Source organism: Myotis daubentonii, chromosome 11 (genome assembly GCF_963259705.1).
Source record: "Myotis daubentonii chromosome 11, mMyoDau2.1, whole genome shotgun sequence".
NCBI classification, from domain to species: Eukaryota; Metazoa; Chordata; class Mammalia; order Chiroptera; family Vespertilionidae; genus Myotis; species Myotis daubentonii.
In genome coordinates this window covers 80,206,147-80,272,229 of record NC_081850.1, presented here as the reverse complement: position 1 = coordinate 80,272,229, position 66,083 = coordinate 80,206,147, and the positions used below count along the sequence as shown (strand labels likewise).

At 64.8% G+C, this 66,083-nt stretch overlaps 2 protein-coding genes and 1 non-coding gene across 3 annotated transcripts; 1 reads left to right on the top strand and 2 right to left on the bottom strand.

The window, feature by feature from the left end:
* Positions 1-6,964: 6,964 nt before the first annotated feature.
* Positions 6,965-27,405, top strand: FAM163B (family with sequence similarity 163 member B). Its single transcript, XM_059658470.1, has 3 exons — positions 6,965-7,285; positions 25,230-25,345; positions 25,943-27,405. Exons 2-3 carry the CDS (start codon positions 25,253-25,255, stop codon positions 26,336-26,338), a joined length of 489 nt encoding a protein of 162 aa, XP_059514453.1. The 5' UTR covers positions 6,965-7,285; positions 25,230-25,252; the 3' UTR covers positions 26,339-27,405.
* Positions 23,526-23,655, bottom strand: LOC132212895 (small Cajal body-specific RNA 8). Its single transcript, XR_009447834.1, has one exon. It is a non-coding gene; the product is annotated as a small Cajal body-specific RNA 8 (non-coding RNA).
* A 2,200-nt stretch (positions 27,406-29,605) lies between the features above and the next one.
* On the bottom strand, positions 29,606-57,845 carry ADAMTSL2 (ADAMTS like 2). The gene is made up of 18 exons (XM_059658434.1): positions 57,715-57,845; positions 57,090-57,232; positions 56,241-56,316; positions 55,169-55,271; positions 54,546-54,691; positions 54,289-54,412; positions 52,638-52,718; positions 49,344-49,519; positions 47,185-47,518; positions 44,784-45,144; positions 39,803-39,900; positions 35,853-35,979; positions 34,668-34,881; positions 34,125-34,280; positions 33,454-33,624; positions 32,651-32,827; positions 30,949-31,093; positions 29,606-30,259 (listed from the first exon to the last, which is right to left on the bottom strand). Exons 1-18 carry the CDS (start codon positions 57,802-57,804, stop codon positions 30,141-30,143), a joined length of 2,841 nt encoding a protein of 946 aa, XP_059514417.1. The 5' UTR covers positions 57,805-57,845; the 3' UTR covers positions 29,606-30,140.
* Positions 57,846-66,083: the final 8,238 nt, after the last annotated feature.

Sequence of the window (66,083 nt, the reverse complement as noted above, 5' to 3'; positions counted from 1 at the left end):
CACAGGTGGTGGCTGCACCGGGCCGCTGGTGCTCTGTGTGCGGCCCTGGGGAGGGGCCCGCTGGGCATCCAGGGCCCACAGGTGCTCCGAGGTGCTTTCAACAATGTTCCCAGGTTTCGGCCTAACGGGCAGGGAAGCGCACTTTCCCCCCAAATCCTAACCCGCGTCCCACGCAAAAATTCTTTAAGAAAAAGATTCACAGCAGCATTGGTTAAAAAAATGAACCAGAGCCTTTTCAGGGGGTCAGAATTCTGTAGGAGTCACAAAAAGATGCAAAGAAACGAAGTGAGAAGGTACCGCATTCTAGAAGGTTCTTAGGGAAGACGGGGCAGAAGCAGCTCGAGGGCCCCACGTCCAGAGCCACGGAGATCAGGCAGGTGGGTGGCGAGGGGTGGGGTGGGGCTTTGTGCTGCTGTATCGGAATCAGCAACTTGACAATTTCTCCCGCCCCCCCTCACCCCTACCCCTACCCCCACCCCCACTTCTACCCCCACCCGCACCCCCACCCCACGCTGGGAGCAGAGAGCCCCTGAGCCCCCGGAATAAAGCAGAGACTGGCAACCACCCAGCACCCTGACCCGGGAACGGCCGACCTGGAGGGCAGGGGGGAACCCACGCCATGGGAGCCATCCGCCCACCTCGCCGGGGCGCTCGGACTGCCGGCCCCCGCAGGGGCTCAGAACCAGGGCGGCCGGGCCAGCGGGACTGTCTCGCAGGCCCCGTGACGCTGGGAGGGGAGCAGCTGGAGCAGAGCCTTCTCCGAGGCAGGAACTCTGACACCGGCCTGAGTCAGCGGGAGGCTCCAAAATAACTGTAATCACTATCTTTAGAGAAACCAGAGGCTATCGCGGCGTCGTGAGGCAAGAGGGGCGTTTATGTAAAAGAGCTAATTAGAGAGCGTGGAATCCAAAAGAGACATCTGAGCGGGAGAGCAGCCGGCGCCCCTCACGGATCCGCCTGCCGGGGAGGCCGGGGGCTGGCGCCGCACAGCCACTGATGGACGTTCCCGTGTGAGGAGCCGGCAGGAGGGGAGGACGTGGCCAAGGGTCCCGCGCCACCCATCTTCAGACTCAAAAGCACTCACTTGCGCCCTGGTCGGCGTGCTCGGTGGTTAGAGCGCGGCCTGCAGGGAAGGGTCCCGGGTTTGATTCCTGGCCCCGGTCAGGGCGTGTGCAGGAGGCAACCAATCGATGTGTCTCTCTCACTGCTCCCTGGGCACCGCTCCTGAAACAAGCCAGTTTGCATCAGATATCGACTTGGGTTGTGGTAACAGGTATGAAAATGCTGATTTTTTTTTTTAAAAAAAGTTCATTTGGTAGCCGGCCAACTTGTTAACATTGCAGTTGTCCTAACACATCTTCCCTGGGTTCGCTTAGCATTACCGAGTGGAATTTTCTGTGTCAGCGAGCCATCGTAGCTCGGCCCTTTCCACCTGGGGAGCCCGTTGCAGGGGCGGGGGGGGGGGCGGGTAGGGGAGTGTGCTCTGGGCCAGGAGTTACCCTGAGAGCCATTAACACAGCATCTGAGGCAGCCTCATGCTCTCCCTGCCTCAGTTTCCTCGTCAGTCCGACAGGAAGCGGCGTGGTGGCCAGTGGTCTCCGAGTGGGGCAGAGGGAGCTTTCTGAGAACCCAGGCCCGGCACCGGGCCTCAGGCCAGCACTGTCCTGTGCAAAGGTCTTTAGTTCACTCAACAAACAGCGGCTGTGGTGGGCAGAGAACAAGGGAGACCAGCTCTGACCAGTGGGCGGTCCATTCCAGGACAGACAGGCAGGGCTGAGGGAGCCGGCGGACAAGACAGCGCCCCAGGATCAGGGCCGGGAAGAAAAGGAACAGGGGCCGGGCAGAGGGGGGCTGGGCGGGGGCCGGGGATGAGGGTCACTCCCCAGGCTTCTCTGGTGGGTTAGAAACGGGCCCTGCAGCCCTCCCCAGTGGGCCCTGTGGAGGCTCTCGTCTCACGTGGCTGTCAGGAGAGCGCGACGATGAAAAGCGCCAGAGACGTCAGCCGCTGAGCAGAGCCCTGGGCCAGCCCCGCCCATCAGGCCCTCGGACACCTGGCCCACTCCGAGCTCCCATAGCAGGGTGTGGCCCTCCTCTCTGCACCCACAGTGCGCGCGGGGAATGAAGGGCTGGGTGAAGGGGTGAGGGAGTGAAGGAGTGAGGGAGTGAAGGAGTGAGGGAGTGAGGGAGTGAAGGAGTGAGGGAGTGAATGAGTGAAGGAGTGAATGAAGGAGTGAGGGAGTGAGTGAATGAAGGAGTGAAGGAGTGAGGGAGTGAATGAATGAAGGAGGGAAGGAGTGAATGAGTGAGGGAGTGAAGGAGTGAATGAATGAAGGAGGGAAGGAGTGAATGAATGAAGGAGGGAAGGAGTGAATGAGTGAGGGAGTGAAGGAGTGAATGAGTGAAGGAGTGAATGAATGAAGGAGGGAAGGAGTGAATGAGTGAGGGAGTGAAGGAGTGAATGAATGAAGGAGTGAAGGAGTGAATGAATGAAGGAGGGAAGGAGTGAATGAGTGAGGGAGTGAAGGAGTGAATGAATAGAGTGAATAAGTGAAGGAGTGAATGAAGGGAGGAGTGAGGGAGTGAAGGAGTGACTGTGCCGCCTGCCTTTGCTGGAGCCGTGGGAAGCGTTCGGCTGGGAAGGGAGATCAGATCACGGGTGCTTTGTGAGGGCTCCCCCGGAGAAACGAACCCCAGGATGGGCCTGTCACGGTGAACCCGCCTTCGTCTCCCTGTCCTCTCCCCACCCAGCAGGACGTGCAGGAGGGGCTGGAACACACAGAAGGAGCTGAGGGACCCTCACTGGCCCGAGCACCTCCCAACCCCCCACCCCCTCACACACACACCCCCCTCCGTCCTCCTGGTGGAGCCCCGAAGAATGCACGCATCAGGCCGCTGCCAACGGTTCAGAGCTGCAGTAATTAAAAGGTGGCAGCAATTCTGTTCAAAAGGCGAGGCTGTCTCTTCAAACCAGGGCAGTGGGAACACCCCGCACACCACGTGTGCGCCCCAACCTCACATGCAAGCCCGCCCGCCCACTCCAGGCCCCTGCGCGCTGCCGCCTAATCCTCTCGCGTTCTCTCTCTCTCTCTCTCTCTCTCTTTCTCTCTCTCTCTCTCTCTCTCTCTCTCTCTCTCTCTCTCTCTCTCTCTCTCACACACACAATTTGATGCCTTGTTATTCTGGTTGCATCCAGAAGACACCCAGGCCCAAATCCCTGGATCTAAGGTTTGAGTGTGCACTGCGGGGCCAACGTCACAAGATAATCACCATGGCATGGCTCATCGCACAATATATCTTCTTAATATTCAGCTGTTCTTTCTTTAAAATATATTTTTATTGCCGAAACCGGTTTGGCTCAGTGGATAGAGCGTCGGCCTGCGGACTGAAAGGTCCCAGGTTCGATTCCGGTCAAGGGCATGTACCTGGGTTGCGGGCACATCCCCAGTGGGAGATGTGCAGGAGGCAGCTGATCGATGTTTCTCTCTCATCGATGTTTCTAACTCTCTATCTCTCTCCCTTCCTCTCTGTAAAAATCAATAAAATATATTATAAATAAATAAATATATTTTTATTGACTTCAGAGAGGAAGGGAGACGAATATAGAGAGAGACATCCATGATGAGACAGAATCATTGATCGGCTGCCTCCTGCACGCCCCACACTGGGCTGGAGCCCGCCACCCGGGCCTGTGCCCTGACCTGGAATCGAACCCTGACCTCCTGGTTCATAGGTTGACACTCAACCACCAGGCCACCCTGGCCGGGCTCATCGGTTCCGTAAAAGGGCCTGACCCGGATGGATGGTTTGGGGCTGGGCCCCTTCAATCAAGGGCAGAACCCCTTGGGGTAAAGGTTACTAATTGCCGGAGGCACGGCCATTCCCACAAGCAGGTGCTGCTCATCGGGCCCAGGGCCGTTTGGGGAAGAACTCGGAGGACTGCAGCCTTGGTGCCCGAGATCCATGGGGCGGGCGGCTGAAACAGGCCGGGGAACGGGCAGCTGCTCTGACTGGCCACCAGCTGCCCTTCTGAAACCTCACAGTCATCCAAGGCTGGAGCGGCCTCCTCGGGCCAGAGACAGCAGTACGAACCCTTCGCTCCCCAGCACCCAGGGCGCTCCTCTGGGCATGTGACCGCGTGGTGTGTGGCCGTGACGACAAGGCCGTGGTCCCCGCGACCACAGGGATTATTTTCAAGTCACTGCGTGTACTGAGCACGGGCAGGTGCCTGGCCTGGAGGGAAACGTGTCCCTCCCTGTGGGCACCCCCACTGGCCCCCGAGGAACGTGTGGACGTGAGGTCCTGTCCTTCCCCCCCCCCCCCCCCCCCCGGGCGGATCTGCCAGGTCCCACTCGCCCTCTGTGCGAAACGAAGGCTTGTGAACGCCAGGCGTGTTCCAACGTGTCGGGGTGTTCAGCCAACTCGCCATCTGTTGGATCCGAGTTGTACCCGCGCTGCGCTGCGAGGGAAGGGGTGCTGGCGATGGGGACGTGGCAGCCGCCGCAGACAGAACAGAACGCACCGGTGGGGAGGCGCCAGGCTGTCCGCCCCGGGCCTGGAAGACCTCACAGCTCCCGTCCTTTCTGTGTGCCAGCTTGCTGTTCGCGAGGCCTGGTGCTGAGGGGCTCTGTAAAGTCAGACCAGTGATCCCTTTATTTTTGTTGTTGGAAGTGGGATTTTTGCTTAAGATCAGGCCAGGCTTTGGTCACACAAAGAAGTTTGGTGGTGACCCCCGGGCATCGGAATCCGAATGCGATCCCTTCAGCGCAGCCTCCTCCTGGCGGGCCCTGTGGCCCCGGGGAAGCCAGGCACCCCTCGGGCGCCGTCCGCACGGGGAGCGGAGGGGAGGCGTCTGTCCGGCGGGCGGGGGGATACTCGGTCCCGGTTTCCACGAAACGGGCTCAGGTCCCATGGTCACGGGTGCCAGGAGCCACGTCCCCGCACAGCACCGGAGAGCCCAGCGCCCCGCAGCTGCCCAGGCCCACGGCCGCGAAACCCCACGCACGGTGAGCGCCGTCGCCGCCGCCGGGAGAGCTCGCGGGGCTCGGAGCCGCTGGGTAGAGGCGCGGGCACTGCTGCACCTGCTGAAAGTCTCGAAGCACGTCTGCCGGGAGCTCGGCCGTCCTGGAATTAAATTTTAAGAAGTTGCGCAGTTGTCATAATGGGGACTTTGACAGAAAATGTTGATTTACAGCGTTCCCGGGTACTGATTGGCTGGCTGGTGTCTCTCGCCCGGCTCTCGCTCTCCCCCCCCTCTCTCTCCTTATATGGAATTTCTGCTCACGTCGCCATCCATCGTTTTCCTGGGCTGGGAGAATGCGGGAGGTCTGGAAGGAGGGTGTTAGGCGCGAGGGTCTGGGAGGCAGTCCAGCCCGCGTCTGGTCGGCTGCCCCTCAGCCGGACGTGATCCCCCGCACACCCGGCCCGCGGGGGTCTGTCTCCTCGGATCGCTGAGGGGACCGGATGAGGCAGGGACGGAGGGCTGCGCCTTGCGCCTGGAACACGCGGGAGTGATGTTTATCAGGAGATAAGTGTCTGGTGGAAGCGGACTGCGCACCGTTGTTAGTGAGTCAGGCCCAGCCGCCACCTGACTCAATCATCGGCTTGGAAGGGACGGAGAGGCCCAGGGGCAGGTGAGGTGCTGCCTGGCCTGTGAGCAGGAAACTCCAGGGTTGAAGGGACCTGGATAACTCCCCTAGATAGTGGCCCTCGCTAGGGGACCCGGCAGGGGAGGCAGCCGGCCCGACGCTGGCGTCTGTGTTTGGTTTGCGAGCACGCACCCTCGGGGCCCTGTGGTGTGGCTCGGAGCTGCTACCCTCTGCCCTCAGCCCGTCTGTAAGGACGGAGTGGACTCCGGGCAGGTCGCTTTCCGCCCTCTGCCTGCCCTCAGTATTCCCAGCTTTGGAATGGGGGTAGGCAGCAGGCTCTTCCTGCCGGGTCCAAGGGCTGTCAGAGAGCGCAGGGACACGTTCAACGCGCCAGGCCCGGGTCCCAGCGCCTCACATGTGCTCACTCAGAGCCTTTTAAACCGTTTCTTAAAAATACGTTTTTATTGATTTCAGAGAGGAAGGGAGAGGGGCAGAGAGATAGAAACATCATTGATGAGAGAGAATCATGGAACGGCTGCCTCCTGCACGCCCCGCACTGGATTGAGCCTGCAACCCAGGCATGTGCCCTGCCCTGACTGGGAATCGAACCGAGACCTCCTGGTTCATGGGTCGGCGCTCAGCCACTGAGCCACACCGGCCAGGATAGAGCCTTTTAAATTCCAGATCTTTCTCAGTCCAGGTTCCTGTGGCTGCAGCCTCCTGGGTGTCTGCAGGACAGGGGCCCCTCACCGGTCCAGGGTCACTCCTGTCGGGGGAAAGGACCTCGCGTTAAAAACCTCTCCCTGGTACCAGCCCCCCGTGCTTCCCTGTGACTTCCTTCCCCATGGATGTCCCGCTAGGTCCCCAGGCCGCCACCAAGCCCCAGCCACCCCCCCCCACCCCCATGCCAGCCCAGGGCGGAACAGCTCTGCCTCTTCTCTGCCCGCTCTGTGGTTGCTAACCAAGCGCCGGGGGTGCCAGGATAGAAGCGAGCACTTGGTGAGCCCTCCTGCTGCGCCCGGCCCCTGGGCGTCATTGAATTTCATGCTCCGATCACCCTCCAGGTTCTGCTATGGCGCATTGGAAACCCTCCGAGTGCGGGGCCGGCCCGGGGTCGCGCGGTGGCCAAGCGGCCGCACTTCAGCCAGCTTCACTCCACATCTCGGCGGGGAACCCGAGCGCCAGGGAGGCGGGCGAGGGGCTGGGGCGGGCGGGGGGTGGCGCCCCCAGGCCCGGGAGGTCGCGCAGCCCCGGCCCCGCGCGGCGAGTCGTCAGCACCAGGGACAGCTCCCGGGCGGCACAGCAGCCCCCGACGAGGAAGGCGCGCGCGGGACAGCGGTGCGCGCTCCCCGACCTGCTCGGACGCGCGCCTCCCCGCCTGCGCGCGCCCCGCGCCGGGGACTGGGCTGGAGCCGCGCGCTGCTCGCAGGGAGCCTGCCCGGGTGTCCGGAGCCGCGGGCGCAGCCGGAGCTGGCAGGGGGCTCCCGCTGGGCACACGCTCGTCCCCGCCGGCCTCCGGGACCCCCACAGCGCCCGCCTCGCCTGTCCGCCCCAGCCCGCGCCGCAGCCCTGCCCGGGGCAGGAGCCGCCGTTTCTAGCGGTTCGCTGCCTGGGCATCGCTGCCTGGGACCGAAGCCGGACACCCCGTCACGTGCACCCAAGTCCTCGCGGCCGGGGCAGCACCGTTCCCATGGTTGAAGGTAAGGACCGCGCGGGTGCGAGGGCTGTGGGGCGGGGAGCAGAGGGTGCAGGCGGGGCAGCCCCCAGTCGGTGCCCACCTCGCCTGGAGAGCTCAGGGCAGCCTGCCTGGGGCTGCCTGGGCCAGCGCCACACGTCCCAGCTCGGGCTCCCTTCAAGTGCCCCCTGTCCAGGAGGCTGTGGACAGAGACCAAGATGGGCAGCGAGGACTTGAGGGAGAGGCCGGACACCCACTGTGCCCAGGGACCCCTCCTCATTCCTGCAGCCTGGCATGAGGGACAGTGGGAGGGAAAGTTTCCCAGAGCAGCCCGGCCCCTCTTCTCTCTGCTGCCAGGAGCCGAGCCCCTCCAGTGACCTGCCTGTGCCTTCTGCCAGGGGAGCCCCTGAGAGAGGGGGCAGGGGCCCCGCTTGGCAGAGGAGGAAACAGGTTCGGGAAGTTTGGTCACTTGCCCAAGGTCACACAGCCAGCAAGTGGCAGAGCTGGCCTCAGGCAGCGCCCGCGGCCGCCCCTCCCGCCCACGCATGTCTGTGAGCTGAGGCTGTGGGGTGGGGAGCACCAGGCTGCCGTTTGGTTCCTCCCTCCAGGAATGAAAAGACTCCAGACACCAAAAATCCAAACACAGGTGCCTTCCCCACTCCCGGCTCTGCCATCTCACCCCACTCGGTGCCCTGTAGTCCGAGGCCAGGGCCTGCGTGAGCCCGCGTGGGCCTGCCCGTGTGCCTGGCTGCACAGCAAGAATTTCGGGGGGCAGGTTTGCTGACCTTCCTGGAGGGTCAGGGGCGTCCCGGGGGCCTCGGCCCCAGCAGGGATCCCATGGGTGTGGCCAGGAAGCTGGCACTCAGGAGAGCCAGAGGGGCCGCCTCGCCAGCCTCCACCCCCTTCACCCCCCCCCCCGCGCTGCCCCAGCCAGGCCAGGCTCATGGGGGTCCCAGGCCCCATGAGAACTTCCAACCTCCGGAAAGTTGGGACTTGCTAGGAGAGCACAGCCGCCGCCTTCCCATTCCCCCACCACCCCCCGCCCCCTTCCAGGCACTGAGGCGGGCCCATGGGACCAGTTGTCTTCTTACCTGAGCAGGTGGCGCAGCACCTTCTGGGCCCGAGGAGGGGTGTCTACGCCTCAGGGCCCTGTGCGAGCTTTCTAACCAGCTCGGGTGCTGGGACCCGTGAGAAAGCCGTCCCCGCCGAGGCGGGGCGCAGGCAGCACGGGGTTTGTTCACCCGCCTTCGGCCGTGGCCTGCTGAGCACCTGCGTGCCGGGGGCAGGAAGAGGGGACGGCTTCAGGCCCCAGACACCCGCAGCTTATGCCAGCACAGTCGTGGGCATGAGCAGGGCTCTGGAGACAGTGTGGGCACAGCTGGTGCAGCTGAGGGGTGCCCCCTTTCCCTGCACCGTGCTGGGCGACCTTGCACAAGTCCCTCTCCCAGTGACTGTGGGTCACAGGATGCCCCCCTGGGCATATGGAGTGGGAGGGGTGGTGGTGGAGGCGTGCAGCGGGGTCGTGAAACCGCGGACTGCAGGTGCTGGCTCTGGGTGAGCCGCCCGGCCCGGCCGACCGGGGGTTTCATGGCACCGGGAGCCAGCCCCCCCGAAAGGCCTCTGTGTCTCTGCCACGTGGGGCTGCTCCACAGAGCGAGGCAGCGAGACCCAGCGAGGAATGACGAGCGCGCTCAGGAGGGGCCGGGCGGGCGGAGCTGCGGGAGAGATTATCCGTCTCAGTGAATTACAGCGGCTCCCCGAGCTCCAGGCGGGAGCCGGTCGGGAGGGCGGGAGGCGGGGCAGCGTGGCGGCGCTGGTCCTGTTTTCCGCGACCCCCGCCCGGCCACTGTCCCCCACAGCCCGTTCCCATCTGTGCGCCAGGAAAAAGGCAGTTTGGGGGGGATGTTCCCTGGGGCAGCCGCTCAGCCTCCACATGTGCAAAAACAGGGGTGCTTCTGCCTTCCCCACGGGCATAGGGCAGGCCCGGGCGGGGCGCCCAGAGACACCCGCCCAGTGGGGCGCCCAGAGACACCCGCCCAGTGGGGCGCCCGGCGCCGGTCCCGGAGGCTGTGGGGCTGTTTCCTGCGGTGACTGGCCCTTTGGGTGTGCTCTGCAGGGGACTCGACGAGCCGCATCGCCCACGCGGGCAGGCCTCCCCCCGCCGAGCACAGAGGCTCCCCGCTGGGTGCACTCGGCTGTCTGTTCAAAGCCCTTCGTTCCCTTTGGGATTGGGCCCGACCTGGCTTCAGATGGGGCTGCCTGAGGTGGGGGCGCTGCAGGGGGCCCCTGGGGGAGGGCTCAGGCTGAGTCGGGTTCCCAGCCTGGCACGGCTGCTTCGGGCCGTGGCTCCCGGGCTGTGAAACGGGGACTGTGGCCCTACTGTCTGGGGGCCCTGGAGGATTAAGAAACAATCTTGGGGAGAGCCCTGCGGCCTCAGGAGTGTGTGTGGGGGGTCATACGAGGCGAGGCTTGCAGGCTGGTAGGGACAGGGACCACAGGCAGTGGGTTCTGGGAGGGACGGGCCAGATCTGGCCTCGGGAGATGGCCCCGGGCTGCAGCCTGGAGGAGAGCAGGAGGGGGCGAGGCTGGAGGCAGGGAGGTTGGGAGGAGGCCGCTCCGGTCAGCGGACACAGCGGGGCCTGGGCCAGAGTGAGAGGTGGGCTGGGACAACGGAGCAGCCGAGGCAGGGGTGTCGGGGTGATGGGAGCAGCCGGGATGCTGAACCAGTGTTGCTTCTGTAACACACCTGGGCACGGAGCCCTGGCAGATGCCCACCCGGCCGGAGGCGGGGGCATGGGCGCTGCACAGGGGGCCGAGCACAGGCGGTGGGGACGCAGCCCCGGAGGAGGTGGGCCTCGAGGGGCACTTCCTGTTCCCGCAGCGACCGTGTCAGAAGTCTGATCACACCCTGGCTGATGTGCCTGTGCTCTGGGCACGAGCCTGCCCTCCTCGGGGTCCCACGGGAGGGGCCTGGCCTGGGAGGGGAGAGGGGAGCTAGTCCCGCACCTCTGTGCTCGGCCTCCCCGCTGGCAGAGGCAGAAGCAGTCTGGCCGGCTAGGAGGTCAGCTGGAGGCTGGTCCAGGCCTGGGCACGGGTCTCACTCGCTGCCATCTCCCCTGGCGGCTGGGACAGGTCAGCAGTGTGACCGAGTGGAGGAGGGCCCGGCAGCCTTTGGGGGATCCAGAGCCACGGCTCCGTCCGCGCTGTGTGCTCCCAGCCGGTTACTCAGGCTCTCTGGGCTGTGGGTTCTTCGTGCGTTAATGACAGTAACAGCATCCGCCGTGGGACTGCCAGCTGGCCGGCCGCGGAGGGGAGCCCCGCACGCTGAGCCCGGGGAACCTCTCTTCCAGGCGCACTTCCTGGCTTGGCCCAGTGGCCTGGGCTGCCCCAGACAAGCAGGTACCCTCACAGCGTGGGACCACCCGGCTCCCCGACCGCCGCCTGCGTCTCGGCGCTTCCCAACCAGCCGGGTCCCCGGTTGGTTTCTGCCTCAATGTCAGGCGACCCTCTCGGCTGGCCCGGCCTGGCGCTGGCCTGGGGTCGGGCCTGGGTCCCCAGGGAGTGGTCCTCTGTCTTGTTATTATTATTGTTATTATTGTTGTGGTTATTCGCTGTGTGTAGGTGCACAGACAGCGTGAGAGTCAGTCGGCCACAGGCTGGCTACTCGGGGGTGGGCTGCGGCCTGGCAGGCGGCGCCCTGGGAACCGGCCGGGGGTGCAGGTTCCCGGCCCCGCCACCCCCTCGGCCTGACGGGTCCTCCGCGTCAGCCTGTTCTCCCGTCTGTGCCCACAGGGAGGGGCGATGGGGCAGCACTGGCGGCCAGGGTGCGAGCGGGCCAGAGCCGTTCCCAGGGCCTGTCACCTGGCTGCGAGGCGGCAGCTCCGGATTCGGCGGAAGGTCCCTGGAGGTGGGGTTGGAGCCAAGCCGGGGGCGGGAGCGGCCGGGGTTTCCGCCATCGCTGGGGTGCGGGCCGCGGGCCGCTGGCTTTGGCTGATCGCCAGTGGCCCCGGAAGATGCCCCCCCGTTGCCACCTCCCTGCCTCCTGGGAGGTGGGGGACCCGGCAGGGCCTTCCTGGGCTCTCATGGCCTTTGAGGCCCACCCTGTGTTGTGATGGAGGCTGGTTTCCCCGGGTGTGGCCCTCACGCCATCCGGGGGTCCCCCTGCCAGGCTTATAAAGGCTCCCCCGCCCCCACTCCAGAACCCGCTCCGCCTGCTGGCCCTGCCTCGGCTCACCAGCCCGCCAGACGGGGCTGCAGCCCCGCACCCCGCTCGCGAGGGCTCCCAGTCTTCTGCTGGAGCGATGGCGAGAGGCAGGCGCCAGGCTGGGCCGCCCTGGGGACGACGCAGCGGGACCCAGTGGCGGGGGTGGGGGGGAGGGGGGGCAGCCAGAGAGCATCTTTATTTTTTTAAATATGTTTATTGATTTCAGAGAGGAAGGGAGAAGGGGAGAGAGGTAGAAGCATCAATGATGAGAGAATCGTGGATTGGCTGCCTCCTGCACGCCCCACACGGGGGATCAAGCCTACAACCCAGGCACTGCCCTGACCAGGACTTGAACCCGTGACCCTTTGGTCCGTGGGTCGATGCCTGAACATCCGGGAACTTCCCTGAGACAAAATAAAGATGCTCATTTGTCCGGTTCAAAGGCAAGCGCCGGGCCTGGGCCCTTGTGCCCCGAGGGGGGACCTCCTGCCCCACCGGCCACGGTCCCCGGGGCCCAGCAGACCCGCGGGCTGAGGGCAGGACCACACCCAGGGCCGGGCCCACAGGCCTCTCCAGAAGATTCTCCCCTCGGCACCGCGAGCTCCCGCCTCTGAGAGTCCTGCTTCCCGGGCAGGGGGGTGGGGGGAGGGGAGGACAGCGAGAGTCCACGCCACCAGGGGACCCCCGCTCGCCGCTCGCGCTTCCGGCCTCACCTGGGCTCCGAGCTCGGCTCACACGCTCCCTGTGCAGAGGCGCTGGCTCCGGGCGAACCGTTTACAAAATTAAAAACATCGGGACTCGCATCCCAGCTCGTGGAGCTGCCCACACGAGAGCTCCTCTAATTACTAAGCAGGCTTCTATTGAGACGGAGCTTTCTGTTTTGCGACGCGGTGGCCTGAATAATCGCTTCTGTGGGCGATGTTACTGCCCCTGCACCGCGCCTTATCTCCGCACGCCCTTTCCTTCTGGAAGCATCGCGCCGTGAGCAGGAGGCTCGAGGGCAGGGGAGGGCGAGGAAGTGGGAGGTGTGGGGGAGGCGAAGGCAGGGGCAGGGGGGGCAGCAGAAGGGACAGGCTCTGGCTGAGGACCCCTGGGCCGGCCCAGCCCCCGGCGACTCCTCCCTGTGCCCTCGTGTCCGGGCCACAGCTGCGGGGCGGGCGTGAGGACTCATCACTCATGGAGGACCCGGACGCCGGGTACTAGCGTGGCACAGGGACCCGGGGCCTGTGGGTGGCACGAGTGGAGGTCGGGGTCCCTGCTGGCCTGTGCAGCGGGCGGTCGATATGCGCCCAAAACCCGTCCCGCTGAGGCTGGACCCAGGCCCCCCTGGGTGGAACCGACGCTGTCCACCCCCCCCCCCCCGCCCCTCGCCTCTCCCGTCCCTGCCCGCGTGTGTGCTTCTGGAACACTCTGAGACCCGCCCCCTGTGGGCATCCCGCCCGAAAGACCCCCCGGGCTCGTGCCCGCAGGAAGAGTCCGAGCCGGTCCCCTCCCGGGAAGTCAGCCCGTGACGCCCGGGGCCGCCGGCGTGTGGCTCGCCCCATGGGTCTCCGTCTGCCGCGCGGAGGCCGGGGCGCCTCGCCGAGGGCACCTGCTGGCTCTGTTCAGTGCTGAGCCCCGCCTGGCACCGCGCCTGGCACCGCGCCTGGCACACGGGGCACTTGGCGGGTGTTTGTCAGAGTCTGTGCGGTTCTGCGGGCGCCTCTCCTGCCGCGGACGCGGTGCCTCCACCCGCCTCTCGCTGGACAGACCGCCGTCGGGGTCTCCCCTCCCAACGGCCAGAACCTCCTCGGGGAGGGGCGCCAAGGGCTCCAGCGTGGCAGGCGGCCCGGGAGGCGGCGGGTCCTCCTCCAGCTGCAGGGGTGGCACCGGCAGGGCGGCTCCCAGCTCCTGGCCGGGCCTCCGGGGGTCGCCCCGCCATTCCTCATCGCCGGGAGGACCAGGTTTGAAAAGATCGTTTAATCTGCAAGACGCCTTTCAACAACACGTCCGCAGTCACTTAAAAATGGCCGAGCCCATTAAAAAGACGTAAACTGAGATAAAACAAGTGGTTTCAGGCGGCGTCCTCGCTGCAGCCCGGGCCACCCAGCGCTGCTCAGGCGGCCGAGGGCCCAGACGTGTCGGGTGCTGATGCCGGGTCAGCGGCAGGAGAGCCTCGCGGAGAGCGGGGCGAGAGGGGGGCCTGTGTGAGCTCCCCCACCCCCACCCCACCCCCACCCCCACTGCGGGGTGGTCCCGCCAGGCCCTTGGGACAACCAGCTGCTTGATTCACCTTTGCCCCCATCATCTGCTCTTCATTCACCGTCAGCAACACACATGCGCACACGCACACACACACACATTCCCACACACATATTCCTGCGCGCACACACATTCCCGCATACACACACGCACACACACATTCCCGCACACACACATTCCCGCACACACACAGGCACACACATGCACACATTCCCGCACACACACACATTCCCACACACATATTCCCGCACACACACACATTCCCACATACACACACGCACACACACATTCCCACACACACATTTCTGCACACACACGCACACACACATTCCCACACACACACACAGGCACACACACGCACGCACACATTCCCACACACACACACACATTCACACACACATTCCCACGTGCACACACACATTCCCCCCACACACACATTCCCACGTGCACACACATTTCCGCACACACATTCACACACACACACATTCCCATGTGCACACACACATTCCTGCACACACACACACACACTCACACACATGCATATGTGCATGCACATGTCCATACATGCACATATGGACACACACACACACAAATACACACACAGCTCTGGGTGAGGGCGGGGCTGCCTGAATTTGACAGGCCTGCCCCTTTCCCGCTCTGCCGGCTGCCGTCTCCGGTCGGGGCGGGGGTTCCGGGTCCCCGTGCTGGCAGCCTCAGGCGGCGACACCAAAGGAGTCCTGGGACCTGGCACGGTGCCAGCAGCTGGGTTTTCACTCCGACCCGCCAGTTCCTGTGGCCCCACCCGGGTCCTCAGGGCTCGCCTGTGTGTGTGTGTGTGTGGGGGGGAGTGTGTGTGTGGGAATGTGTGTGTGTGCGCGGGAATGTGTGTGGGGGAATGTGTGTGTGTGTGTGCGGGAATGTGTGTGTGTGTGGGGGGAATGTGTGTGTGTGCGCGGGAATGTGTGTGGGAGGAATGTGTGTGTGTGTGTGTGTGTGTGTGAATGTGTGTGTGTGTGTGTGTGAATTGTGTGTGTGTGAATGTGTGTGTGTGGGGGGTAGTGTGTGTGTGTGGGGGGGATGTGTGTGTGTGTGTGTGTGTGGGAATGTGTGTGTGTGTGCGGGAATGTGTGTGTGTGCGTGTGTGTGCGTGTGTGGGAATGTGTGTGGGGGTAATGTGTGTGTGTGTGTGTGTGTGTGTGGGAATGTGTGTGTGCGGGAATGTGTGTGTGTGCGTGTGTGTGCGTGTGTGGGAATGTGTGTGGGGGTAATGTGTGTGTGTGTGTGTGTGTGTGTGTGTGGGAATGTGTGTGTGTGGGAATGTGTGTGTGTGCGCGCGGGAATGTGCCTGTGAACGGGGCATGGACTCCTGTTTGTTTTTGTTGTTGTTCGTCACCCGAGGATACTGTCCACTGATTTCAGGGGGAGCGGAAGGGAGAGGGAGACAGAGAGAAACTTCGATGTGAGGGAAACACCTCGATGGGTGGCCTCCTGCACGCGCCCCGACCAGGGCCCAGGCCCAGGAGGAGCCTGCCACCGAGGTATGTGCCCTTGACCGGAATCGAACCTGGGACCCTCTGGTCCCCAGGCGGACGCTCTAGCCACCGAGCCCAACCGGCCAGGGCAAGGACTCCTGTCTTCCCAACTCACAGGGCGGCTCACTCCGGGGGATGCTGCACCCCGAAACTCGGTGTAAACGGAGCTATAAAGACACGTTATGCTGAGCAGCCACTGAAACCAGCCCGCGGGGACCATGGCAGAGACGGCCGCCGGCCTCGCCCTCGGTGCCTCCCCGCCCCCGGCCCGCAGCCGGCGCCCAACTGTCCCGGTGCCCCCATCCGCTGGCTAAGGGGAGCGCCCCTCCTCACCTCCGCACAGGCAGCTTCCAGCTGTAGCCATGGAAACTGCCTGTTACCGTGTGAGCAGCGAAAACGTGTGTATTTTTGGCGTGTTGTTTTTTAAACCAGCACACGACTTCTCTTTGGCTTCCGCGCGCCTGTGGCGATAATAGGGGAGGGCCGGAGCCAGGTCGTCATGCAGCCCCTGCCTGTCACCCCCACGCCCTGCGCCCTGAAGGGCCGCCGCCCCCTCAACCTGAGCCTCCTGCCCCCTGTCCCCCCCCCGGGAACAGAGGACGTCCCACACAGCTCCCCAGCCCACCACTCGGTTGGACCCAAACCCGAGGAGGAAATAGGAAAATTGTGCTGCAGCCGTGGATCCAGACAGCCTGCCTGGCCGGGCGCTGGGCGGGGGCCCCTGTCCCCCCGACTCTGCAGCCCAAACCGGGAGACGGTGCTCGCGCTGCTCTTCACCACCTGCAGTTGGGGAGGGCTTTCTGCTGACAGAGGACGCTGCCCTCCTGCCCCCCGGCTGCCAGTGTTTCCCGGGCAAAGTCCGCGGTCACTTTTGTCTGGGACCCTCTGCACGTTCTGTGTCCATTTTTTCTGCTTTGAAGACTTTCTCCTTCTTATCAGTTTTAAAGAACTCGACCTGCGGGCTCCTCGCTGCTGTTCTCTCCGTCTCCTGTGGTGTTGGCTGATCGTGGAGGGCTTGGGGTCCGGGCCTCTGTCGTTTTCACCCAGTTTGGAATGTGCTCAGCCGCTGTTTCTTCAAAGTGCTTTTCCGCACCCCCTGCCCGTGTGGGTCCCAGCCACACCCGTCAGCCCCCTGAGGCTTACCAGCTCTCACCGGAGCTCTGTTGACTGCTTTACGCCTCGCTTTCCCCCGGTTCCTGTCACATGGTTCCTGCCGCTGCCTCTCAGTGCCTTGCCTTTACCTCTGCAGTGTCCTGTCCAGTGTATTTCGTCTTAGACGTCGTAGCTTTTCCCTCTTTGTCTCCATAAATTTGCTTCTGTTCTTTTTAACATCCCCTACGTGTCTCCTCACGGTGCCCGGGTTTTCCTGTCGTGTTTCGAACACGGGAGCGACAGGTGCGACTGTTGTAACGTCCTCCTGTGCCCAGTCCTGTCCCGTGGCCCACGAGGGTCCCGGCTCGGCGCCAGGTGCGGGACGCGTTCAGTAAACACGCTTCCCCGGCCCCCCGCGCGTCCTGGCGCCCCCCACGCCCTGAACCTGGACCGGGAGCTGCGCTCGCATCTCGGAGAGGAAGTTGCAGAGAAAAACGTTAAGTCGAGCGGCAGGAAGCTCTTAAAAGCCCAGTCGGGGGAGAGACAGGCCCGCCCTCCAGGTCCCCTGGGCTGGGGCTCCCGGGCTCTCCACACCCGCCCACCCCCACCTGCCCAGGAACGCGGGGGATGGGCGGGTGCAGGAGGCGGGGGTCGCGGGCAGGACCCTCTCCCCATGATCAGGGGTTCAGTGCGGGCTTGTCCAATGAATCCCCACCCGATTCCATCGGCCCGTATTGGGGCCCCTGTGCCCTGGCACTGTCCTGCCCCCTGGTGGCGGGAGGACTGCAGGAACATGGCACAGCAGGCCTTGCCTTCATGGGGCTTGCGGTCTGACCCGTCCCTCCCACGTCTAGGCAAGCTGGGGCGGGGAAAGAGAAGGCATCAGCTTTGGGTGGCACCCCCAGCTCACCCCTGCTCCCCACTGTGACCGTGCGGCCCCAGGAACAGCTCTCGGTGGAGCTGGCAGGGACGCGTGCTGGGTGGGTTGTCTCCCTCGTCTAGTCTCGGTTCGCCCCTAGAATGTGGGGGCGGGGTCATCGTGCCGAGGTGTGTGCGAGCCCCTCTCATGGGCGTGGGGAGTGTGGGCGCCTCTCGGCAGGTGGCCGCCTGTGGAAGTCACCCCGCCCACGGGAGTCAGGGCTAGCACGCACCGCCGCTCTTATTCACCCCGACGTGCTGCAATGACGCCCGGGGAAAGGAGGGGCCCCGCTCCCCATCACACCCAGCCTCCACCCACCCCACTGCCCCGCTCCGCCGGGTCCAGCCGGAAACCCTGTCTATTCCTCGACGGCTCACAGGCCCCGTGGTTCACTCACTCACGGTGCGCACCAAGCACCCACTGTGCGCCCTGCTCTGGGCGGGCAGCGGGACAGAGCAGTGAGCCACAGGCGCTGACCCCAGGGGCTCTCAGCCGGGCTCTGGGGAGAGCGTCTGGAAGGCCCTAGAACCCTGGAACTGAACGGAACTGAACGGCAAATGGCACAGCCCCGCGTGCTTTCTGGATCCCGAAATCTGAGCAGCTCCTCAAGTAGAGTGGGCCGCCCGGCATCCGGCTTCTGGACGCCAGCCCCCAGCCCCGCCCCACCCGGTGGCACCGACCCCCCTGCTCCGGGCGGGCACTTGGCCTCGGAACAGGGGCCGTAGGCCTGGCTGGCTGAGCTGGGCTGAGGATGAGCAGCAGGCAGACACTCCAGGAGGCCTGGGAACCGCCTCTGGGGCCGGGGCCCCCTCCCCCCCGCCTCCCCCCCCCCCCCCCCCCCGTCCCAGCCCCAGCCCTGCCCCCTCCCAGCCCCAGCCCAGCCCAGCCCAGCCAGGCTCTGGATAACATCGCTCCCAGCCCCCTCCCAGCCCCAGCCCAGCCTTCCGTCTGTTTATTACCAGCCCCTGGACCCCGGGAGCCGAGGAGCGTGAAACGAGGAACAAATGTGGGCCGGTCTAGACAGGAACTCGCGCCGGGGCTCGGCTTCAGGTAGCGGGGGGCTCGGCACCAGGCGCGGCGCCCGTGCGGGAGAGCCCCCCGCGAGCCCCGGAGGCAGCGGACCTGGCCTGCGAGCAGCAGCGTGGCAGCCGCGGCGCCCAGCCTCGGTTTCCCCGGCTCGGGGGCTGCTTGTCAGTACGCGGATTTCAGGGTCCCGCTGGGATCCCCGAGGCCTGAGCTTGTGTGGTTGCCCAGGCCCCCCGCATTCTGGGCCGGCGGGGTCGCTGCGCCGGATGAGCCCCCGGGGCCGGGCCATGCGGAGGGCAGGGCGTGGTGACCGCGGGGACAGAGCCTGCACTGAGCGAGGCGCTGAGGAGGGCGGGAGGGGGGCTGGGGGGGGGTCCCTCCTGAGGTCCGCGAGGCAGGGAGGGTGGCCGAGCTCAGGAGCAGAACAAACAGCGTCTGAAAGTACTCGCAGGACCCGCGGTCCCGATGGCGGCCGGCAGGGTCTTCTGCCCGGGAGGGGCCCCGGGGGAGGCAGGTGGAGGGCGGGCGTCTGGCTGGGCTGCCAGGTGCTTCCTGCCCACCCCCTCCACCCCCAGCACCACCCCAGTGCGCCCTCCTGCACAGCAGACAACTGGAGCTCGCTGTGTGGCCCCCTCCCCCCACCAGGAGACACAGGGCTATCAGAAGGGGCCTTAGCCTATCCTGGGGGGTGGGTGGGGGGCACAGAGGGCCCGTCTCACACCCCGTCCTGTAAAAATCCTGGGAGGGGACAGGGAAGCAGAGCCGTTTATTAAGCTTTAAAACCCGTTATGGTCCCAGGGGCCCCGTTAGCAATTCGGCGAGACACTTGCCAAGTTGTCTTGGCTGGCAGCATGGCAGGCGGCCTCCACCAGGCTGTCCCCGGGCCTGCCCACATCTCTCTGCCTCCCAGCCTTTGCCTTCCAGGATGGCTCAGATGCCGCCGCCTCCAGGAAGCCCCCCCCAGCTCTCCCAATGCAGTGCCACCCTCTCCGGCTCGGAGTCTCAAAGCCCGGCTTCCCTCTCGGCTCCCGGGCAAGCAGGCACCCAGTGTTGGCAGCCCGTCCCCCCTCTGCCCAGTCTGGGGGTGCCCTCCTGATTTAGTGCTCGGATCCGCAGCGTTTTACATTCGTGATCCTCAAGCGTTGTCACACATCTCAGTCACGCAGACCCTTCGTGGACAGGCCGGTTGAAGATGCCAAACTGGACCCTTCAAGTCCTGAGCTGTAGGAATTGGCTGTCTGCTCCCTGCCATGCCCGTGTACAGATAAGGAAACTGAGGCCCAGAGAGAGGCCTCGGACCCAGGGCGTTCCCCCACCTGTCTGTCCGCTTAGGATTGTCACCTCGGTGTCCAACTGAGCAGAGCCCCCTGGGCACAGGAAGGAGGTCTGAAAGGCCCGGCGAGGGCAGCAGGCTGTGGGAGTTGGGCAAAGGGCCTCTGGCCACTGGTGGTCCACTGGCTCACTGTACCAAGTCACGAGTGAACCACCTCTCCCGCCCCCTGCACTGGCTCCGCTTCCCCCTGACCCCACTCAGGGCTGCGAGGCATGGCTTCTCCCAGCACGGGCTCCTTGACATTCTGTGCTGGGTGTTCAATCAGTCCAGGAGGTCTTCATGGAGGAGGGGGCACATCCTGGGCCCTGATGTCAGGGTCGGCCCTGACGAGGCAGGGGGAAGGGCATCCCGGAGGCGGGTACAGCAGGCAGAGGGGTGGCGGGAAGGTGGCGCCTCTGGAGGGCATGCTGCTCTCGGCTGCCTGGAGTTGACTGTGGACTGACGTCAGGCTGGGTACGCGCGTCTGCTGGCCGGGCCTGGGCCGGGCTGGCGCCTGCGGCGGGCGTCGCTGCCCTGGGCGTGCATGTATCTGCGGAGCGAGGCGGAGACGCTCCAGCTGGACGGGCCGGGTGTCGGAGCCGCGGGCAGCTGCTGACAGCGCCGGGCGCCTGGCTGAGCCTGCACCTCCCCGCCAGGCCGCCAGCCTGCCGGCGTGGGAGACCCCCCCTCCCCAGAGCCGGGCAGGGGCCTCCGCCCCAGACACCGCCAGTGCCCGCAGGGAGCTGACACGGGTATAACCCGGGGGGACACAGATGTTAACAGCGGCGATGAGCACGGCGTCCGCCGTCTGGCGGGATCCTGGACTGTGTCCCCGTGTCCATGACGAGGCGGGAACTGAGGCGCAGAGACACCCTGCTCCACAGCAGAGCCGGGCTGGCTCTGGGGGTCCCGCCGGGGCGTCGGGGGAGGCGCTGCACCCCGCCACAGCCTCTGATCCCTGCGTGGCCCTGGTTTCTGTCTAGCTTAGCGAGTCCTCTTGTCGGGGAAGTGGGGCCGTGATGATCTTTGGGGCTAAATAGCAGAAGCGCCTCAAGGTGACAGTCACAGGGCGCTCTGCAGACTCGGGGAGGGAAGCAGAACCCCAGGAGTCAGGAGCACAGGCAGCCTGGCTTTCTCAGGGCCCCAGTGTCCCTCCTCCCCCGTCCTGGCCCAGCACCTCTGGCCTCCGCACGTGGCTGCGGCCGGAGCCCATGTCTGCACTTGGTCAGGCGGCCAGCAGGGACTCACGTCCAGGGCGCAGTGTCACCTCCGAGCCTGGGGTGCACGTCCGCCCTGACCTCGGGGAGCCGTGGCTAGATGGGCGGCAGCCAGGTGCGTGGCTCAGGGACAGGACACGGAGGGGTGCTCGGCTGGCACCCCAGACCCATCGGCTGCACCCCTACAAAGAGGGTGCGGGCTGCGGGTGTGACCTGCAGCGGAGGCGTGGGCCCAGCAGGGGGAGCACGTCCCGCCCCCAGGCCTGATGGTGACCGCAGATCCGGCCTTGACCCCGACCGGCAGCTACCTGGGCCCCACACCCCGGGGGTTGGTGTGAAGCCTCAGAGAGGGGGACCTGCCTGACAGGGAGGGTGCCCTCTGGGCCCGGTGGCTCTGGGCTTCCGTGGCAGGCAGTGGCGCGCGTGGCTCTCGGCTGGGATGGGACCGTTGGCGGGAGTGAGGCGCGGGGCCAGCCCGCCCTGACGGGGCCGGGGTGTGGCTGGTCCCTGGGAGCGGCTCTGCCCTTCTCTGAGCCTCCGGCTCCTCCCGTGCAAAGTCGGAGCCCTAGTGCCTGTCCTGCCCCCCACAGCTGCCTGAGAACCAGGGAGGGGTGCCTGGGGGGTCATGCTGCTGCCTGCTCTCCCGCCTGAGTCAGGTCGAGGTGTATGTGATGCCCTGAGCCCCACAGACGGGAGGGTGCATACCAGCCCAGTGCTCCTCCCCGGCGCCTGCTCTGCTCTGCCTCCCCCTCAGCAAAGAGCAGAGACCGTGTCTGGACAGCAGGCCTGCCCCCCCCGCCCCCTCCCCGCCCCCCAGCGTCCCCCGCCGGCCGCCTCAGCCCACACCCACTCCCTGGACCGGCCGCGTCAGGCTGCACCCGCGGCAGGGCCGGCAGGCCAGCTGGCCTCAGCTGCCCCAGGGGCCGAGGCAGGTCTGCCCGGCAGGGCGCCCAGGAATGCGGGGGTCCCGGCTCCCACTGTCCATCTGTGTGGCCTGCGCTGTGGGTCAGGCTGTCTGGTCGGCCCGCCTGTCTGCATGTGGAGCTGTCTGTGGGTCTGGCCGCCTTGTCTAATCACTGCGTCTGTCTAGGTCTGCCTGCCTGCCTGCCTGCCGTCTGTCTGTCTGTCTGTCTGTCTGTCTGTCAGAGGTCTGGTTCCTGACCCAGCTTTGCCTCTGATGCGCAGCGTTGCCTGGCAGCACCTTCCACCTCAGTTCACATCTGTGTCCCCCTCCATCTGCACCCAGGGGCCCGGGCGTCCTGCCTGGCCGAGCTCCCTCCCAGGCCACCTGACCCTGGCAGATGGGTCTGCAGGAACCACTACCCCGCACACACCTTCCCTGCACCCCGCCCACTCGGCTCAGCACCCCCCCACCCCCCAGACAGGACTCTCTGAGCAAACCCGTCTGTCAGTGATCCGCACACATCCCGGGGGAGGGGACTCGGCCGGGTTCCAGCGAGTCCCTGGCAGGGTTCGTCCAGACCTTGCACACGTGCAGCCATGGAGCCCTTCATTGCACATTCCTGCCATCACCCGCAGTGGGAAGTCGCGGGGATGCCCGCCGTGGGGCCTGGCCGGGGACGGGCTCCCCCACGCGCGGCCGCTGTGGGAAGCAGCAGGCGGGGACCTGCAGGGACCCCGGGGAGACCCGAGTATCAGGGAAGACGTGGTCTCCCCAGGACAGACCACCAGGTGAGGGAGGGGCCGTGCGGAGAGTTTATGTGGAATGCTGCCTTTGCTTAAAAGGGGGGAAGGAAATAGGTATTTTCCTATATTTTCCAAGTACATTTTTATTGATTTCAGAGAAAGAGAGAGAGAGAAACTTCAATGATGAGCGGGACTCATCACTCGGCTGCCTCCTGCACGGCCCCACTGGGCATGGAGCCTGCAACCCGGGCCTGTGCCCTGACGGGGAATTGAACCGTGACCTCCTGGTTCATAGGTCGACGCTCAACCACTAAGCCAGGCTGGCCGGGCAATTTCCCTATATTTTTAGAAAGAAGCAATGGAAGGACCAACCCAGAATCCAGTAAAATCACCCTCTGGGCTAAGCTGAGGCCGGTGGAGGGAAGGGGGGGGGGGTGTGGGAGGGCGGATGGGGGCAGGTTTGGGAGCAAGACCTGCCTGAACGCACCTGGCTGTGCTCCTGACTCTGGAATCAGATGTTTTCAAGACTGAAAATAAAAACGAAACCGACGTTTGAAAAGGGAGGGGCACCAAGTTGGTGGGAACACACTGGTGAGAACTATTTCAAGTGACTTTGGGATAACTTTCACTCTCCATCCCTAAGGGGGCGACAACAGCAGCCTCCAAAAAGCAAATAAATATCAGACTCCACTCAGCGGACTTGTTAGCAAACACGCTGGCCTGGCCACGTGGATTTTTATTATTCTAGAGGCCCGGTGCATGAAATTCATGCACTGGGGGGGGGGGGTCCCCTCAGCCCGACCTGTGCCCTCTCGCAGTCTGGGAGCCCTTGCCTAAGCCGTCCGTCGGACATCCTTAGCACTGCTGCGGAGGCGGTAGAGGCTCCTGCCACTGCTGCTACACTCGCCAGCCATGAGCCCGGCTTCTGGCTGAGCGGTGCTCCCCCTGTGGGAGCGCACTGACCACCAGAGGGCAGCTCCTGCCTTCGAGTGTCTGCCCCCTGGTGGTCAGTGTGCGTCATAGCAACTGGTCGTTCGGCCGTTCAGTTGATTTGCATATTAGCATTTTTTTTTTTAACTGTCTGCCCCGTATCTGTCCGTTACGATGTCACTCAGTTCGTCCCGGTCATCAAAAGGCAGTTTATTCTAGGGAAGTATGGTGACAATTAGAGCAGTACTCAGCCCAATTTGTGTATCAGCCTCCCAAACATATTAGCTTTTTATTATATAGGATTATATAGGATGTAATGGGAAAATGCAAATAAGTAGTGACGTGTGTGCCCTTAGGAAAGAGGATTGTTACTGCAAGTCACAGAGAATCCAACTTTAACAAGTGAAAACTCCCCATGTTAAGTGGAAACACCAGTGTGACTCATGTCTTATTTTTCTCTTCCTACGAAATAATTTTTAAAAATATTCCCGCCCTGGCCAGTGTGGCTCCGTGGCTAGAGCGTCGGCCTGCACACTGAAGGGCCTTGGGTTCGACTCCCGGTCAAGGGCAGGTACCTCGGTTGCAGGTTCAATCCCCAGTGACCGGGTTCCCTTCAGGAAGCAACCAATTAGCTACCAAAAAAATGCTTTTGAATACATGGGCTTAAAATAGTTTTTGAGTGCAAACCTAACGGTCAAAAAGGAATAGGTTTGGTTTTAAGAGAGAAGGTTCTGGAAATGGGCTGCACCAGCAGCACTGAGCTCACAGTGGGCGAAGGTGGCACGTTTTGTGTGACGTGTCCTTTATCACAGTGAAGAGCCGGAAAGGAAAGGGGTCGGTTCCGTGACCCCGTGGGGTAGGGATAGTGCAGAAGAACAGGCAACGCTACGGAACAGACAAGGGCGCCCTCGTTGGTGAAAGAGTGGCCTTTAACACTAGCTTGCCCAAGGAAGTCATTTTGGCTGCTTTTTAATTTCAATTAGAAAAACAATGATGTATAGAAGGACACAATGTCTTAGAATTTTGTGACTTTTTGTACAACATATAAATGCATTTATTAATAATTGTAGTTACCTCCCCCTCCTTCATTTCCGGTATATATATATATATATATATGTGTGTGTGTGTTATACCTATATTGCCCAAAAGCAGTCATTTTGACTGCTTGGGGAAATTTTAACTCTTATTATTGAATTGAGTAAATTTCTTATATGACCAGTTCGGCTCTGTATTGAAATAACAGTTTTCATTTTTTTTCGATTACCGTCACGTGATAACATACAAGTACATGATAAATTGTCGATACTTGATAAGTTGCAGTTGCTCAGTAAGCTAAACTAGTACTTGTTATTCGAATCTTTATGCAGTGATACTTGTTCTAATAAGTTGTTTATTTTATTTCTTTTGCGCCCTAAATTCATGAAAGAAATGTCGAATAGAAGTGAGTTATTGGAAAAGCTAAGGAACATAAGTGAAGAGTGCTCCAATATTATTCTTTCACAATGCAGTCATTTTGACTGCTTTTGGGCAATAGAGGTATATACTGAATTTCAGTCTTTCTAGTGTTAAAGCACGTGTTCAGCTGGGCTGCGGGCGAGTCTGGGTGAGAACGCACGCGCCGCACAGCCGGCCGGAAGGGAGCCATCCACTGTGAGCGAGAGCGTGAGGCCGAGCGCTGAAATGCCGGGGACCACGCGGCCCCAGCCCCAGGAGCCCAGCTGGCCGGCATCCCCTCCCGCAGGGGTGGGAACCGGGGCTGGAGCGGGAGGCCGGCAGCCTGGCGTGCACGCCCTGGGGTACCTGATCCCCCCCTTTCCGCCCCGTGTGAGCCTGGCTGTGTGTGCTGCAGGCTGTTGATGGAGAAGGGCGCGGATGACAGCCGGGACCGTGGTCATCACCGGGGGCATTTTGGCGACTGTGATCCTGCTGTGCATCATCGCGGTTCTGTGCTACTGCCGGCTGCAGGTACTGGGGGCTGGGGGAGGGCGCGGGGGGAGCCCGGGGTGGCCCTGCGGGGGTGGGAGTCCCCACACACGCCGGGGCCCAGGAGGGGGGAAGAGTCAGGTCTGGAACAAAGTGCAAAGCAGACAGCCCTGCCCTGACTCTGCCTTGCACACAGAGCTCAGAGAGGGTGAGGGACTTAGCCCGTGGCGCACAGCCAGCCCGGGGAGGGCAGAGGTGAGCGCTGGGCCCTGCTCTCCCTTCCCCACCCCCACTCTGGGGGTGCGGGGGTGGAGTGCGTCTTTCTCAGGAAGGAGGGGAAGCCACATGCAGGCCAGGGCAGCACATGAACTAGGCTGAGGCCAGAGTCCTGGTGCCTCGGTTTCCCCACCTGCACCACGGAGGTGCTAGCTGCCTCTGCCTCCGGATGCTGTGCCGATGAACTGAGCGAACCCCTCGGTGCAGAGCCCAGAGTGCCCGCCCTGAGTGCGCTCCCATGAGGGGTGGCGTGGGGACGGGTCCGGGCCCTCCCGCCGGGCCCCCTTCCCGCGCGGGGAGAGGCGGGAGGCCGGGGTGGGGTGGGGGGGGAGAGCCCCGCGCTCAGCAGCCCTCTGCCCGCAGTACTACTGCTGCAGGAAGGAGGGGTCTGAGGAGGACGAGGAGGAGCCGGACTTCGACCCGCACCCGGGCCTGCCCCCGCTGCACTCCAACCGCAACCTGGTGCTGACCAACGGGCCGGCGCTCTACCCCGCCGCCGCCTTCGGCCAGAGGTCCCCGCAGGCCCGCGCCCTCTGCCGCAGCTGCTCCCACTTGGAGCCGCCCACCTTCTTCCTGCAGGAGCCCGAGGACGAGGGCGTGCGCAACGGCGGCGAGCGCGTGGCCTACAGGGCCATCAGCCAGGAGGACATGGAGCTGCCGCCCGCCGCCTTCGGGGGCCTGCAGCCGCTCAACCCCAACCGCCTCTCGGCCATGCGGGAGGCCTTCGCACGGAGCCGCAGCATCAGCACCGACGTCTGAGCCGCCCCTCTCCCTGCCCCTCCACCCCCTGCCCCTCCACGCCCCTCCTGCCCACCCCGCAGGCCCCCGAGACCATGGAGGGGTCCCCGCGGCCCGCCCACCTGGCCCCGGGCCCGGCCCCGTCTTCCTGGCGTCCCTGCCATCGCGTGGCCCCACCCACAGGGGGGTCAGGGGCTCAGTGCAGGGACAAGGCCGGTGGCCGCTGGCAGGGGCGGGCCGGGCCGGGGCTGGAAGGGAGGCGGGCGTGATGCTGTGCAGGTGAGCCCCAGCCTCCAGGTGTCATGAGAGTGGCCTCCGTCTCAGCCCAGCCACCTGGCCGGCCCTGCCGCTCCCCCCTCCGCCTCAGTCTACCCGCCTAGTCCGGAAGGAGTTGGCCGCGGCGACGCGGGCCTGCCATCAGCCTTCCCTGGCAGTTCTGGACCAACTCTTCTCGCCCTCCAACCAGAAGCGGGGGGGCGGGGGGCTCTCTCCTCCCCCCACGCCCCTGGCTTCACGTGCCAGGCGGCCGACACCAGCTCAGCGGCTCTTTCTGCAGACCCCCTAGAAGGGCAGTCTCAGGGGCCGCCGGCCTCAGGGATGCAGTCCCAACTGGCTTTTTAAAAAAATAATATATTTTTATTGATTTCAGAGAGGTAGGGAGAGGGAGAGAGAGAAACAGCAATGATGAGAGGGAATCGTGGACCGGCTGCCTCCTGCACGCCCCACACTGGAGATCGAGCCCGCACCCCGCGCCTGTGCCCCGACCGGGAATCGAACCCTGACCTCCTGGGTCATAGGTCGACGCTCAACCACTGAGCCACGCGTCTGAGCACCGACGGGCTTTTTGATGAAAGAGAGAGAGGCTTTGTCCCACCGGCTGCTTCGGGAGGGTCCTCCCCAAAACACGGCCCACTCCTCAGGCCCCACGTGGTGGGTGGGCAGAGCCGGGAGGCCCGCTGACTCCGCATGAGACCTGAGACCGGCCCTCCGGTCCTGGGCCTCGGCCTCCAGGAGCCCGTCCGGCCGCAGTCCCGGGAGACAGACTGCCTCTCCCTGCCCCGTTCTCCGGAGGCTCTGGGAGCGAGGCAGGCCCTACAGCTGAGCCCACTCCCCACCGCGCTCCTGGCCGGCCTGGGGGTCTCCCCGGGAGCCCCCTCTCAGCTCCCTCTCCCCGCCTGGGGAAGCGATGCCCGAGGCCACCTGGGGAAATGCCCCAATCCCCGGGCACCCGCCGGGGTCGCAGCTCCTCACCCGGCACAGGCAGCGTCTCCTCTCCCACCTGCCGCCCTGCCCCCAGGGCTCTCTCTGCTCCTGGAACCCCAGGGTGGGGTGGCCCCCGGCTACCCAGGAGGATAGACCGAGACCCCCCTCTGGCCTTCCTACAAGACCAGCCTGTGCGGGCAGTGGCCATCCCTGAGCCACGCAGTCCGAGCAGCTTGTACTCGCGAGTGCGGCGTTGAGACAGCCGGAAGGGGCGGGTGCGGAGTTAGCGAAGACTGACTTGTTTTTTTCATATATTTTTATTGATTTCAGAGAGGGAGGGAGAGGGGGGAGAGAGAGGAACATCCATGATGAGAGAGAATCATTGATCGGCTGCCTCCTGCACGCCCCCCACTGGGGATTAAGCCTACAACCTGGGCCTGGGCCCTGACCGGGAATCGAAACGTGACCTCCTGGTTCATAGGTCGATGCTCAACCACTGAGCCACACCAGCCGGGCAAGACTATTTTTAGCATTCTCGATTTTCCCCCCTTCTTCCTTTCTCCTCCTGCCTCAGTTCAGACACTCCAGACTTCCCAGAGCCCCCCCACATCCCCTCCCTTTGTGGAGCCCCACACCCTTGTTTCCGATGCATTCGCTTGGGGGGGGCGGGGGGAGGGGGCGAGGGCCAGCAGGGGCGCTTCCTGTGCTGTCCTGTCCCGTTTTCCTCTGTCCTGCGCGGCTGCCCTCTGCGTGGATTCAGAGGCCAGTGTGGAATGAGAAGCACCACCCACGTGTGTCCCCTCGGCTCCGCTGTGGGGCCCTGGGCGGAGCGGAAAGCCAATAAACCCGACTTCAGCACAGCTCGCCGCCGCCCGCATGCGCCGGGGACAGGCCAGCCCGCCCTCCCGGGAACTCTGTGGGGGAGCCGGCCTCTCCTGTCCAGCCCCGGGGTCAGGGCTCCGCCCAGAGGGGCGGCTGCAGCAAGCCACGTTCGTTTTGGGGTTTCCCCGGGTGGCTGTGTCCATCTTGAAAGACTGGGACCATTGACCTAGACTCTGAGCTCCCGGAGCGTGGTCGTGGGTGACAGCGGGGTCACCTGGGCCTTAGTCTGAGCTGTAGCACGGAAGGGTGACGGCTGCACAGACTGCGGTCGCCTTTAGGACCAGTGAAGGGTGGCGCCGGTGAAGCCCTGGGCACAGTGGGTCAGTGACAGGAGACTGGGTCACGGTGACTCACCTCCACTGGAAACAAGCCAGTGACCTTGAGCAAGCCCAGCCCATGGGCCTTCAATGCCACTCCATCTTGCCACTCTCAACACTGTGTGTGGCCCCTGCGCTGGCCCCACATCCCGGGAGGCAGCCACTTGCTATCCTGCCACCTGGGCCTGCGCAGTCTTGCTGTCCTGCGGCGGGTGGGCACCTGTGCCCCCCCTGGCTGTAGTACCCACATCACTTTCGGTATCCCGGACACCCCCGTCTCTCCCTCGAGGCCTTCGCCAGCTGCTTCCTCCTCCACACTTCCCCACCCTTTCCGCTGGGAGAGCCACTCCTGCTGTTGGACCCGCCTAAACGTCACCTCCTCCAGGGAGCCCTCCAGGGTCCCTTCACCCCAAGTCCAGATTAAGTAACCGTTCTAGGAGGTCACAGTCCTGATGGGCATCTCCCAAGGGCTCAGGGTGGCCCACCGCCTGCCTCAGCCCTCTGCTCCGCCCAGCACATCCCGAGCTGGACACTTCTCCCCGAGGCTCAGATCACGGGGTTCTCACCAGCACCAGCACCGCCACGTCCTGCAAGGACCCTCCCAGCTCCCCTGGTCCTCCAGGCCCTCATGTTTTACTCGGCGCCTCCGGGCACCCCAGGTCTCCCACCCCCAGGTCCCCACCATCAACAGCCTCAAGAATTGGACTCAATTCTGACTCCAGCATCGAGTCCTGGTGCCCCTGACTCTCCTGCCTGCGGGCTCCCCACCCTGTCACCTTCTGTCACCCCTGGGAGCCACTGCACCCAGCCCTGTCCCCTGTCCCGAGGCCTCAGCAAACCCTCCTGGGTGCGCTGGGCAGCCCGGCCGGACTGAGCCACTGCGAGCCCGGTGCCACCATAAATAGACTTTATTAACGTGCAGGTGCTGGCGGAGGGCGGACAGGTGTGCTGTGAGGTGCCTCTTCCCGGGCGTAAAGTGCGGTGGCCCCCCGAGCGCGGGCTGGGCTGGGGGGCAGCGGGTGCTAGGATGGGAGGTGAAGTGCCTCTGGAGGAGTCATCTACGTAGGAGCGGATCCCAGGCGGCCCTCATCCTCCTGCCTGCCCTGCCCTCTCCTCTGCCCGCCCCGAGGCAGGCAGGGCCCTCCCAGGGCTGAGCAGGCTCAGGGTGGGGGGGGGGGGCAGGAGGGCTGGTCCCCTCCACCTCTGGGCTCTGGGCGCCAGGCCCTGGGCAGCCGGGTGCTGGGCTGGGTGCTCAGGCCCTAGGAACAATAGCCCACGCGGGGCGCTGTCGGGGAGGCCCACGGCGCCGGCTCTCCTTCCGGGGAGAGCGGAGGCTCAGTTTCACATCTTCACGGCCCCCCGGCGCCCAGCAGGGAGTGTCCGTGGGGCCCCAGGTGGGGCGCGGGGTCTCAGGCAGCCGCCTAGGAGTGGGGGGGCCGGCAGGAGCGGCAGCACGCCTTGCTGTAGTACCAGTGGCTGCACAGGTTCACCTTGATGGCCAGGGCACAGTTGGTGCCTGGCTGGTCCTGGCAGCTGTCATCTGGGAAAGGGACGTGGGGGGGGGGCATGGGCATCAGGATAGGACCGCCACTCTGCCCGCCCACCCGCCCACCTCGTCCCCAGCTGAGGGGATGAGGTGTGCACAGGGTGGCCCTGGTGACGGAGCACCTGTGGGCAGGTGGCCCATCTGTGCCCATTCCAGGTTCAGGGGCATCGGGCCTCCCAGCCCACGGCGGGCACCCGGGCTCTATTTCTCTGCCACCCAATCCTGCCCCCCGGCCCAGGACCGACACGGGTCCCCACAAGTGGTTTGACCTGCGCAGGGGGAAGGGAGATGTCCAGGGGCAGGACTTGGAGGAGTCACTGACCTCACCCCCAAAGTACCCCTGGGAGGCCCACCGCGCCCCCTCGAAGCCCAGCTCGTCCACCTTCCCAGTGCCCAAGCCAGAGACACGTTCAGCCCCTCGCCCTCCCCTCGCCGTGCCCAGCCCTGAGGCCCCGCCCTGCCCACAGCTGCCCCCACCTACCGAGCCCACGCTGTTCCCAGGTGCAGGTCGCTCGTGGCTCCTGGGGACCCTGAACACCAGTCAGGCCTCACCTGCCGCCCCTCCCGCCCACCCCTCCCGCCAGGCTCAGCCATCCCCGGGGGCCTCCCGCCCTGCCCGGTCCCCCGGCCGACATCCCCGGCCCTGGCTCTGCCCACCCCCCTCGGGAGCCCACGGCCCTCACCTGGGGGCTCCGTGGGGCAGGGCTGCAGGTCACAGGCCAGTCTGCCCACGGGTTTCACCAGCGGGTCGCAGCCTCGGACGATGTCGGTGCCCTGGTAGCACTTGACGTCGCGCATCCGCACGCCCATCCCGCAGGTCTTGGTGCACTGACGGGGGAGAGAGGGCGTGGGACCCACCGCCGCCACCGGCTGCTGAGCCCCAGCTCACGCGGGGCACACAGAGCTCGGGTGACGAGGGCAGGGAAGGGCATGGCTGGCAGTCAGGAGACCGGTACTCAACCCCACCCAGTGCTGCCTCAGTTTCCCTGTGTGCACAGGAGGGGGTGAGCCTCCTCTCTCAACTATCCCCCCCACTAGCTTTCCCGGGTCCCTTGATGCCCAGGACGCGGGACCAGGACCCAGAGCACCGCTCTCCACCCAGTAAAGAGCCGTGTTTGCCGTGGCCCCACTGAACGGCCTCCCCAAGCCCCCTCCGCGGCTCCCTGTCCAGATGTTGCCCTCGGAAACCCCGCGGAGCTACCAAACGCCAGGGACAGCTGCTGACCCGTTCCCCCCACCTCCCCCTGCCAGCAGCCCGCAGGTGCGGCCCCCCTCGCTCCCCCACACGGCTGACCCCACGTCACCCAGGCCTGTCTGGGACTTAGCGGGGAGCGCCGCCCGCCATGCCCGCACGCGGCTTGGCTCGGCACGGAGCGCAGAGGACAGCCAGCCGTGGTGGGCGCCCAAGGAGCCTCCGGCACCGACTCCTCTGCCCCCACGGAGGGTGAAGCAGCTGGAGGAGCAAGCTCTTTCCGAGCCTCCCACACCCACTGCCCGCACCAGGCACCCCTCCCCCAATCACTGTCATGGCATATAGGGGTGTCCTGCCCCCAGCGCACCCAGGCTGTCTTTTGGGCTCCCCCCTCAAGTTCATGGCTCCCCTCCCTTTGGGGTTGGCACCCAGCACAGCACTGCACTGGGGGGAGAGGGCACGGAACCCAGGTCCTGCCCAGCCCACAGCTGCCCTCCCCGCCCACAGCTGAGGCCCCATGTCCTTTTCAAGGTGCAGGTTCAGCATGGCTTCTGGGGACCCCAAGCCCTAGAGCAGCCACACCTGCTGCCCTTCCCACCCTCACCGCCCAGCCGAACCCAGCCATTTCGGGGGGGCCCCTTGCACCCCGACATGTCCTGATCTCCACAGCCACTAGCCCCCCCTAGTCCCCCTGGCTGACGTCTCCTCCAGGATCAGGAGCTGCTGCCCTTCCTCTGGCTTCCCTCTGCCCCCGTGCGCATGTCCCACCGCCTCTGCACCCGATCCTGCATCCTGCCTAGACTCTGTCCCGGGCCAGGGCGCTGTCTGACGCAGCCCACACGCCCTAAGGGGCCCTCTGTCTGCTCCATGACAAGTGTCAGGCACAGTGTTTGTTGTGAAATGCATGACTGAAAGGCTGCAATGCAAGGCCAGAAGTGACCCAGACGAGGAAAGGCCCAGGACCAGCGTTGCCCCTGCAACCCAGAGGTGAGATCCAGGAAGGCTTCCTGGAAGAGGTGGCTCTCGCGCCAGCTGACGTGGCAGAGTTGAGCAGCTTTCTGAAGACAGAAGCCATGATGGAGGCTGACAAGGGGGATGTGAGGGGCTTGGGCAGGAAAGGAGGTACCGAGACGGGATCGGACCTCGGGCCTGGCCCCGGGCGGCCTCAGAGGGGCCAGCGGGCGGGTGCTCACCTCAGACCACGGGCTGGTGTACCACTTGAAGCAGGGCCTCTCGAAGCACATGCTCTCCTCGGGCGGCTTCGTGGCCAGCCCGCACTCGGGGTCGCTGCGCATCTGCAGCTTCCCATTGGTCAGCTCCATGCACAGGACCAGCCTCTTCTTCACGCCTCGGCCACAGGTGGTGTTGCACTGAGGCCAGGGAACAGAGGGGTCAGAGGCCTGAGCACCGCCCGGCAGCTCCGGCGGTCATGGCTTAGTCTACAGCGATCCGGTGAAAGGCTGAGGTGGGCGGCATAGTGGCTGAGAACTCTGGTCGACAACCATTTGGCCCCAAACGGGTTTGATCAAGAGCAATTTAGCAGAAAACCAGCTGTTTTGAAACAAAATGGTTCATGACCATTTGGCCCAAGATGACTTGGCGCCTAGCAGTCGCCTGAGACGGCTCAGCTGGTGGAGAGCAACTGGTCTGACACCGCAGGTTGTGACCCTGAAGTTGGCCATGGGAACAAGGACCTGTGGGCCAGACGCAAGCGGCCAGTTCTCCCGACATGAGGAATGTGGGGGCCTGGGGGGGCGGGGGGGGGCGCAGGGGGCAGGCGGGGGGAGACAATCCACACACATCGCTGAGCATTTGCCTGCTGAGACTGGGAAGTCTTAAGGAGTTTTCCTACCTTTTTTGCCCTTTCCCACTTCAGATTAATGTCTAGTGACCCGTGGGTGACCATCTACAAGGAAGCCCTCCTTTTGACCACCTGGCCCTCAGCCCGTGCCCTCAGCCCCAGGGCCCCAGGGCCCCAGGCGGTCAGCGCGCTCACCCGCTCCCAGTCCTGGGCCAGCCAGTGCGCAGGGCAGTTCTTGTCCCCGCAGGGGTGGATGGCCAGCGGCTTGGTCTCCATCTGGCACTGCGACTCGGGCACCACCCTCCCGTCGCTGGTCTTGCAGTACACGTGTCTGATCATGCGGCCGGGGCCGCAGCTCCCGCTGCACTGCAGGGGGACCCCGGGGACGGCGTCAGGGCCCAGCCGCTCCCCGCGCCCCTGGCGTCATTCCCCGGAGAGAGGACCGCCCCCCCCTCCCCGCAGCATGGGGCGCTGTTGCCAGGGTAACCACATGTTAAATCACACTTTCCGTTCTAATTACAGAACGCTGCGTGCTCGATGAAAAGCACACGGAAAAGCGCACCTACACGCCCCAAGTGGGCGTCTGTGTGCCCGGCACCCAGCGGGCACCCCAGGGAGCCCCCGAGCATCTTTCTCCCGACCAGAGAGACAAGGACAGACATTGGGGGGGACAGGCGGCGGGTTATAAAAGCGACGGCCATGGGCCCCTGGTTTTGGATAAAGGCCTTGATTCTTGATAACGAGGAGAAAGGCCAGTTCCTCCCCCACATCCTCACGCCAGAGAAGTGGGGAGCCCGGGGCACAGCCAGGCAGAGCGCCAGGACCCTGGCCGGCCCGGAGGCGCCCTCCCCGGGCCCAGGCCTCACCGGCCCCCAGTCGGAGACGGTCCACTGGCGGTCGCAGGGCGGCCCCATGCACTCCTTCTCCCGCTTCGGCCTGGTGTTGGGGTCGCACAGCTTCTCGTCCTCGGAGCAGCGGATGTCCCTGGTCACCACGCCGCGCTCCCCACACTTGGCCGGGCACTGAGGAGCGGGTGCGGGTGGGTCAGGACTGCCTGCTGCCCAGGCCCCGCTCCCGCCCGCCCCGCCTCTCCCATGCACACAGCCCCCCACGCACACAGCCCCCCACGCACACAGCCCTCCCCACGCACACAGCCCCCATCCATGCACACAGCCCCCCACACACACAGCCCTCCCCACGCACACAGCCCCCCACGCACACAGCCCTCCCCACGCACACAGCCCCCCACGCACACAGCCCCGCCCCCCCACGCACACAGCCCCGCCCCCCCACGCACACAGCCCCCCACGCGCACAGCCCCTCCCCACGCACACAGCCCCGCCCCTCCCACGCACACACACCCACGCACACAGCCCCCCGCGCACAGCCCCGCCCGTCCCTGCGCGCACCTCGGACCACTCGGACATCTCCCACTGCGGCCCGCAGGCCGAGTTCTTGCAGATCTTGCGCTCCTCGGGCCGCACGGCGTCGGCCGCCTCGCACAGGTCGCTGTACACGGAGCTGTCGAAGCCGGGCGACAGCATCTTCCAGCAGCGCACGATGCGGAACTGGTAGCCCTCGCCGCAGGTGCGCGAGCACTCGCTCCAGCTGCTGGTCTCCCACCTGGCGGAGGGGCGGTCCTCGGTGACCCCAACTTCCTCCCCCCCACCACCCGCCCCCGTGCAACCCCGCACCCCGAGAAAATGCGCCCCCTGCTCTCCCTGCCTGGTCCCAAACCGCAAGGGCCAAGCCAGACAGGACACAGGCGAGGCCCCACGGTGGAGCTGCTGCCTGGGGACCCCGAGCTGGGGAAACACCTAAGTGGGGTGCGGGTGGGCACCTGGAGCGGGGGCTTGGCCTGCCTGGGGGCTGCCTCTACCTGCTCTCACCCACCTGGCCTTCCGCTAGGTGTGTGGGAGCGGGCGGGGCTACATGCGTGAGAGTGGGGCGGGGCGTGTGCGTGGGAGCAGAGACCCCCAGAGGTGGGGAGCAGAGACCCCCAGGCGTGGGGAGCAGAGACCCCCAGGCGTGGGGAGCAGGCCAGGAGAAAAGGGCGTGTGGCAGAGTCAGGGACAAGGCCAGTCTGCTGGTCCTACACTGACCGGTGACAGCAGGCTGGTACCTCGGGCTCATCTGGGCCGCTGCTCCAGCTCCCGCCAGGAGCGTGGCTGGGAGGAGGGCACGGCCAGGCCTCAATCTCTGACCATCAAGGAGGCAGGACAGGAGGCCTGGGGGCTAGAAGGACGGGACCTCCCCCTCATCACAGGGAATTTGAGGCGTAATCCCTCCGGGCTTACAAAGCCCGAGGTGCACCAGGAAGCCTGGGCAGGTGTCACCTGGGGCAGAGTAACCTTCAGAAAGGTTTCTCCAGCTGCCGAGAAGGGCACTGATTGAGCACCTACTGTGTGCAAAGCACTGTGACAGAGGACACTGCGGGCGCAGAGGGACCGTGGCAGGCAGGTCAGTGTGGCCCCTCCCCGCCGGCCCCGCCCACAGAGCCCCCTGGAAGGAGCAGGATTCAGACTCCTCGGCTCCTCTGGGCAGAGCCGGACCCCCAACCCAACACACACCCTGTGGGGGCTCTGGGGCGGTACCTGGGCTGGCACTCCCTCCCAGCACAGAACTCCTGGACCGGCTCCGGGCGGGTCAGGGCGTCGCAGTAGTTGTCCTCCACCTGGATTCCATCGTAGCGCAGGCACGTGGCGTAGGTGGACATGACCCCTGGGTTCAGGAAAGGGGAAGGCCTGTGAGCCACAGGTGCGCACCTGGAGACCACCTGGCTGCTCAGAGCCCAGCCGCCTGGTTTACAGCGACGACAGGACAGTCACCAGCTTACAGACCTATGACAGGAGAGCTCAGCGAAGACAGCTTTGTGGATCCGAGTCTCTCTGCCTGTGTCCCAGGGTCTGACCTCTTCTCTCTGTACCCCGCTCCGCCCACCCAGGCTGGGCACCCAGTTCATGTGTCACAAACCCTGGGCTTTGCATAAACTCAAAGTGGCCTCTATAAAGGCACCGGCAGCCGGGTGTCACTGATTTCCATTCATGCAACAACTACCCATCTATGGGTGAGTGGGTGGGTGAATGGGTGAGTAGGTTGGTGAATGGATAGATGGATGGATAGGTTGGTGGGTGGATGGATGGATAAGTTGGTGGGTGGATGGATGGATGGATGGATGGATAGATGGATGGATAGGTTGTTGGGTAAGTAGATGGATGGATAGGTTGGTGGACAGATGGATAAGTTGGTGGATAGATGGATGGATGGATGATGGATGGATGAATGGATGGATGGATGGATGGATAGGTTGTTGGGTAAGTAGATGGATGGATAGGTTGGTGGACAGATGGATAAGTTGGTGGATAGATGGATGGATGGATGGATGGATGGATGGATGGATGGATAGGTTGTTGGGTAAGTGGACGGATGGATAGGTTGGTGGATGGATGGATGGATAAGTTGGTGGGTGGATGGATGGATGGATGGATGGATGGATAGGTTGTTGGGTGAGTAGATGGATGGATAGATTGTTGGGTGAGTAGGTTGGTGGGTAGGTGGGTGGGTGGATGGATGGATGGGTGGATAGGTTGGTGGATGGATACATGGATGGATGGATGGATAGTTTGGTGGATGGATGGATGGATGGATGGATGGATAGGTTGGTGGATGGGTGGATTGGTGGATGAATATGGAATAGAAATCTAACTATTCCAGCCTTTTCCAGCCTCCCCAGATATTATATTAGCCCTCAGATCCCTGCCCTCCTGTGGCGTGTTCCAGTCCCCATCACACTCCCCCCGGAACCTTCTGTCTCCAGTGCTGTGTGTGCGTGTATTCCTTTCTGGGCTCCCCTGGACTCTGCAAATCCCAGAGGACGGCCCATGAAGGGCCGTCTCTCACCTCATATTGCTAATTCCTTGACCCGCCTCCACCCTCTGTTGCTCTGTCCTCCTCTCCGCTGGGACACAGGCCACGCTCAGAAGCAGTGGTGGGTCCCTGCCAAGGAGTCAGGATGACTCAGGGTGGCAGTCAGCATTGGTGACAGCCTGGGTGGGGGTAGGTTTGCTATTGTCGTTGTTACTGTGTGTGTGTGTGTGTGTGTGTGTGTGAGAGAGAGAGAGAGAGAGAGAGAGAGAGAGAGAGAGAGAGAGAGAGAGAGAGAGACAGGTGCCTTTCTGAATGATGGAGAAGTGGAACCCCTCCCTCTGGGTGGCCAGTCCCCCAGGAGGAGGCAATGTGCCCATACCTGAGAACTCGGCCCCTCCCCCTCCCTTCCCTGCGGTGCTGAAGGCCAGCACTCCCGCCTCCAAGCCCCAGCCCAGGATCGAATGAACCAGCCTGGCAACCAGCCCACCCGGGATTCTTTCTCCTTCCTGTGGAGGACCAGCCAGGCTGCAGGCACTGGCCCCCTCTGCCCGCGCTGGGCTGCTCAGCCTGCAGCCGGCTCTGGGGGGGGGGGGGGGTGCTGGCTCCCTGGCCAGGGCCGCTGGGACTGCTCCAGGGCTCAGACATCAGCTCCAGGGCCCAGGGAGTCCCGGCCTGGGGAGCTGCAGACCCTGGCCCAGTGCCCGATTATTCATTCACTCGTCCAGTGGGGGCCCGGCAGGTCTCCAACAAGAGAGACTGGAATTCGAGTCCCAACTCAGTCTCCCCTGGTGAGGTGACGTGAATACTGTCAGACTTCCCAGGCCTCGGCTTGCTCGTCCCCAAAATGGGAGTGTCCCCGAGAAGCCGGGACAGTCAGAGTACCAATCGTGGGGGCCCCCTCTTCATGCCACAGTCTTGAGCACAGTGCCTCTCAAACCTTCCTAGACAGGGACCTGTGCCTTGAAATCGGGGACCATGAAACAGAGGAGATGGAGCTAGGGGTCCCTGGCTCCCCTCCCGCCACCCCTGGGTCCCGGGGATGCGAGGGACTGAGGAACCTTTTGAAATCATTGGGACTCAGAGGAAGAGCACCATCCGGGTCGCCCGCGTTCCCACCCCCGCGGAGAGCAGAGCGTCTCTAAGGGAAAGGAGGCAGCGCCTGTGGCTGAGCCGGGAGGCAGGAGATGCGCCTCACTGCCCAGAGGCCGCCTGGGAGGCCCCAGTGAGGCCTGCTGCGCGTCCATCAGGCCGCAGACAGTCAGGCAGCACGTGCCACGGGAGGGTCGCCATCCCAGCACCTGGCCCGGCCTCGGTGCCGTGAGACCAGGCTTAGGAGGAGCCGGCCTCGGTCCTGGGCGCCAGACGCAGAGCGCAGAGTGTGTGGGAGGGGTGGCGAGGGACCCCCCCCCCCCCCGCGTCACATCCCCCCCCTGACCCCCGTGGACAGGTGTGCGGCCCGCTCTGCCGGTAGAGCGCAGGCTCCCAGAGGGTAAGCATTTGCCAGGGGTCGACCAGACAGTGCATCTCAAGTGCTCGCTGGCCCCACAAAGCCTGGCCTGTGCCCTGGCCGGTGTGGTTCAGTGGATAGAGCGTCGGCCTGCGGACCGAAGGGTCCTGGGTTTGATTCCGGTCAAGGGCACCTACCTCGGTTGCAGCTCCTCCCAGGCCCGGACCCTGGTCAGGGCTCGTGCAGAAGGCAACCAATCAATGTGTTTCTCTCATATTGATATTTCTGTCTTTCCCTCTCTCTTCCACTCTCTCTAAAAATCAATAGAAAAATATCCTCGGGTGACGATTAAAAAAAAAAAGCCTGGCTTGGCCCTCCTGGTGTCAGGGGACAAACAGCGTGCCCCCCGCCCTGCTCAGGAGGCAGGGCCCCAGATTCCAGCCAGGAGCCGAACATAAGGACCAGTGTCCCCTTCGAACCCTGCAAGCCACCTCGCCAGCTCCTCCCCCGGGCCATGTCCCGAGATGCCAACCACGGCCGCAGGAGGTGGACCACAGCTGCTGGCCTGGTCCTCCTCGCTGGCCAGAGCGCAGGGGCATCGGCTGAGGGGAGGGCCCGGGCAGGACCCAGCAGTTCTCCAAACCCAACTCTGCGGTCCCAGGTGTGGGTCAGGTGGCACTCGGGCCTCCCTGCCACATCTGCTGGCCCTGGCCTCGCAGCTCGCCCGGGGGAGGGGGCAGAGCTGGCCGCAGATGGAGCCCGGCCCCTGGTGGCTGCGGCCCGTGCCTCAGTGTGGGGGCGGCCAGCCAGTGCGCAGACAGATGTGGGTTCAAATCCCGGCCCAACACTTACATGTGCCCGCTTGTCAGGTGCCACAAAGGGTCTCAGTCCCACTCCCACCTCCTCCCCGCACGAGGCCCTGGAACTTGAACCCGGCCCTGGGTCCTAGACCACGTGGGTCTGTTCCCCTCCTAGGTTTGCTGTGAGGGCCTCACCGCCCAGATGTCTTCCTTTTAACCAAAAGGACGTCTGCTCTACGAATGACAACGAGGAGGAGCACTTGGGGGGATGCATCCTGCCCAGGAGGCCCGCGCCCCTCGCCCTCGGTCCGCAGTGAGCGGCACACCCCAACCCGTCACGTGAGACGACCTCCCAGGTCAGCGATGCGGGCGCGCGGGGCTCTGAGCAAGTGGGCGGCCGGCAGCCCACAGCCCGCAGCCCGGACGGTACCTGTGGTGCAGGTGGCGCTGCAGGGCTCGTGCGACGAGAGCTTCCACCGGTACATGTCCGCCGGGCTCACGCCTTGCTTGCGGGCCTTGGGCCTGGTCCTGGAAACAAGGCCGACAGAGACGGGGTGAGAAGCCTGGATGCTCTCACGTGGGGGCGGGGGTCCTCACCGTGGGGGGCTGTGCCTTTAAGGGACAGTAACCTGTCCTGAGCCCCAGGCAGCGCCCCAGCCCTTAGGGTGAGAGCGCCCACTGTCTAGGCCAGGGAGACGCTGGGGCACCCACGGGCGGTGCGGACGGGACTTAGTCCGAGCGTCCTGCACTGAGCTGGCCACGGCTCCCTTGGGGGTGGGGTTCGGGGGTGGGGGGAGAATGTGGGCCAAGCCAGCCTCATAACTCCCCCCTCCCCTCCCCAGGACGGGGCGTCCGAGGCACCTCTGTGCTGGGCCTGTGCCTGGGCTCTCCCCTTCCCCCCCCCCCCCCGCCCCCCGCCAGGATTCCGATTGAATGGGGCCACCAGCCATTCGCCTCCAATTATCAAAATAGAAAACTCGGCAGACGGGGGCGTGGCGGCCCCCCAGACGCCGCTGCCCGCCGCTGCCCAGGTCTGCCGGCTGCTCTGCGAGGAGAAAGGCACGCGCTTCCCAGCCAGCGGCCGGCCAGCGACCAGCCAGGATTCTTGGCCGGAACCCGGGCGCCCGAGCCAACTATTGTTAGGGCTGCTGGCTCCTCTGAACCCGCGGGCGTGCTGGGCCCAGCCTCCACCTCTGATGCCCATGCAGGGCTCCAGGCTCCGGGCTCCGCCGGGACTCGAGGGGAGGAGGGGAGGAGGGAGGTGGCCATGCCAGGCGGCCGCTCCCAGGGCTCAGCACATGGCCCGGCTCGACCTCCCTCTGCGGACACAGCAGCGGGCCGTCCGCCTCCCTGAGGTCCCGGGGGCGGGGGGTTGGGGGGGCTGCTAGGAGGAGCTGAGTGTCACAGGGGAAGTCTGGGCGCAGCCTCAGGCCCTCCCTGGGCCCTGCTGTCAGGCCCAGGACGCGGGCCATGCCTCTGAAAGGCCTTCCAGTCTGTTCCGTGGAGAGACCCTGGTTGGACTTTCCCAAGCCGATGCGAATGGCATCACAGTTTGCTTTTGCAGGAACATCCCCTGAAGGCCCTCCAGCTCTGAGGACCAGGAAGTAATGAATGAATTGAAGAGGCTGCATAAATGGCGGGGAGCGGGGGGGGGGGGGGGGGGGCGCGGGGGGGCGGGGGGGAGGGGGGCGGGGGGGGCGAGGGGAAGGCAGTGGGAGGTCGCAGGCAGTGAGCGGTGAGCAGTGGCTGGTTGCACAGCTGCTCAGAGCCTGCTGGGCCCCCTCTCCTGGTGGCTTCACACCAGGCCCCCCAGCCCTTTCATAGCACCCCAGGGAAGGGGAAGGTCCCCCCCAATGTCCTCTTTAAAAATGAGAGGAGCCCAGCAGGCGTGGCTCAGCGGTTGAGCGTCGAACTATGAACCAGGAGGTCACGGTTCAATTCCCGGTCAGGGCACACATCCGGGTTGCGGGCTCGATCCCCAGTGTGGGGTGTGCAGGAGGAGGCAGCCGATCCACGATTCTCATCATGGATGTTTCTATCTCTCCTCTCCCTTCCTCTCTGAAACCAATAAAAATACATTTTTTTAAAATGAGAAGAAACTCAGGAAATATATCAATCATATTGTAATAACCATGCCAGGTGGGTGCTGGAAACATGGGGGGCGGAGGGACACTAAACGCTGTGATTGTCTAACTCAGTGGTTCTCAACCGTGGCTGCACATTAGAATCACCTGGGCATCTTTTTAAAATCCTGATTTCTGGGCCTCATCCTCCGGAAATTCTGTTTCTTGGTTACTAATGTTGTGGCCCCCACCCCATAACAAAGAAACAGAATTTCCGGAGGATGAGGCCCAGAAATCAGGATTTTAAAAAGATGCCCATCTCCTCCCCCTCTCCTCCCCCCCAAAAAAAAATTAAAAAAAAAAAAAAAAAAGATTCCCAGGTGATTCTAATGTGCAGCCAAGGTTGAGAACCACTGGTTTAACTGCTATGCTGTATGCCTGAAACCAATACAAAATCACACTGAATGTCAACTGTAATTGAAAAAGAAAAGAAAAACATGAGAGAAAACTGTAACGTGCGCTGCTCCCACTCACCAGTCCGTCACCTGAGACCAAAGGGCCTGTGGAGAGTGAGGGACTAGCCAGCTGGTGAGCAGGCCTCTGGGGGGACGCCAGGGAGATCGCCGCACCCTTGATTGGAAGAGGCTGAACTGTGCCCCCACCCTCCTCTCCGCAGCTCTGAGTCTCCCAAAGAACAAAGACCACGAGGAGGTCCCACGGAGCCCGCCGACCCCCCCCCCCCTGGAGACGGGCCATCTTTATCTAATTACACGCTCCCTGCTCCCCAGCCGGCAGGCGGGTGACTCACTCCCCCCGGGGGAGCGTGGCCAGTTTAAAATAACCCTCGGAGGTTAAGCACAAAAGGTATTTCTCGGGGGACAGCCACTGTGGACGCACAAAGGCCACATGCTGACCTGAGCAGCTCAGGGGCGGGGGGGGGGGGGTGCTGCACGGAGGGTCCCACAGACTCAGAGACCAAAGGAACCACAGCATGGCCGGTGGGAAATGGAAACTTCCCGACAAACAGCATTCCAGGCGGTGGTTGTGCCCTGGGCTGGGCCTGGCCCCGACAAAGGTCAGCCTTGACCTCCAAGCCTGTTGTCTGTTTTTGCATCTGCAGTAGCGCACCTGGCGGCTCACCTTTGCAGGATCGAGGTCATTTTTTCCCCTAACAAAGGTCAACCTTTGCCTCAGCTCAGCCTCTTTTTTTTTTTTTTTTTTGCATCTACAGTAGCGTTCCTGACCGCACCCCCGCAGCGTTTTACCTGTTAATCCCTGCCGCTCGCTACCTGCACCTGCACCCCCTGTGGAAAGGAGCGCGCGTCCTCACTTTACTTTGTACCCAGGCCCAGGGGCTTCCCGCTCTCCTGCCTCCCTGGTCCAGCACCAGTGATGTCATGTCGCCCCTGCGTCTTCCCCTTGGGTTCTGCTGCAGAGTAAGGGGTAAGCATCCTCCCGAGCCTTCTCTCAGGCCCTGGAAACTGCTTCCCGGCGCCTGTCGTCAGTTCGGATGAGATCAACTCAAAAAGATTCCTGCAGGTTTGGACGTTTCTTGCGTGGGCACCACGCCTCGCTCGCAGCACCAGCACGGCACACGCGGCCGCTCTCGGAAAACCCTGCGTGCGTTCGTACAACAAGGCAGGTTCGGTTCTTAGAAGCGGTGCCAGGAGGGAAACACCCAGGAAATCGCGGGACCCCCAGCCCTTCACCCGCTGCCTCCGTGGGGAAGGGAGACTGCGCCCCCGCAGCCTTGGGAGTCCAAAACAAGGGCTGGGCTGGCTGGTGACTGCACCTGGCTCCTCCCACCCCGCAGGTCAGGCTCCTCCCACCCCGCAGGTCAGGCTCCTCCCACCCCGCAGGTCAGGCTCCGCCCTTCCCAGCAGGTCAGGCTCCTCCCACCCAGCAGGTCAGGCTCCTCCCACCCCGCAGGTCAGGCTCCTCCCACCCCGCAGGTCAGGCTCCTCCCACCGGGGCAGGTCGGCTCCCGGTGCTTGTTTATAAGTGACCCCGCAGCGCTGCCTGCTCTGCTTCCCCCAACGCTGTCTCCCCACGTCGCGGCCTGGCTCGGGGCCTCCCTCGATTGTCTGAGGCTGTCCCGAGAAGATGAAAATAACCTTTCCTTTCTGGGCTGCCCCTTTGATTCCGCCCTCTCGGGGAGCAGACGCGACTTCCTGTGTTTGGACAGCTCGCCCAGACGGGGCTATTTCAGGCCGTGTCAGCCCGGTGGTTTCCCGCCGCTCCCTCGGCCCTTTATCTTAAAAGACCGTCTTTGGTGTCGGCGGCTGCACCCTTTGATGGCTGCCAGCGGGGGGCCTCCCTGAGGGTTGACAATCCATTGTATTGGTTCCTGGGACCCCACAGGTACCGGAAACCCAATGTGCCCAGAGAGGGGCCCGGGCGTGTCTGAGTCACGCGGCCGGCAGAGTTGAGCCCACGACTCAGGTCTCCAGACCTTAGCCCTGGCGGGGTCCCTCCCCCCGCCCCACATACTAAACCTGACCAGCTTGGGGGAGGGGGGCGCGGCACAGGCGGGCCCCACCAGCTCAGGGACCGAGAGGAACCAGCGGGATGGTCTGAAATTAAAGCTTCCTCCCGAGGAGCAGTTCCCGGCGGGTAATCACGTCCCAGGCTGGCATTTTCCCTGGCAAAGCTCCAGGGTGGCCTCCCTGAGCCTCTCTTTTTGCATCTACAAGACACACCTGCTGCCACCCCTTTGCAAGTCAGAGACCTGTTTCTCCCTGACGAAGGTCAGTCTTTACCTCAACGGAGCCTGTGCGCTGTCTGTTTTATTTTTAATTTTAATTTTATTTTTTGCATCTACAGTAGCATACCTGGTAATTATTTCTCCCTAACAAAGGTCAGTCTTTTGTTGTCCGTTGTCTTGTTTGCATCGAGGAGAATAACATACCTTTGGAATTTCACAGTCATTTCCTGTCTCCCGGACCCTCAAAGCACAACCAGCGCACCAGCGGGAGACCAGGCCCAGGTCCCCGCCCGCCCGTTACCCCGTGCCAATTGCGAACCGCTGACCAGCACCCACCCACGTGGAAGAAGTGCGCCCGTGTCCGCTCGGTGAACTGGTAACCAGTCTCAGGGCTGTCCCGTCTCCCCCACCTATTGCCACTGGATCTCTTGTAACCCACTGACGCCTGCTTCTTTGACTGAAATGTATAAAATAAGGGGCAAAACTATTTTATACTGAAACCCAGGCCTCCGACCTCCTGCTCAGATCCACAGGGCAGGAGAGGGTGTGGGCGGCATGGCCAGACCGGCGCACCCCATCTCCAGGCCTCACTGACCCAGACCCCGCCCCAGAGGCCCCTGGCCCGGGCAGGGGGCACCTCCTACCTGGCCTTGTGCGTCCTGTTCCCGGCCGAGGCGGGGAGGCTGGCGCTCCCGTTGGGGAAGGGGACCTCGGAGGAGCTGTTGGTCACTCGGTCATTGCTCAGCTCCAGGTAGGACCCGTTGAGCAGGTAAGCGCCGGGCCCCTCGCTCTCGTCGTAGTCCACATAGAGGCCCTCGGCCGGGGCTCTCCGGGGCAGGCCCTGCCCGAAGAGTCTGTGGACCATCTCGGTGAAGTTGAGATCCTTGGAGTCGGAGCCTGGGGCCAGGATGATGAAGGCCGGGATGAACTCCGGGGAGGGAAGGTGGGCGTCGGCCTCTTGGTCATCCTTGTCCGCTGGGGGAGCTGCCCTCGTGGCGTTGCCGTCTGCAAGGGAGATGGTAGCTTAACTTCAAGCAGCCCCTCACATGGCGGAGGGCAGGGGTGCGACCTGGGGCTGAACCTGGAAGCCCCTGGGGGCAGGTCTCTGCCCCATGAGGGACCACATCCCGAGGGGAGTCCGAAAGCTAGCCTAGGCACTCGGTGGGGAGTCTGCAGTGGTTCGAAGGGGGTCCCCCCAAATTCATGTCCACCCAGAATCTTAGGGTATGAGTTTATTTGGAAACTAGAGGCCCGGTGCATGAATTTGTGCATGGGCCAATCGGGCCGGGCTGGCTGGGGGGAGGGGCCACAGGCAGTTGGCAGGCCGGCCCCACCCCCTGGTTGAACTCCTGGTCGAGAGAACAATTTGCACATTAGCCTTTTATTATATAGGACTAGGGGCCCGGTGCACGAAATTCGTGCACTGGGTGTGTGTGGGGAGGGGAGTGTCCCTCAGCCCAGCCTGCCCCCTCTCACATACTGGGAGCCCTCAGGCATTGACCCCTATCACCCTCCAATCGCAGGATCGGCCCCTTGCCCAGGCCTGATGCCTCGGCCAGAGGCGTAGACCCCCATCACCCTCCGATCGCCTGATCGGCCCCTTGCCCAGGCCTGACGCCTCCGCCAGAGGTGTCAGGCTTGGACACGGGACCCCCATCTCCCCCTGATCACTGGCTCTGGCCCCCGCCCAGGCCTGAGGCCTCTGGCCCAGGAATCATGCCTGGGCAGGGGACCCCCATCTCCCTCTGATCGCTTGCTCCACCCCCCGCCCAAGCCTGACGCCTCTGACCCAGGCCTTTGCCCTGCCCCCCAGCTCTTAGCTCCCCCCTGGGTTTCCGATCACTGTCAGTGGCAGGGGGCTTCTTCCTGCTTTCCCTTTCGCCTCCCTGCATTGTGCCTACATATGCAAATTAACCGCCATCTTGTTGGCAGTTAACTGCCAATCTTAGTTGGCAGTTAATTTGCATATAGCCCTGATTAGCCAATGAAAAGGGTATCGTCGTACGCCAATTACCATTTTTCTCTTTTATTAGATAGGATAGGATCTTTGTCAGCCTAGTTAAGGGTCTGGAGGAGATCACCCCAGATGTAGGGTGGGACCTCCATCCAATGACTGCCGTCCTTGCAGGAAGAGGAGGGCACCGCGGCAGTCTCCAAGGAGCAGGCAGAGCCTGGAGGGATGCGGCCGAAAGCCAAGGACGCCTGGCACCCTCAGAACTGGGGGGAGGGGGCAGGAAGGACCCTTCCCTGGAACCCTGACAACTTGGTTTGGGGTTTGTGGCCTCTAGAAGTGGGAGAGAACCCATCTCTGTTGACCTGGGCCACCAGTGTGTGATCGCTATTATGGCGGCCCCAGGACACTGACACGGCCTTCCACGGAGAGATGCTGAGGAGCTTGGAGACCTGCTCCCCAAGTGAGTGAGGGGATTCTCCCCAGGTCTGGTCCACCCTCCTCCCTCAGAACAACCCTGCTGAGCTGTGGCCGTTGGAATTGGCAGCATGGATATTGGGGACCCTGACCCCGGTTCCCCACCACATCTCCACCCACACTTCCTGCCTCATCCTCGTCCCCACCTCTCTTTCCTGCCCTCAGCCGGCCAATCCTTCCCTGTTCCCAAGTCCTCAGATCAGGAGTCACCCCTGCCCCTCAGCTGCCCGCTATCCCCTTCCACAGCTCCTGCCACACTTGGGGTGGGGCTGTCTGTCTGTCCGTCCGTCTCTACCAGATCAGCAAGAGCAGGGGCGATGGAGTCAGACTGTCCTGGGTTGGACTCCCACTCCACCACGGTGGTCTGTGTGACGTGAGCAAGTCCTCCCTCTCCAAGCCTCAGTCTCCCCATCTGTCAAGTGGGGGCAAGCGCACCCACCTCAAAGAACGAACGTCAGAGGACGGGCGTACGCGAAGGCCTAGCCCTGTGCCCGCCCGGCACGCCTGCAAGGAACCGGCACCTCTTGTCGGGCTCCTCTGCGGTCTGGGGGACTGAAGGCCCTTCCCCCCGGCCCCGCTCCCCGGGAAGCCCCTGCCGTACCCCCGCTTCTGGTTACCTCGGGAGCCCTGGCCCCGGAGGGACCCCTCGCAGGCCCGGCCGCCGCTGGCCTGCTCGCACACCTCGTTGGTCTCCTGGCCCTGGCTCAGCCCCAGCTCCGGGCCCGTGCCCGGCGTGCTGAACAGCCGGTTGTCCGTGCCCAGGCGCTCGGAGGAGGCCTGGCCGTAGAGCGAGCCATTGTGCTGCAGGAAGCCCAGCAGCCCCGGGCCGTCCAGCTCCTGGCTCTCGGAGCCGGGGAAGCTGTAGTAGAGGGGCCGCAGGCTGGCGTGCGGCGGGTGCTGCAGCGTGTACTCGAAGGTGATGGAGGGGCTTTTGCCGTTCTGGTTCCACACCTGGAGGGCGGGAGAGAGGAGCCTGTCCATCCGTGTGACCCGCCCTCCCCCAGGCCCCTGGGCTCAGAAGCTTGGAGAATGGAGGCGCCCGGGAGGCTGCGGGAGCCGGGAGCCAGGGTTCGGGCAGTGGCGGGCGTGTGGACTGGCCCGCGCCACCGAGCAGTGTCCCCGCTGAGCAGTGTCCCCGCTGAGCAGTGTCCCCACTGCGGCTTTCCCAGGGCAGATCAGCGTGACCTCAAGTCGGGGCCACTGACCGGCCAACGCGCTCTTTCCACCCCATCGGCAGGGGAGCGGCCGCCTGCTTTCGCGTGGAGTCACCGTCTGACCAGGGCGGCGTCCACTCCCTCTCCCCGTCCTGTCACCATGCGAGGGGTCTGGAGTGACGCCGGCCCAAGAGGGGTGGACGGACTAGCCACAGAGGTGGCTCAGCCCAAGGGACCTGCCTCCCGAAGGTCACGACCCTTCCCCCACGCTTCCCAGTGGCTAAGCCAGACCCCTGCCTCAACTCAGCTGCCCTGAGGGGCGACTGCCGCCCCAGAGCTCCGGCTCCTGTCACCTGCCTCCCAGCTCACGCCTTCCTCTGCCCAGTCCTGTCCCCGTAGTTCACACAGGCGCTGCTCGGAGACCCCCAAGGCCTCCTGCACACCCACCTCCAACTCCCGTGCGTTTCCTGGGGACCAGACCTGCACGTGGGCCTGCAGCCTGGGGGCGGGGGTGCAGGGGGCAGCCCGCCTCGGGGTGGCTCTGAGAGGAGGTACAAATGTACCCAGCAGCCCCGAGGGGGGAGGGGCACCTGACTGAGACCCCGCGGGCACAGGCGGCTCTGGCAGCAGCCCACCCGCACGCACAGCCAGCTGTGCCCCTTACAGTTCGGGGACGGGCATGTCACTCATCCCTCTGTGGTCGGGTTCTTTGTTTGTAACGTGAGGTTCCGAATGCCGCCCTGGTGAAGTCTAAACAGCTCTAGTGGCGGCTCTGTCCCCACGTGTCCCCCGGCCTCCGGGAGAGGCCTCGGGGCGTCAGAAATGCCCATTGTGCCGAAACCGGTTTAGCTCAGTGGATAGAGCGTTGGCCTGTGGACTGAAAGGTCCCAGGTTCGATTCCGGTCAAGGGCATGTGCCTTGGTTGTGGGCACATCCCCAGTGGGAGGTGTGCAGGAGGCAGCTGATCGATGTTTCTCTCTCATCGATGTTTCTAACTCTCTATCCCTCTCCCTTCCTTTCTGTAAAAAAATCAATAAAATATATTTTTTAAAAAAAGAAATGCCCATCGCGGCTGCACCCGGTTCAGGGACATGCTCTCGGCGCTGGGACGCCACCGCGATGGCGCACGTTCCCGATCAGCCAGGACAGCTCCCGGCAGGCTGGGCTAACAGGCCCGCACCGGCTCCTGCCTTTCCTCACGCCCGCGCACACCCTGCCGCAGAAGCCGTGAGCACCGGGGCAGCGTCGGGGGAGGGCCACGGCCAGCAGCCTGCGTGGCCTCAGCGTTCAGGACCTGGACAAAGGCCGTGGCCGGGAAGAGGGGAGGAAGCCGCACAGAGGGCATAACCCCCAGTGTGAGGGGGGTCCTGCACCCCCGTCCAGCCTCCATCCTCCTGCCCCCTGTCATCCCCAGGGACCTGCACAAAACCCCTGAATTGCCCATCCACGGTGGGGAGGGGGCAATTAAAATTCAGGGGAAGGAAGGAAGGAAAGAGTGAATCAGCAGATGGACCAGTGAGGGGAGAACGGAGGCCGGCCCCCTCCGGGTGGGACACGGTAGCCGCTCGCTGTGCGGCGTGCTGGCCCAGAGGCCCCTGCCCGGCGCCGCCCAGCACACGCACCATGACGTTCAGGCCCTGGCTGGTGGGCCCCTGGGCCACGATGTACTCGATGCCGGTCTCGTAGATGTCCATGGGCCGCCGGTACTTGACCACGGTGCCGGCGATGTTGAAGTTCTTGGGGCTGTCCACCTTGAAGTCGCCGTTGAAGAAGTAGTTGCCGGCTTCATCGGCGAGGGCTGATGGGGAAAGGCTGCCGGTCAGAGGCGCCGACTGGCTGGAGGGAACCGTGGCCACCGCTCACCCGCTAACCCTCCCAGACACCCCAAAGACAGAAACCTCACGCCTCAGGGAGTGGGCTCTGCGGCACCAGCCTGCGGCCTGGCCAGGGGTGCCCAGGACACGGGAAGCCACTTTCCTGTCGCCCAAACTAAGCAAGGCCTCGTCGGGGTGGCCCGGTCCTGTCGTTCTGGCTGCCTCAGAAGGGGCTGGGCTCCGAGGTGATGGGCAGCGTCAGGACTAAGCCTCCAGGTCTGGAGACGGGGGCCCGCGCCTGGGGGGCAAGGGCTGGGCAGCAGGTGTCAGCCAGGTGGGCGGGCGGGGCCGTCCAGCTGGCTCTGCTGCAGACTCACCTGTGACCCTGCCCTGGGCCCGGCGTGTCCCCAGCATCCCCACACCCTGGACATGGGGAGGGCACCTCACTGCCCATCTAGGACCCACACTGGTGACGCTGCAGCCCTGGCCTGGCTGGCCCGGAGCACTGCCCTGGAGGTTCCGGCCGGCCCTTCCCGACCACCCTCACTGACCAGCTCCGTGCCCCTGCTGGGAGCCGGGCCTGGGTGCTGCCGAGACTGGTGTGGCCGGGATGCCCGCTGGCCCAGCCTCCCCATCCTCCCGGATGCGCTGAGGGCGCCGGGCGCTTTCTCTGTGAGGCGGGGCGGGGTGGGCATTGGGAAGGCGGACCTCAGCAGGGCGGTCACTCGGGGCCTGACTCAGGCCCATGCCACCCAGACAGCAGGAAGGTGCCTGCAGGCCCAGCACCGCATCCACCGCCCGAGGCTGCAGCCACTGCCCAGGCCGGAGCGATGGTCCCCAGGGTGCGGAGGGTGACCCTGTGCCAGGGCCAGGGGACGGAGGGAGCGAGGAGGCGGGGGGCCTGGCCCAAGGGAGCAGTCGGGTGATTACGAGGCCAACACACAAGCAGACGCATCTGCTGGGAAAATACCCTCAGCGCAGCAGCGTCACCAGATGACGTGCCGGAGACCCGCCGAGCGCGCTGGGCGCAGCTGGGGCCCCTGTCTGGGCCCAGTGACGGGGATGTGCGTGGGGTTCACTCCCAGCCGGGTCCAAAGCCTGTGCCTGACAGTAACGACCTTCCTGCCTGTGGCTTTCCTAGGCCCCACCTCTCCCTGCCCCACCTCTCCCTGCCCCACCTCTCCCTGCCCCACCTCTCCCTGCCCCACCTCTCCCTGCCCCATCTCTCCCTGCCCCATCTCTCCCTGCCCCATCTCTCCTGCCCCATCTCTCCCTGCCCCACCTCTCCCTGCCCCACCTCTCCCTGCCCCACCTCTCCCTGCCCCATCTCTCCCTGCCCCATCTCTCCTGCCCCATCTCTCCCTGCCCCACCTCTCCCTGCCCCACCTCTCCTGCCCCACCTCTCCCTGCCCCATCTCTCCCTGCCCCATCTCTCCTGCCCCACCTCTCCCTGCCCCACCTCTCCCTACCCCATCTCTCCCTGCCCCACCTCTCCCTGCCCCACCTCTCCTGCCCCATCTCTCCTGCCCCACCTCTCCTGCCCCATCTCTCCCTGCCCCATCTCTCCTGCCCCATCTCTCCCTGCCCCACTTCTCCCTGCCCCATCTCTCCCTGCCCCATCTCTCCCTGCCCCACCTCTCCTGCCCCATCTCTCCCTGCCCCATCTCTCCTGCCCCACCTCTCCCTGCCCCATCTCTCCCTGCCCCACCTCTCCCTGCCCCATCTCTCCCTGCCCCACCTCTCCTGCCCCATCTCTCCCTGCCCCATCTCTCCTGCCCCACCTCTCCCTGCCCCATCTCTCCCTGCCCCACCTCTCCCTGCCCCATCTCTCCCTGCCCCACCTCTCCTGCCCCATCTCCCCTGCCCCATTTCTCCCTGCCCCATCTCTCCCTGCCCCATCTCTCCCTGCCCAGTCTCTCCCTGCCCCATCTCTCCCTGCCCCATCTCTCCTGCCCCATCTCTCCCTGCCCCATCTCTCCTGCCCCATCTCTCCCTGCCCCATCTCTCCTGCCCCATCTCTCCCTGCCCCATCTCTCCCTGCCCCATCTCTCCTGCCCCACCTCTCCCTGCCCCATCTCTCCCTGCCCAGTCTCTCCCTGCCCCGTCTCTCCTGCCCCATCTCTCCCTGCCCCACCTCTCCTGCCCCATCTCTCCCTGCCCCATCTCTCCCTGCCCCACCTCTCCTGCCCCACCTCTCCCTGCCCCATCTCTCCCTGCCCCATCTCTCCTGCCCCATCTCTCCTGCCCCATCTCTCCCTGCCCCACCTCTCCCTGCCCCATCTCTCCTGCCCCATCTCTCCCTGCCCCATCTTTCCTAGGCTCCACTGAGGCCGGGGATCTTCCCATGTGTCTGTTAGACTCGCACAGCGTCTCCTGGCCTCCTTGCAGGCAGTCAAGCGGCCGACGGGAGGAGGCCTGGCTTGCGGAGCGGATGCCAGGGCCTGGAGCGTGCAGCCTGCCAGGTCGGGGGCTGGAGCCTCCTACCACGCCCCCAGCCCTGGCTCTCACAGGGCCACCCTCAGAGGCAGGAGGTGAGGCAGGCGCTGGGAACCGGTCCCCAGCATCCCCTCACAGCCTTGGCCACTGTGCAGATGACTCCAGAATCCGAAAGCTTCCCCGCCCCACCGCCCCAGACCTCAGTCCACACCCTCCCCCTACAGCTGGCTGCCCGTGGCCTCAGATGGGCCACCTCCTGCCACTCGCTCTGCCTCAACTTCTCGCCTCCTGAGTCTCACTCCTCTACCCGGAGGCAAGGGCTCCACCTTCAGCATCTCCGGCTTTTGCCAGGCTCTCCAGGGACGGGGAGCTCACTACCTGACATCACGCCTCCCTCCATGGTCTGAGTACAAGGTCCTTCCACACCTGAGCTTCCCTGTGACACCCCCTCCACACACATGTGCGTGCACACAAACACACACACACACACACACACACACACACACACACACACACACACACACACTGGGTGCAGTTCTGGCTTCTGCGACCCATCCCTCCCCCACAGGAAAGGACCAGGGTCAATTGCTCCCTCTCTGCCCATCCATTTCGCCCCATGCTAAACCCACGCCCCGGTGAGGCGGCCGCCCAGGCCCCCAGACCTACCCAGGATGTCGGCGGACTTCTTCCGCTCCACGATCTGGATGTCTCGGGCGCCAGCCGGGATGTGGGTCACCAGGGAGTAGCCTGGGGGAGATTAGACGGCGCTGGGCGGCGGGTCTGGCCACGGCCACCGCCTCTCAATTGGAAAGGCAACCAGAGCCTCGAACCTGCAACCAAGGTGCATGCCCTGGACCGGGAATCAAACCTACACCCTTCAGTCCTCAGGCGGATGCTCTAACCACTGAACACCCAGCCAAGGCAGCACTGGCTTTTTTAGGGGGAGGGGCAGCAGTAGTGTTGGCCAATTCCCGTGGTGTAAACACTCCCATGGGGCCGATGACTGCTCCCCGTGCGATGCCACTGGGCACATCCCTTGCTGCTGCGGTAGCGCCACCAGACAGCTGCATGTCACACGGGCAGGCGATCGGGAACTGAGGCTCATTCATTTGAATGTGGGCGCATAGACGTTCATTTTAAATCAGCGCCAGCTCCAGAGGTCCCTGGGCACGGCGGCCTCGCACTGCAGGGCCTCACGGTGATGAGCGCCCACACATTCGCCAGGGAAGAGGGTCGGCCGGTGGTGGGGACCAGACCCCCGCAGCAAGGCCACCTGGGTTCAGGCCCAGCCGCCATCCCGGCTGCTTCTTCACCTCTCTGTCTCCACGTTTGCCTCGTGGAGCTGGTGTGAGGTGCGCGGGGTGCACCCCGGGAGTTAGTGGGGGTTGTTTGAGGGACAGCCCCAGCCCCCGACGCTGAGAGTTCTGTGAGGCATGAACCGCATCTACGTAAACTTCCCTCAGCCTCCGCGTCTGGCGCACAGTAGGTGCTCAGAAAGGGACCACCTGGCGCACAGTAGGTGCTCAGAAAGGGACCACCTGGCGCACAGTAGGTGCTCAGAAAGGGACCGCCTGGCGCACAGTAGGTGCTCAGAAAGGGACCACCTGGCGCACAGTAGGTGCTCAGAAAGGGACCACCTGGCGCACAGTAGGTGCTCAGAAAGGGACCACCTGGCGCACAGTAGGTGCTCAGAAAGGGACCACCTGGCGCACAGTAGGTGCTCAGAAAGGGACCACCTGGCACACAGTAGGTGCTCAGAAAGGGACACACTGACTGAAGGCTGGTCTGCGTCTCCCTGCAAGGACCTGGCGGAAGGCCCTGCAGGCAGGTGTGTGACGGGCGGGGAGGAATCCCAGGGGTCTTCCTCCAACCCCACCTCCATAGTGAGGCCTCTGCCCAGCCCCCTCACAATCTGTAACAAATACACCCCACCCTCGGAAACATGGACTCTGCAGAATGGGGCGCCCCGGAATCTGTGAGCCCAAACTCAGCTCTGTCAGCCGTGAGGGTGGGACTCGTGCCTTGGTTTCCCGTAAGTGCGACATTCACACCTCCCTGCATGGCTGCAAACGCCAAGCGTGGCCCCAAGCCAAGCGTGCACTGAGCACGGTTCTGAGGTGCTCCACAGAGAGCTGCTCCTCATTCCCAGCCAGCGGGGGCCTCCTGGGCGGCACCCACCTGGGCGGCACCCACCTGGGCCCCGGGGGGAGGATCAGGTGGCCCGTGCGGGGGGGGGGGGGGGGACTTGCATGGTGCCACTCAGCGGGGTGGAGACAGGCTCCCCGTGCTCCCGGAGGTGGGAGCCCCATGCTCTTACCGAGGTTGGCGTTCCCCTTGCGGTAGGTGCCCGTCACGTGGGTGCAGCTGCTCCCGTCGCCCTGGCAGACGCCGCACTTGTCCAGCGTGTGGGTGGAGAAGAGCACCCCGTCACAGCCGATGGGCTGCGGGAGGAGAGGCGGAGAGCGCCGCTGGGAGTGCGCCGCAGCCCGGGCCCCCGGGGCCGCCCCGCCTCGGCGGGCAGCGGGCGGTCGGCGCAACGAGACCAGCGGAACTTGTGCTACAATGTTTAACAACCTCACATTTTCCAGACACGCAGACCCCGCGCAGGTCGGCGAGCTTGCAGGACGTGCCGTCGCGGGCGGGCACCATGAGCTGCCGCTGGCCGTCCACCGTGGTGCAGTGCAGGTCGCAGGGCTTGCTGGAGATGTGCACGTAGTCATCTGGGGGGACGGGGCCTCTCAGGATCGGGGGCCGGGTTCAGGGGCTCCCCTCTCCTTCCCACGGAGACGGCGCTCCCCCACGCCCTGGGGCACAGAGAGGGAAACAGGGGCCCGGAGAGTGGGAGGGACTTGCGGGGGCCTCGGGGGCTGGAATGCACCATGATGCGGGCTCTGTGCCTCCCGCCTCTGCCTTCTTGGGGGGGGGGGGCAGGTCCCCCTGGCAGGAGGCTGAGCCCCCTGGTGGCCTGGGCTGCTGGCCCGGGACCCCCTGCACGCGCCCACAGCAGGGAAAGGCCAGCTCGTTTATTCTGCCGCCTCAACTCCCCCTGACCTTCGACAAGACCCCTCCCTCTGGGCCAGTTTGCCCATCTGCCCTCCCACTGTCCCCAGGGGCTGGCCCCTCGGGAGCGGGTCTTCCCAGGGTCGGGAACCCCCCACCCCGCACTGTGCTCCCCGCCGGCAGCCAGGGCCAGGTACCGGGGTACAGCGGCTTCCACTGGTGCGTCCGCCCGTTGTACACGTGGGAGTTGAAGGAGATACACTGCTCCTCCCGGAAGCTCCTCCCGTCCGGCGGACACTCCTGGGGGCGAGAAGGCGGGGGGTGGCGGGGGGAGGCTCGGAGGAACTCGGCCGACAAAGGCGTTTCTGTCCGGGCCCAGCAGGAAGTGGCTGCCGCCGGGGTGGCCTCTCCTCCCTGCGTCTCACCGGCTCGCTCTCGGGAGGAGCGGGGACGGGAGGAAGGACAGCGACTGTCCCTCAGACTGTCCCCAGGGGCTCCGGTGGGACCCTGTCGCGTCCCTGCCACCCCGGCTCCCCCGGCCCCGCAGCCCCCAGTGTGTCCCCGGCTGGAGGGGCTGAGGTGGGGCCCAGGGCAGAGGGGAGCGCCCAGGACGGGGGGCGGGTCCCCCTCGGAGCCCACGAGCGTCCAGGAGGACAGCTGACCCTTGAAGCCAACACAGAGGCTGTGGCCACTTGGTCCCTCCAGCCCCTAGCCCCCTGCACGTGTGCACACGCGGACACACGCGGACACACACAGACACCCGGACACGGGATGGCGCGGAGCTGGAATGCACCCTGATGGGCAAACGCCCCGACCCTCGGGCTGGCTCTGCCCAGGCCCCGGCGCTCAGGCTCACGCTGGCTCTGGCCCCGCCGAGCGCTGCCAGGAGCCCAGCCGCAGGTGGCAGCCCCTGGCCGCCCGGAGGGTCCCCTGTGTGCGGAGGCCGCTGCGCGGGGCTGGGCTGCCTGGCTTCACAGGGGCCGGACACCTGGCGAATGTCGGTCTCCCGCAAACTCCCGGCGCAGGACCGGTGAGCAAAGCGGGGCTTCGGCCGGGGACCCCGACCCCGGAGCTGCCGCTCCGCCAGCAGCAGTGAGGCCTCTGGCCCTGCCATGCGGGGCACACGGTGGGCACGGGGATCTGATTGCTGGGCCGGGGCCCGGTCACCTTCTCTTCACAGGATGTAAGGGCAGGCCCAGGGCAGGACCCACCTGGGACCTGCGGGGGGCAGGGAGGGCAGGGTCGGGGCCCTGGGGGGCGGAGCCTCACCTGGACGCGGCACAGCTGGTACCGCTTGGAGGTGCCCGTGCAGGTTCGGTTCCCAGCGTCGGTGATGGACGTCCTCCTGGCGGGAAGACAGGGGCTCTGAGCCGGCGCTGGGGGCCGCCAGCTGCAGCCCCCGCCCTCTCCTGCCCCCCAGGGCCTTGGGCCCGCGAGCTGCCCCCAATTCCTCTGACCCAGGGGTCCTCCCTCCCCACTCAAGCCTGCCAGCCCTTCTCATCGCACAGGGGTTCAAGCCATCGGGGGCGTCTCCCAGCCCCATCTCAGCGGAGGGGGTGTCCTATAAACCTCGACTTCCCCGTCACAGAGCACAGCGCCTAGCACCCAGAATTAATCCCCAGAATAAGGACATTGGCCGTGTACAGGCCCTGCCCGGAAGCACCCACACGTATCATCGTGGGTTCTCAGGTGTCAGGGGGCTCCGCATCCCCTCCACCCACAGATGAGGACACCGGTGCTCAGAGAGGCTCAGTGACCTGCCCAAGGTCACACAGCGAGGAAGTGGCAGAGACAAGATTTGAACCCGGGTCTGCCCGACAGTAGCTGCTGCACCAGATGCTTTTCCCTGTGTTTATTCAACTCAGGTCTTCAGAGGAGAGGGCCATGGGCCTCGCGCCCCCACCCTCCCCAGCCTTAGAAATGGGTCCTGCTCGTCACCAAAGGCCTGTGCCCAGTCCCTGGAGCAGGACGAACCCCAGGACGCCAGGTCCCTCCCTGGCCTGTGCTCCTCACCCTGACACCCTTCCCAGCCCAAGACCCTCCCTCACCCGCTGCCCCGGCGGAGGGCCAGGTACCCACCCTCAGGCCAGCCCCGGGGGTCCCGTGCCCAGCCCGCACCTCTGCTGGAGGCAGTGCCGCTCCCGGGACATCACTCCGGTCCCACAGCTGCGGGAACACGCCGTCCACTTGGTCCACTCCCCCCACCAGGAGGCAGTGGCGTCCGCGCCCGCCTCCAGGCTGTTGGACACGGGGTTGTTGTCCTGCTGAGAGACCGGCAGGTTAGGGGCTAGAGCGCCGGCGGGACCGGCTGCCCGCCCTGGGCCCTGGACAGCACGGCCACTCGTCAGCTGGGCCCAGGGGTCAGCGGTGGTCCTGGAGGGCATCCCAGGGAGTTGGGGGCCCCGGGTCCTTCCCATTTTGAGATCTGGAACATCCTGGGGTCCCGGGGACCTACCTAACCTCCCCGACTTCTCTCTGCTGAGCAGCCCGGGGCCCAGCCCGGGTTCTGCAGGACACGCGCCCCCCTCTACGCGCCTCCTGGACGTCACTCTGAGGGAGGCGGTCAGCCCTCGGCCCGTCCTGCTGGGTGGTCAGGGCTCCAAGTGGCCAGGGCCCCCACTCAGGGGCCGGTCTGACACGTGTTCCTGGCAGGAGGGGGCTGTGGGAAGGCAGCCCGGGACACTGGCCACACAGCCCCTGTGACATCCTCCCATCGGGGTGAGGGCCCATGCTCCCCGCTCACCGTGGCCCCAGTGGACGCCACGCCCCCAGCCACGAGTGCCGCAGCCAGCAGGGACCAGGCCCAGCGTGAAGGCCGCCGTCCGCGGTCCATCCTGGAAGCAAGGCCACCGTCACCCCAGGCCAGGCCAGCTCCTCCGTCCGCTGACCAGGGTCCACCTGGGGCCAAAGCCCTTGGGACCCACCCAGGGCCAGGGCCACGGGGTTATCTGGGGTCTGTTAGTGGTGGCTGCCCGGGGGCCTGGGGGGAGGGCTCGGGGAGCGACTAGAGATGCCTGCCACGGGGGTGCTAAGCCTGCACCCCCCAGGCTGAGGGCACTTGGGGTCACGTGCTGCCTCAACTCAGACACCCGAGCGCCCTGGGGACACCTGTGGAGAAAAGCAGGGGGGAAGGGGGCTGCGGCCTGGACTTGGCCTGTCGCCCGGCCCAGCGAGAGCACCTTGGGTCTTACCTGATCGGTGCCGGCTGGCCACGCGAGAATGACCTCCTCCGGGGTGGGTCCCTGGATGCCCCCACCCTGGGACGCAGGGGCTCCCAGCACACTCGCCCCCAGACCCAGAGCACATCCCGGCACTGGGCTAGTTCCAGGCGAAGAGGCATGAAGGTCCCCCACCCCCACAGTCCCGACCCAGCTCCTCCGAACCGCCCCCTCTCAGCCTACCTCTCCTCCACCAAACCCTCCCTCCCGTGCGCTCAGGCACCTGCCGGTTTCAGGCGCTGTGCCAACGGCACCCTGGCACCCCAAGGATGCCTCTGCCCTGGACAGGACAGCGCTGCACCCCGGGGATGGGAGCTGGCGCCCCCACCTCCCCAGCTGCCGGCCTGCCCTCCCCGCCCATCTCGCCCCTCCCCCGCGAGCCTCCATCTGCGTCCCCCCACCAGCCTGGGGCCAGAGGAGCCCCTGGAGGTCCCGGTCCCGCTGGCTAATTGGTGCTCCAGCTCCTGCCTGCGGGCTGGATGGAGACAGGTGCTGAGCGGGCCTCACACTTGGTTTTCATTAAGGCCCCAGACACCGCTGGCTGCAGGCCAGGCCCGGCTCACGCGGGATCCAGCCCTCCCTGGGGTCCAAAGACGGCCAGCGGCCAGCGGGAGGGGTTCGCATGCACAGGAGAGCCGCAGGCATCTGAGGCTGGAGGCGGAGGGCCACCCTCGCCGCGCTCCTGGGGGCTGGACCCCTCCCCCGGGCCGCCTTCGGTTACACAGCCCCCCAGGGGCTGGGGGGCGCCCGGGGAGCCTGGGCTGCACGCCGTACCCGGGCGGCTCCGCGGGACGCGGGCGGTGGAGGTGCCCTACCTGTCCCGGGCGGCAGGTTGTCCTCGGAGAGAGGGGCTGAGTGGCCGCGGGAGGCGGCGCCAGGTGCGTGTGCAGGGGCCGCTGCGTGCGGAGGGCTGCGGGCTCCGCGCTCCCCTTCCTGCGGCTCCCGCCCTGCTCCGCTTCAAAGAGCACCCACGAGCGGGGTTCCCAGGGCGGCGCGCAGCCCAGTGGCGGCTCCGCAGCGCGGCCGCCTTTATAGCTGTCAGGCAGACAGGGAGGAACTCACACTTCCCACCAGGCTGCTCCCCCCGCCCGCAGCGGCCTGGCGCACACTTTAACCCGCTCCGCGCCTCTGGAGCCCGGCCAGGCCGGCCCAGCTGCCTGCTCACTGCTGCTTGGCCTGGGAGCAGCCAGCAGGGCGGCCGCCTTCCCGGCCGGAGCTCAGAGTGGTGTGACCTGTGTCCAGACGGAGCGGCCTCTGGCCGGGGTGTCGCAGCGGGAGCCCAGCCTCGGCCCGGCTCATTCTGCCTCCAGAGGGGCCTGGTCTCTAGCGCTCCCAAGTATGGAGCCTGGGCTGCGTGAGGCATCCAGTCTGCTCGCTCCATTTTACAGATGGGAAGACTGAGGCCCAAAGGGGAGATCACACTCCCCGGTCACCCAGCCAGGCTCTGAAAGGCTCTTCTGAGAAGCAGAGGCCTAAGCAGGTGGAGGGGCTGAGGGAGACCCAGGAGGGCTCAGCCAAGGGCTCCAAGGAAGGGACAGAAATGGCCACGGCCTGCTGACCAGATGGCCAGAATGGCCAGGGCCAGCAGGGGTGGCACAGGGAACTCTGTGCAGATGTTCGACACTAGCTCGGCGGGGCACGGGGCCTGGCTGGGCCCACGCCAGCTGGGCATCCCCGGGGAGGCCAGGCACAGGGCTCCAGGCCCACTTCCTGCTGAGTCAGAGCCTGGAGCCCAGACAGAGGGGTCAGCCCCCGGGAGCTCGGCAGACCCCAGACTGGCGAGGCCGCCCTTGAGGCCAGGCCCCCAGAGCCCACCCTCCTGGAACACGGAGCCTCCAGATGGGGCAGCACCTGGTCAGGTCACCTGAGCCCTGTCCTCCGCCCCCGGTTCCGCAGCACAGGTGTCATCGGCCCCCGGCGGCACCGGGAAAGCCCGCTCCTCCCCTCTGTCCTCCTGCCAGAGGGACCGTGGCGGTCTCTTCGGTGGCCTCCTCAGCAGCGGAGGGTTACCCACCTCCCCCCTGCCCGGGAAGGCTCAAGCCTGCGTCTGGCCGCCAGCAGGCATGACTGGGAGGGGAGCGACCAGGAATCATAGTACAAACAACAACGCCCGCTGCCCTGCACCGGGCTCTTCCCGTGCCCGGCCATGGGGCCTTTGCTGTCCCCACTCTACAGATGGAGGAACTGAGGCTCCAAGACGGAGTGACGCCCAAGGTCGCACATCAGGGACCCGTGCTCCGCTCCTCTCCGTCCGCGGGGTTGTCGCTGTCCTGGTCCCCATCCCTGTGACCCTCGGGGACGCAGGCCTTACTCAGCGGCTTCCTGGGGCCCCAGGGATGACCAGTGGATCCATGACTTGAATCGGGGTCCACACTGCCCCCTGGGGTCGGCGTGCTGCAGCGCAGACACGATGGAACACTCCCCCCACCCCCACCCCATGCCCTCACAGCCAAGGCAGCCTCTGCCCCTTCCCTTCCTCCAGCCCCACCAGGGCCCTGAGCTCTCCCGCCAGCGGGCCCCAGGGTGACTGCAGCTTCCCTCGGGAGGGACCCCACAGCCGACCGCTGGCCAGACAGCGTCTGGAAGACAGGCCTGCCGCCCTCCCCTGCCGGGTGACCTCCTGCCGGCGTGTCCCCCTCTGCCCCCAGGAGCTTGCTGGGCTGCCCCCGAGGGCCACCAGGGAGCCCCCAAACTCCAAGCCCGCAGGGAGCCCCCGCTGCTCTTGCTCCTCTGGTGGCCTGGAGTTTCAGGGGAGATGCCGGGAGCCAGGGAAGGCTTCTGGGGGCCTGGCACCCTAGGAACTTGGGGGATGCAGAATGAAGCACAGGCGGGAAGAGCCTCTGAGGCCTCGGGGGCCATGTGGGGCCGCTGTCAGCCCCGCAGAGAGACCGTCAAGCACCCCCCCCGCGCGGGGGCCCAGCCAGGCTTCCAGGGCAGGAGCCCTGACGCCCCGGGGCCTCCTGGCCGGCTGCGCCCAAGTGACCAGAGAGCCCCTGCACCCCCATCTGCACGTGCTCGGCACCCCAGCCCTTCCAAGGCCACCTCCTCCAGGAAGCCCGCAGGCGCCCCAGCACCTTGTTGTGGCTGCCCCATTGGGTCAGAATCATCGTTGCCGAACTGTGCTGCCTCCCCCACCCCCACCGCCACCCCCACCCCCAGAGCAGGGTCTGCGCCTGGTTCACGCTGCATCCTCAGCATGGGGGGCGGGCAGCATGCAGGGTGGATGTGGGCGGCGCCTGGGGCCCACCTCCTCGTCCCTTGGGGGTGAGCGTGAGCTGTGCCCGCTGCTCTCCTGGGGCAGAGCTCCCTGCTGGCCACACCCTGTCCCCGGGCCCTGGAGAGGCGCTGGGACGCCTGGTGTGTAGGAGACTGTAGGCCACCAGAGCTGTAGGGTGTCTGAGGAGGAGCGGGGAACAGGGCAGCGGGCACGTGGCCAAGGAAGAGGGGGGTGGGCGGGGGAGGGGCGCAGCGGGCTGTGGGGTGGTGGCCGCTCCTGCGCAGCCACACGAGCAGAGCAGAGCTCAGACGGTCCCCACACATGGACCAGAGCCCGGGGGAGGGGGCGAGGCCCGGGCACCCAGAAGCCAGCCAGCGGGTCCCGAGGGCGGCCCGCCTTTCATCACCCCCGACGCCCAGGGTCCGGACAGCAGAGCTCTCGCACCCAACAGGGACCGGGCCCCTGAGGAACCATTTGGCCGGGCCCGGGGAGGGCCAGGCCCCAGGGGGCAGCCCAGGAGCCCATGAGCTCCCTGTGCCGGGCCGGGGGCTGGACACTCGGAGGAACCACCGCAGGCCTCGGGGTGGGCAGTGGGAGTCAGGACCCCACACGGACCTCTGTCCCCTCCTCTCCTGCTGCTCGGCCACATCTTGAAGTTCAAGGGGAGGACCCAGAGGGGTGAGGCCACGCTTGCTCCAGAATCCACAAGAAAGAGGCTCCTTGGTCCCCAAATCTGGAGCAAGGAGGAGACCATGAGAGCCCGGGCGTGGCTGGGACCTGCGCTGCTGCGGCGCACCAGGCACAGGCCACCACCACGGGGACAGCGGGCGGCCTGGCTGTGACTGGCGGCGTCTGGCTGCATCGCCTGCCCAGGTGGTCGGCCAGCCTGGCGTCCAGGGCAGAGCTCCAGCGGGGACGGCGGAGTCTGGTGTCGCCCCAGCGAGGACGGACAGTCTCCTGCCCAGGGGGGCGCCCGGCTCTAGGCCACCAGGCCTGTCACCAAACTCAGGCTGGGTCCCCAGGAGCTGGGTCCCGCCCTGCCTCGCCCTCTACCTATCGAGGAGGGATTCAATGAACAGCAGCCCCAGCAGCCAAGACGGGAGAGGCGGGGCTTGGCTGTGCAGTGCGGGCAAGGCTGGGCTCCGGTCCCCGCCGGTCCCGCTCCCGGGTCCCTCAGCAGCCATTCCTGCGTGAATGGACGGCGAGGCCTCCTTTTAGAAGACACCCCCACAGGTCTTACGTGGTTTCTGAACAGACGCTCAGCGAGGACCTCCTGGGGCCCCGGCCAGAGCCCCGCACACGCATGCCCCCCTCTGAGCAGGGCCGGTGCGAGCTCCCGTTTGCAGGTGAGGACACTGAGGTTCACGGGGCAAAGGGCACGCCGGGTCCCAGGGCAGGAAGGGGCAGAGCCGTGGCTCACCTGGCGCACCTGACTCATCTGGCACACCTGGCGCACCTGACTCATCTGGCACACCTGGCGCACCTGACTCATCTGGCATCTGACTCACCTGCGCACCTGGCGCACCGGCTCACCTGACAGTGCCCAGGAGCTGGGGGCGGCACGTGAGCAGCTCATTTTCAGCTGGCGGTTGACGACAGCACATGATGCTGTCACAAGCCCCGCTGCAGACACGCAGACACACAGACACGCAGACACACAGACACGCAGACACACAGACACGCAGACACGCAGACACATAGAAACACAGACACACAGACACGCAGACATACAGAGACACAGACACGCAGACATACATACACATAGACACGCAGACACACAGACACATAGAAACGCAGACACGCAGACACATAGAAACACAGACATGCAGACACATAGAAACACAGACATACAGACACGCAGACACATAGAAACACAGACACGTAGACACATAGAAACACAGACACAGAGACACGCAGACATACAGACACGCAGACACGCAGACACGCAGAAACGCAGACACAGACACTCAGACACAGACACGCAGACACAGACACACAGACACGCAGACACAGAGACACAGACACGCAGACACAGAGACACACAGACACGCAGATACACAGAGACGCAGACACAGACATGCAGACACAGACACGCAGACACTCAGACACGCAGACACTCAGACACAGACACAGACATGCAGACACACAGACACGCAGACACAGAGACACACAGACACACAGACATGCAGACACAGACATGTGCGCAGAGCAAAGGCCAGGCAGCAGTGACGACCGGGGCCCGAGGAAGGGACTGGGGGCAGCGCAGCCCCGACCACCTCCCCAGGCGCAGGGCCTCGGCGGCCCCACACGGAGAGCCGCAGGGCCATGCGCCGGGTGAGCAGGACCGCGGGGCGGTGCTCAGACTTGGAGGACGCACACGCAGCAGCTGGCCCAGCGTCCTGGGCCGGGCAGACAGACAGACAGCTGTCCCGGAGGCGGGAGCCGTGGCATTCCAGGCGTTTCAGCACCTCCATAAACCGCCTGCCCTGGCCCGGGAGGGGTGGAGGGGCGCAGGTGGGGAGTCCCCACTGACCACGCTGTGGCTGCCCCCTGAGGGCCACCCCGCCCCGGGGCCCAGTGTGGCTGATGCCGTTCATAGGCAGAGCAGGGTGCCGGCCGGGGGCTGGGGGGCCCAGGGCGCGGGCTGAGACACTGGCCGGCGTGGGTGCTGGGCTGGAAGCGTGTCCGGCTTCGTGCCTCCCTGGGCCCAGTCTCCTCCGCGGTGACATGGGGACCGAGGGCACCGACCCGGCCCCGGCGCTGACAGGCCCAACGGGACCAAGTAGGAAGAGGCCCTGGCGCGGAGCCCGGTGCGCGGCCGCGTGAGTAAGTGTCTGTGTGTGTAAGTGGTTTTCAAGACACTCGCGGTCCACGGGCTGGGAGACGGGAGGCGCCCGCCGGTCAGGAGAGGCCGAGGGCCACATCCGAGCAGGGGTGGCAGCAGATGTGGGGGTCCTGGCTGAAGGAGGGGGTGCGGCTGTGGGGTCTGGTTTGGCCAAAGCGGGAGCAGGTGAGGCGGGGTGGATGGCAGGCAGCTGGCGGGCGAGGCCACGGGAGGGGGAGGCCGGGGATGCCAGCGCACGTCCCCGCTGATGCAGAGCCTGCCCAGGGCGAGTGGGCGCCCAGCCCAGCCTGGTCCTGGCCCCCCACCCTGTGCCTCCAGAGGCAGTAACACCCCCAAAGCGGCCGCCTGTCTCTTCCCCTCGGCCTCCCCCGCTCCCCGCTCCCAGGCCACTCGCCCCCCTGCTCCTGAGAGAACCGAGGGTCATTTCAGTCCTGCTCCGAGCTGGACGCCTGCCCACCGCCAGCTGGGCTGTCTCCAGGCGGCCAGGTCTCGGACGGGAGCCACATGCAGGCCACCCCCCTCCACGCTGCAGCAGGCTCCCAACCTCGGGCGGCGGCTCACGCCCAGACCAGCCTTTCTGCAGGGGCTCCCGGGCTGCCCCCGGCCCAGCCACCTGTCTCCCCACCAGCCCCTCCTCGGCCCCCTCCTCCTTAATCACCCAAACACATGTGCACCGCCCTGGCCTTCCTCCACCGCCTCCCCTTCCCCACCCTCCCCCAGCTCAGCCTGGAGTTTACAGCTGCAGCGCACACACTCACACACACTCACACACACTCACACACACTCACACTCACACACACTCACACACACTCACACACACTCACACACACACACACACTCACACACACTCACACTCACTCACACACACACTCACACACACACTCACACACACACTCACACACACTCTCACACACACATTCACTCACACTCACATTCACACACATTCACACACACAATCACACACACACACTCATATACACTCACACTCACATTCACACACACAATCACACACACTCACACTCACACACACATTCACACACTCACACACATACACACACATTCACACACACAATCACACACACAATCACACACACTCACTTATATACACACACTTGCACGCACGCACACACTCATATACACACACACGCACTCATATACACACACACTCATACACACACACTTGCACGCACACACACACTCATATACACTCACACTCACACAACCACACACACGCACGCGCACACACACTCTACACACACACACACTCACGCATGACACACACTCATACTCACACACACTCACTCATATACACACACACTCATATACACACTCACTCATACACACACACACTCACACACTCACTCATATACACACACACTCACGCACGCACACACACACTCATATACACTCACACACACACACTTGTGCATGCACACACACACACTCACTCATATACACACACACACTTGCGCACACACACACACTCACACACTTGCACATGCACACACTCACACACACTCATATACACAATCACACACACACACACACACACACACACTCACACACACTCATGCACAAAACCAGTTGTGGAAAGTGTTCCTGCTTCTGAGCAAGGGTAATGGCTCCAGAGAGCTCTCTGCTTCTGACATCTAGTCGCATTTCCTCCCGCACGTTGTCCACTCCTCCTGGGGGCTGGGCTGGGGTGGGGGTGGGGACGGGCAGGAGCTGAGGGGGGCGGGGCAGGGACAAGCAGGGAACCCCTGGCAGCCAAAGGGGTCGCCTGCCTCTCACTCAGCCACACACGCAGATCTGGTCCCGCGTTTGGAAAGGGG

What these genes read in the sequence shown, in the direction of transcription:
- ADAMTSL2 (XM_059658434.1), bottom strand. Translation starts at nt 57,804, where the DNA reads ATGGACCGCGGACGGCGGCCTTCACGCTGGGCCTGGTCCCTGCTGGCT. An exon ending in CCGGGGCCAGGGCTCCCGAG is followed by an intron (nt 45,145 to 47,184) that starts GTAACCAGAAGC and finishes TCTCCCTTGCAG; the next exon opens with ACGGCAACGCCACGAGGGCA. An exon ending in GGGAGGGAGTGCCAGCCCAG is followed by an intron (nt 34,882 to 35,852) that starts GTACCGCCCCAG and finishes CCCCTCCGCCAG; the next exon opens with GTGGGAGACCAGCAGCTGGA.
- FAM163B (XM_059658470.1), top strand. Translation starts at nt 25,253, where the DNA reads ATGACAGCCGGGACCGTGGTCATCACCGGGGGCATTTTGGCGACTGTG. An exon ending in TGTGCTACTGCCGGCTGCAG is followed by an intron (nt 25,346 to 25,942) that starts GTACTGGGGGCT and finishes CTCTGCCCGCAG; the next exon opens with TACTACTGCTGCAGGAAGGA.